The sequence below is a fragment of the Taudactylus pleione genome, unplaced genomic scaffold (assembly GCF_031769625.1).
Source record: "Taudactylus pleione unplaced genomic scaffold, aTauple2 ptg000046l, whole genome shotgun sequence".
In the NCBI taxonomy this organism is placed as follows: domain Eukaryota; kingdom Metazoa; phylum Chordata; class Amphibia; order Anura; family Myobatrachidae; genus Taudactylus; species Taudactylus pleione.
Genome location: NW_028284448.1, coordinates 11981087 through 12053175, shown reverse-complemented (window position 1 = coordinate 12053175; position 72089 = coordinate 11981087). Strand labels below are relative to the sequence as shown.

Here is a 72089-nt window from a genome sequence, read left to right as displayed (position 1 = left end):
AGCCAAATTTACAACACCAAAAAAATTACAAACATTCTAAAAAAGGAAAACATGCACACACAGACATGTGTAAAAACAAAAAACAGGGCTAGACTGAAAACAAACATGCACACACAGACATGTCAAAAACAACAAACAGGGCTAGACTGAAAACAAACATGCACACACAGACATGTCAAAAAACAACAAACAGGGCCAGACTGAAAACAAACATGCACATGCAGATAGGGCCGCAACAAACAAACAGGGCGATACTGAAAACAAACATGCACACGCAGATAGGGCCGCAAAAAACAAACAGGGCTATACTGGAAACAAGCACACGCAGATAGGGCCGAAAACAAATCCTACAAACAAAAAGAAAACCTTACTTGCAGCGATCCACTGCCGAAAACATGCCAACAAGCGGGGGGTGCAGCACCGCAGATCCGACCACCTGCGCTCTAATTGGCCTATATTACGGCGTGAGCCGAAGGAGCGCAGGTGGTGGCGAACCTCCGCATAGGCCGATCGCTTGGCCCGGTTGGTGATGGGGGGAGGCTGACTGGTGATCCTCCGGTCCATGACCTCTGTGAGGACCAACAGCTCCCGTGTTGTAAATGCGGAGGCTCTCATGATGGCAATGATTTTTTTAACAACAAACAGTTTTAATAAAGGCCAGAGAAAACTTTTGATTGGCTAATGTACTTTGTAAATTAACAGGAACCATTGTATTGGTTATTGTATGAGTCATGTGTCCTACAGGCTCCAAAATATAATGTGAGTTATGATAGGCTTCATGCAGTGACATGCGTAAGCTAATTTAAATAAAGAAATTTAAATCTGAAAATAGGAATATCCTAAACACAGGAAAACAATAGGATAATTGGTTACAACATGTTTTTTTGATAAAGTAAACCATTGGTGAAACCGTACGTATTCTGCGGGTAAAATGACACACACGGACAACAATAAAGTTTATTGAAAAAGAAAAAAAAAACGGATGGCAAACATGTGAAGAGCAATTAAGCTAATTAATAGATTGATTGGCATGATACGATTAAAGTATGTATGCAGAATGAACGAGCAGGTAATCGAAATCTGACAGGCCCACTTCTGGTTTGTACTTGTGCGAGCGTTCCCTGCAACCAAATTGGGAGATGGCCGGTCGCAATTTTGCTCGCTCGTTAGCTAGAGGAGGGGTTGGGAGACTTTGGGGCGGAAGAATAGCTACAAGCGAACTTTCGAGCGAGCGCTGGAATTTACATTTTCTCGCTCGTTCGGTGAACGAGCGTACTGCCGCTAACGAGCGGCTCTGAATCAGGCCCTTAGCTTTAATGAGGCCCTCTGAGTTTGTATTTGATTTTCTGCTTTAGGTGATTTTGAGTTGTAGTTTTATAATATATTTTTTAAACTCTTGTAATTGTCTGATTTTTTTTTGCACTGGGCTTCCAGGTTAAATGAAATTATTTAAACATAGCAGCACTGGCTTCCTAAGATCGTTGAACAAATGATGGCATTGCTTCCTCCTGCACACAAATGTCACTTCCATCTGCTTCATATTTGATATATTTTATATATGATTTGAACAGACATCCAGAACTGCTAAACCTTTTGGTTATAAGTCTGTATTTTAACACTATGTAAGTAGTCAAAACTCTAGCTGAAACTTATTTATATTTTCTTTTTCTTTTAAATTCAGTATGAGAAAATATTGTCCCTTGCACATTATAATTCAATGAGTTGCCCTGCTTCTTATATAAATTGAACCTGATGGTTATGCTATGTGCTCACAGGGCTAGTCTGTTATTTTAGCCCTTGGATGAACGCCACTGGCCAGTAATAAATTATTCACAGTCATGTTTTCATAAACACTCCATTCAAAAATGTTACAGCCTCTGTACAAATAGTTATGGTTATTGTATTGCACTATGCCAAACTTATGCTTTATCACTTTGGACTGTTTAGTTGTGTTTTTTGTGTACAAACCTGGGGCAGATCAATGGTAAGGAGAAGATAAAATGGATGCAATGCAGTGGTATGTGGGATGATTAAATATATTAATCAAAATAATATTTACATGTAGTTTCAGGGTTAGAGAATAAAAGGAAATTCCACCAATTAATTTCTGGAGTCCCGACTCCCAAGACTAAGGGGCATATGTATCAAAGCTTGATGTGAGATAAATTTGTGAGAAATATATGACCAACCAATCAGCTTCTAACTTTCATATTGCAGGCTGTGTTTAAAAAATTATAGGAGCTGATTGGTTGGTGGCATATATCTCACAATTTTATCTCACATCAAGCTTTGCGGCATATGCCCCTCTATGTAAGAATGTATTAAATGTCTACTAAACTCAGTAATGAGAAAGAGACACCCATCGTTAATACCCATCACACTTCACCTCAAAAATGGAATCTATCTATCATGATCTCCCCTTCCATCTGCGTCCTGCCCCCAAACACCTCGGGCCAAATGTAATAGAGTGTGAGATTTTTCGCACATATGCAATCACACCTAATCACAGGTGTTTAAGTTGCGAGTATGAGTCCCAGTTTGTGAATGTAATAGGTAGCAATATTTCAGCCACATACACTGTTTGCATATGACTTCTTGTGAGAATATTCCCTGGAAAATCAGCAATTGCTGGACCAACCGGAACGCAAGATTAATTTTAGCAGGCAAACTGACACAAAGTTAATCACCCATTGGCAGGGCAAAGTCCCATGATTTAGGCATCACATACCCTATATAAACCCATGATCCACTATTTTGTCCTTTGATAGGAAGTGATGAGCTAAGTGAATGAGAGGGAAAGTGTGGTCTGCAGAGACAGTGAGGCAGCATGGCAAGCAGGAGAGCTGGGGGACAATAAGCTGCTGCTGCTGTAGTACAACACACAAGTATGCTGTGACATAGAATGAACCGAGTAAAATGTTTAAAATATATGAGCATGCTGAGATTTGTTGTTCTACAGCAGTTAGAGTCCATATTAATAATGTACACTGTTGAACTCATGGACCTCATTACTCAACTAGATAGAATCCATAAAACCTCAGGCTTGGCAGATGATTATCGTAAACCTGTGGCTGCCAGAGGAGAACTTGGCCTCCTTCTCAGCAAAGCTGAGACTTCTCATAAATGGCTTAATCAACATTTTATGGAAAAGGGGATGTGTTACACAGAGTGTGCGCACAAATGTGCTGTCTGATTGAGACACATGGTATCAGTAAAGTCTTGTAAAAGTGCTGGGTGCCCCTGGGCAGTGACTGGGAGGTGGATAAACAGACATATGGAGATGGTCTGTCTTTTGAAGATTATGTATACATCACCCCAGATTCTACCAGCACCCAAACCTATATCGTCATCCCATCCTGTGTTGTGTACAGGGCCGGCCCGAGCCTAATATTTTAGCAGACAAACTGACACAAAGTTAATCACCCATTGGCAGGGCAAAGTCCCATAATTTAGGCATCACATACCCTATACAAACCCATGATCCACCATTTTGTCCTTTGATAGGAAGTGAGTAGCTAAGGGAATGAGAGGAAATTGTGGTCTGCAGAGACAGTGAGGCAGCATGGCAAGCAGGAGAGCTGGTGGAGCTCAGCAGAGACTGGAGGAGGATCAGGAGGTGTTTGTCAGAGTGATCAGGAGGAGAAAGGTTTGTCTGACCAGGAAGCACAGGAGGAGTATCAAGACACACAGGAGGAGGAGAATGAAGATGAGAGGGAGGATGAAGAGGTGGTGGAGGAGGCTGAGTCTGCTGGTCCTTTGCCCGAGAAGACGTGCTGTGGGCACAATATTCGTTTCACATATGAAGAAAATACAGCACTGGTACATGCTATGGTACCAGTGTTCACACGTCTCCTGGGACAACATGCACACTGTACCTCCCTGGCTATAAAAAAACAAATGTGGTTTGGCATCACAGAAGATGATAATGTGGTTGAATTTCTCTCCCCCTTATTTCTGTTGGCTAACCCTGAAACAGGCTCGCCCCAATCCCCCGAGCCTAATATTTTAGCAGGCAAACTGACACAAAGATAATCACCCTTTGGCAGGGCCTAATATTTTTGGTAAGCGAAGATACATTTTGGCGCACCCCTGGCGGAATTTGCACACGCCTAAGGTGCGTGCACCTGACAAAGGAAAGGGGTGTGGTCTCATGGGAAAAGCCATAATCACGAGCGCCACCTGTAATTCCAATCATGCTGGGTACATGCCCAGTGCTCTTGGAGCTGCTGGGCATGCTCCCAGTCCCTTTCTCCAGTCATGGCATCTATTCACCATTACCCCCCCACCCACCCATCTGGGACACTTTGTCACCAAAATAGGGATGGTTGGGAGGCATGCTAAAGAAAAGGTCTCAAAAGAAAGTGGTGTGGTCACACAATGGTACCCCCAATTCAAACTGCATCACACAGTAGCACAATCTTATTCACATTACACCACATAGTAGTGTCCCTTATTTATGTTCTGACATACAGTAGTGCCCCTTTTACACAATGCCAACATTAGTGCCCCTTATACACAATGCCCACAATAGTAGTGCCCCTAATGCAATGCCCACAGTAGTAGTGATCCTTGTACAATGCCTACAGCTGTAGTGGCAAGTACACATAATGCCCACAAAAGTGGTACCACTTCTGCAGTGACCCCAGTAGTGGTGTCCCTTCTGCAATGCCACCTTTAGTAGTGACCCCAGTAGTAATGCCCTCTGCAGTAGTGCCCCCAAAAGTAATGATCCTTGTATTAGTGCCCCCAGTAGTAATGCCCCCTGTAGTAAGCCCCCAATAGTAATGCCCCCTGTAAAAGTGCCCCTGTAATAATGCCCCAAGTAGTTAGCCCCCAGTAGTAGTGCCCTCAATAGTAAAGCCCCTGTAATAATGCCCCTGTGAAATTTCCCCCAGTAGTAGTGCCCCTGTGAAATTTCCCCCAGTAGTAATGCCCCCTGTAAAAGTGCCCCCAGTAGTAATGCCCCCTGTAAAAGTGTCCCCTGTATGAGTGTCCCCAATAGTAATGCTGGGGGTAATAATGCCCCAAGTAGTTAGCCCCCAGTAGTAGCACCCCTGTAATAATGCCCCCTGTAAAAGTGCTCCCCAGTAGTAAGCCCCTGTAAGAGTGCCCCTGTAATAATGCCCAAAGTAGTGGTGCCTCTGTAAAATTGCCCCCAGTAGTAATGCCCCCTGTAATAGTGCCCCTGTAAAATTGCCCCCAGTAGTAATGCCCACTGTAAAAGTGCCCCCAGTAGTAAGGCCCCTGTAAGAGTGCCCCCAGTAGTAAGCTCCCTGTAAGAGTGCCCCCATTAGTAAGCCACCTGTAAGAGTGCCCCCTGTAAGAGTGCCCCCAGTACTAAGCCCTCTCTAAGTGTGCCATGCACACACACACACAAAAAACCCCAGAATACTTACCTTAAGCCCCGATCCTGCATCCCTGTCGTCCGCCGATCCTCGGAACTATGGGAGAGATGTCATGACGTCTCTCCCCTAGCGCCGATGGGGGAGCTGGACGCCGGAGCTCAGGAGTGAGCTCTGCGTCCGCTCATGACGTCTCTCCCATAGTGCCCGTGGGGGGAGCTGGAAGCCAGAGCTCAGGAGTGAGCTTCAGCTGCCGCTGTGGGGAGCCTCGCGCCCACTGGTAAAATCTCAGCAGGCGCCCGGCAAATGGAGCCTCCCTGCGCAGCTGGGGGGGGAGGAGTGTGGCGGCAGGGTGTGCGAATCAAAGCGCCCTCTGCTGGCTGGATTCCTTCGCAAATGCGTAGTCAGCGTAACGGGTTGTGTATAAATTACAGCTGCGCTCCCTGTTAGATTGGGGATTAATTGTCCACTTTAGTGGATGTGAGCTCTATTTTAGTCCATATCACCATACCCCTTACACATCTTCTGACCTGGGGTACAGGAGGAGCAGCTGCACTCTGGAATACAGTTGTATGGAGTTGCGCCTCTGACTCACTGAAATTCAGGTAGAGGGGCCATAGGGAGGGAGTAGGGACACTATAATCAGAGAATGCAGTTTTAGATGCTTTATTCCACTTTTTAAACCATATACTCTTATTTTCACCTTTTGAAAATGTTTATGCAAATCTCAGCTGAGGCGCTTGTGATGTCATGGCTAACGCGCATACACAGAAAAAAAACACTTTGATTCTTTTTTTTTTGGCACTTTTTTTGGGGGGAGCACCCCTGAATGAGACAGCAGCCCCTTGATAAATGACACAGGCAGTACCGCTGCGCAGCTACATTGCTGGGGATAAGTGTGGCTAACACGCACGCGCACACACACACAAAGAAAAACACATTGATTTATTAATTTTTTTTGGCACTTAGGGGGGGAGAGCACTCCTGAAAGAGGCAGCAGCCCCTTGATAAACGACACAGACAGCACCCTTGCACAGCTACATTGCTGGTGATAAGTGTGGCTAATGCGCACACACATAAACAAAATAAAACACATTGATTGATTGATAAATGACACAGGCAGTACCGCTGCGCAGCTACATTGCTGGGGATAAGTGTGGCTAACACGCACGCGCACAAACACACAAAGAAAAACACATTGATTTATTAATTTTTTTTGGCACTTGGGGGGAGAGCACCCCTGAACAAGGCAGCAGCCCCTTGATAAACAATACAGGCAGCACCCCTGCGCAGCTACGTTGTTGATAAGTGTGGCTAATGCACACACACACACAGAAAAAATAACACTTTTATTTATTTGGTAATTATTTTTTTGGCACCTGGGGGGGAGCACCTCTGAACAAAACAGCAGCCCCTTGATAAATTACACAGGCAGCACCCCTGCGCAGCTACGTTGCTGGTGATAAGTGTGATAAGTGTGGCTAGCGCGCGCACACACACAGAAAAAATATAAATATTTTTTATACACTGGGGGTGAAGATGAAGCGCATCCCTGATGGACAGAGCCGTGAGCACCCCTAGACAACACAGCAGCACAGCCAGCCAGCCCCTATGGACATTAAGCAGCCAGCCACACAAGTGACAACAGTAGCCAGCCCCTATCAGCACTGCGATAATGAATAGCGGGAATGAAAATGGCGGCAATCGCGGGACCTTTTATACAATCCAAAACTTGCAAGAATGCGACAGCAGGATGATGACGTTTTGCCTTGTTTTGAGATCCGAGTCAGGCGGGAAAACCCAAGCCTACTCGGATCTCGGCTCGTATCACTAAGTTCGGGTGGGTTCGGATCTCTGATATCCGAACCCGCTCATCTCTACTGTAAATACAGACAATACATTTAGTATGTATCCACAGAACATTCAAGTTATTGTGTACTCCCTCCATCAGTACAATATTGGCATCAAGGTGAAAATATATATTCTTAACATCCAAAGCAGATGTTCAAATAATATTTGTGAACATGTAGTCAAGCACAAAATATCATATTAATTGGCTTATTATTGTGTAACAATTACCATCCTGTTTGTAAGCACATCTCATTAGTTGGGAGAAAGTCTCCAATGATTAATACAGTGAGATTCTCATTAATAAAGCAGGCACCACACAGTTTTGTTGCAAAACATCCATATTACTGGATTCTGAATTATAGCTGTAGAATCATAATTGATTAACCATTGCAAGAAAATAATTTCTCCTCCTTTCAAGTGAAAAAAATTAAATCATGCATTTACATCACAAACTACTATGCGCAAGTCACGTGTTGCAACCCAGACTAACAATATAAAGGGACATTCAATGTTCAAATGTAGAAATGTTTTCACATATGTTATCATATGCTTGCTATTACAATATAAAGTGACATTCATACCCCTGTTACACCACAGCTAAAACCGGGTTATTGCAGAGTTAACCTGGGTTGCTGCTAGGTGTAAAAGGGGCAAGGGTTGGATTTCTTGGTCGATTGACCCAGCAACTCGTAGCTTGCAGGGTTTAACACTAGGACGACCCTTGCAACCCTGAGTGTAAACGTATAACCCGGGTCATCTGTCCCGGGTCCCATTTACAGCATGGGGACTTCCGGGTTTCTCGTTGCTTAGAGATGATGTCATCTCCAAGCGCCGGGAGAAGTGTTCCACTGCACCCGTCTGCAGTGTGAATGGCACCAATGCGGAAATAACACGGATCTGTGCCGCAGTAGAAAAGGGGTCACAGTACTTAGGTGCAAAAGCGTTATCAGTGTTCTAATATAGACACAAGTTATCATATGAACGTCACTATTTCTATACAGAAACACAAAGCAAATACATTAATAGAATAAATCTGTTAGATTAATGGTTTTCACCTGTCTTCCTTTAACATGTGCTAAAATATCTTAGTCTTATGCACTAAGGGTTTCTGTAGTTAAGACTGGTTGTTGCTATGCTGATTCCAACCAAATAGGATTTCATAGTGTAAAGTATAGAGGGGCACTAAAGCGTCCCTTTACTTCTAATGTTGGCCTTTATCCTGAGGACTGGACGGACAATGAGAGAATACATCGTAGTCAGGGGCTGGCTGGCAACTTTTAGCCTGAGGGGCAAATGCATGCAGGCGGCCCTGGCAGAGGAGTAGCGTGCAGCCAGGGTGCCCGAAAGAACGTGCGTGCTACGGCGCCCCCCCCCTCAGGAGAGGACACCCTTATGCAGGCCTCGAGTAGTGCCCCCAGTAGTGATCCCCCCTATGCAGTGCCCCTTGTGCCCCCAGTAGTAAGCCCCTTATATAGTGCCCCCAGTAGTGGTAACCCTTATGCAGTGCCCCTTAAATAGTGGCCCCAGTTGTAGTCTTCCCCCTATGCAGTACCCCCACTATTGCCCTTTATATAGAGCCCCCAGCAGTGGTCCCTCGATGCAGTGCCCCCAGTGGTAGTCCCCTCCCCCCTATGTAGTGCCCCTAGTAGTAGTCCCCTCCCCCCTATGCAATGCTCCTAGTAGTAGTCCCCCCCAGTAGTAGTACCCTCCTTGTAGTGCCCCCAGTAGTAGTCCCCCCCTTGTAGTGCCCCCAGTAGTAGTAGTCCCCCCCCCTTGTAGCGCCTCCAGTAGTAGTAGTCCCCCCCTTTGTAGTGCCCCCAGTAGTGGTCTCCTCCTTATAGTGCCAGACCCCCCGCAGTAGACACACATAATATAAAAAAAAAAACAACACTTACCTGACACCCGCTCCTGCTCCTGCTCCCGCTGCCGAGATCAGCTCCTCCGTCCGCCGCTTTGCATTATGGGAGTGAAGCGTCATGGGAGTGACGCGTCACTCCCATTACCCACTGCAGGAGCCGGAAGATGTCCGGCTCCGGCAGTGGGAGCAGCAGCCGATGAGAGTCTGTCAGACTCTCATCAGCTGCTAAAGAAAACACACAGCTGCCGGCTCCGGCGGCTGTGTGTTTGTGCTGTGTAGCGCTGACCGAACTCCGTCCGGTCATCGCTACACACGCGGTGCAGTCTGTGTCACAGTGACACAGACTGCCCGTGGCCCGCGGCCCGTATGGCACCCTGCCCCCCGGCCCAGCCCGCCACTGATCGTAGTTAGGGTAGTGCGGCCGGTGCCATCGCACAGGGCACCACAGGTGAGGGGGCGCTGTTTGGGCCTCTCAACTTTCTATTTATTATCATTCTCACTTGTAGCTTCCTCTTATTTCATCCCCAGCATCTCCTGGCCTCTCCTATCTCTTCCCTGGCCCTTCCCCATGAAGCCATGGCCCTTTTTTGGGTGCATTATGTCCCTTTGAAAAATAAGGGGGGCGCCAATGCTCTTTGTGGCACAGGGCACCAAAAAGTCTAGTTACAGCTCTGGTTCCTACTACACATGGAGCTCCTATGCTAGCACCGGCGATGCAGCACTTTTATTCATCCTGATTGAAGGACACAGGTACCACACATTACATTTCTTCTTTCAAAGTGGGACGCAGGAGTGTCCTGTATGCAGTTTGTCTCTGCAATACTAGAAGGCTCTAGGGACAACCTAAATCCTAAGAGGACCAACCAGTGACCACTGTAACTTTCTTTCAAGGGAAAACTGTTTTTATACTCAGTAGAAGTAAAGGGACACTTTAGTCCCACTCCCTATATTAGAACACTGAACCAGGGGCATATTTACAGTATAATGGGTGCAGGGTGTGCAGTGCACATGGGCCCCTAAGTACAGGGGGACCCACACCACACATCCTGCACCCATATTATACTTACAACCAGGGCCGCCAAGAGCCGCGTGACAGGGGGCGTGGCCTAATCACGGAAGGCGTGACCACGCCCCCTTAGGGGAAATTTTTTTAAAATATATTCTTTTCTTATCAGCGTGATCGCTCCCCCCATAAGCATAGGAGACTGCTCCAGCTGCTGCTTAGCAACTGCGAGCAGTCTCCCACTGCAGCCCAGCACACAGCAGCGTGTGCTGGGCTGCTGTGTTGTAGAAGGAAGGGAGGGGGGGGCAGCAAGCCCAGGCCCGGGTAATTTGTACCCATTCCCCCTCCCTCTTGGCACTCACTCTGGAGTTCTAAGTCTGCACCTGTGTCAGCACTGAAAAGAAATGCCTAGAAAATGGCTGCCACAGCCATTTTCCCGGCGTCTTGCGCATACGCAGTATGGAAAACACCAGGAAAATGGCTGCCGCACCATTTTTCCGGTGACCTGCGCAGGCGCTGTACACTCTAGGCACAGACTAGTGACCAGAGTCTACCGCTGCGGCACTCCTCCTCTCTTGAAACGCCCCTGCACTGAATGTCACTTTATATTGTAATGGCAAGCATATGATAACATATGTGAAAACATTTCTACACTTGAACATTGAATGTCACTTTATATTGTTAGTCTGGGCTGTAATACATGACTTGCGCATAGCAGCTTGTGAAGTAAATGCATGATTTAATTTTTTTCCCTTGAAATGAGGAGAAATTATTTTCTTGGAATGGTTAATCAATTATGAGTCTACAGCTATAATTTTGATGATTACTCAATTATTCTCACATATTGTTGTTCATATATGAATTCAGGATCCAAGAATATGGATATTTTGCAATAAAAGTGTGTGGTGTCTGCTTAATTAATGAGAATCTCACTGTATTAATAACTAATGAGATGTGCCTACAAACAGGATGGTAATTGTTACATAATAACAAGCCGACTAATATGATATTTTGTGCTGGACTTCATGTTCACAAATATTATTTGACCAGCTATATCTGGAACGGTGCTTTGGATGGGGTGTGGATCATTAGATCGGACATAACTTGTTCAACCATTAAATGGTCCACCACGTTAGTTCGACATGTAGATTAGATAGACAAAGTATAGATTGATAGTAACAATAGTCAGACAGTAATATAGTCGAACGGGACATTAGATCGATATGTAATATATCGAATATGTAAGATCGAAAGTTATATAAGGGCGACACAACGTAGATCGACAACTAATGGTTAGACAATGTTTCAAGTTCGAAACCAAATAGGTAGACAAATAATACATCGACAGTTAATAGATCGATACCACACAAATAGACATAACAGATCGAAATCAAATAGATCGACAGCTAATATATCGACAGATAAAAGATGAACAGTGAATAGATCGACAGATAAAAGATCGACTAGTCCAAGATCGATGCCAACTAGGTCGACAGTTGATAGATCAACAGATAAAAGATCGACACGTTACTTTTAGACAATACAAAAAGGTATACATATCCTATATGCTGCCCGCTAATAGCGCATCCCCCGATGCTACTTTCAACCTTGGAACTGCGGGTCCCAGCCAGCCCTTTCATCCATGCAAGTGCTCCTGGCAATGCTAGCCCCAACATACACTTTGCCCCTAATTGCTGGGCACCAGTCTGCACTCCATCATTACCACCTGCCCCCCTCTGCTTCCCGCTTTTCCTAGTCGCATAAACTTAAGCGCATGTTAACTACGGCAACCCATCTACTTCTAGACGCTTCCTGCTAATAGCGCATTCCTTGCTGCTACTTTCAACCGTGGAACTACAGGTCCCAGCCAGCCCTTTCATTCCTGCATTCCTGCCTGGAATTTCGCCCATTGCGCATCCCGCACGCTGGGATGCTGACTGCATCCCGTTAAGAATATATATTTTCACCCTGATGCTAATTTTGTACTGATGGAAGGAGTACACAATAACTTGAATGTTCTGTGGATACATATACTCACGTTCATTTAATGTATGTTCTGTATTTACAGTGTCTAATACATTTAAAACCTGCATCAACATTTACAGAATATTTTTGCTTTAAATAGACGAGTAAACATATCTATGGACTTGTTTCAATATTTTAACTAATTCCATTAAAAGTTATACTATACTAGATACACATATTGCACTTTTATATAAGCATGCCTAGGACACACAGGACCTAGGGGACTGCCCCTGCCGGCTGTTTGACTGTCCTATAGGGCATGATTGAGAAGTGCATGCAAAGGCATCCGCATCTTTTCTTGCAACCATGCCTGCATCTTTACGCTAATGTTGCAACCGATTCTAAGCCTACTGAGATGCCTACTGGCAGCTACGCTATTCCATCTTATTGCATATTTAGACACACCATTGGTCACAACATTAAAACTTGCACCAGCTCTATGGCAGGTACAATTTCACCATCTAAATATGGCGTTCTGCGTCTAAATATGGCTTGCGTGTGGCTAGCCAGGCCCATTTTACCACCCAGAAACACCCACTGAAATCCCCAGCTCTTGCATCCACCACTGAATCAGGCATATGCAGTAGTGTTAATAGAACAATAAGTATGCAAGCTCAGGGAAAATACTGTTAGTCCAGGGCCAACAGTATTACTGCTCTGTCTTACTCAGCTCAATCTAGGGATGGCCATTGACCAATGATAGTTTGCCGCTGATGGTTGATAATTTTGTCATAAATGGCGAAGTTCCAATGGTTCTCCGCCTTTGATGGCAGGCAGAATTTTTTTTTCACCACCTGGGCAAGGGGCTTTGCCCCATTCCTGCAGGGCATTGCTAAACTCCACCCCAAACCAGCTTGTGGTAGGCCATGTTCCCCAGCAGGAATAGTTGGTTTCATCATTGATGGTTAACCCACCGATGGACAATTCTAGATCAATCCCATGAGTTGGATCAGAAAGGGTCAGAGGACAGTGTGCTAAGCTGTGATTGGAGGAACTCAGCACATTATGCTCCTCTAACCCCTAAAAGGGTGCAATCTTTATAAAACACATACCTAACTGTGTGGAGTTTGTATATTCTCCCTGTGCTTGCGTGGGTTTACTCCGGGTACTCCGGTTTCCTCCCACACTCCAAAAATATACTGGTAGGTTAACTGGCTCCCAACAAAAAATTAACCCTTGTGTGTATATGTGTGTGAGCATGTGGCTAGGGAACATAGATTGTAAGCTCCACTGGGGCAGGGACTGATGTGAATGTCCAAATATTTCTCTGTAAAGCGCTGCGGAATATGTAAATATATAAATAACTGGTAATAAATAAATACTTTATAAAAGCTTTGTATTTAATTATGTGAAACATTCCCTACTATATAGGGGGTATCTACCTATAATTATATAGGGCCTGATTCTATTAGCGCTGCTACAAAGCCCTTCCCTGTGCGTCTGTATGTGCAAGGACTGAGACGCCCAGTCTCTAGATGCAGCATCAGTCACTCCATCAAAATTGGCACCAGCCCTATGGCAGGTGCAGTGTGTCTGTCGTGTATGGCCTCTGTGTACTCCACTTTCACAGACATGCCAGCTACACTCACATAACATACCCATAAGATGGACCATATCCGTGCGCCTTTTTAGCCACCTCTCAGTCACCGCCCATGAATTCCCAGCACTTCTCCAAGACATTTCATGCGTCAATGTTCTTATAGGCAGTTTTTGTTTCCAACAGTGTCTAGGAAGTATGAAATTCTAGCAACAATTGTGACTCTTAAGTCAGAATTGTGCTGCCACAGACACCCCCACTAATGAAAGCATGCAACATCTTTACAGAAATGCTATCTTCTCACTTAAGCCACTAGCAATGATTGCTACAGACAGACAAAAACTTTTAGTTAAATCGCCCTATATTTAAAATACACAACGCTCAGCATGCCATGTCGGAGACTTGAACACCCAACAGTCACTTTACACATGAACTATTTTCTCTTGTGTCAAATAATTCTAACTATAGGAAGTTAGTTGTAATTGTCAGTTTAAACCATTGCATCTAAGATCTATGTAGTGTGCAGTCACACACACACACTACATAGATCTGCTTATCTGCAATGGTTTAAACTGACAGTTACAACCAGCTTACATAATTCTTACTGACTTTAAGACTCTCCTCTATGGGAGAAGACTGTAAAGGCGATGCAGGTGGCAGCTGATGGGGACGGACTATTCGTATAATTAGGCCCTGTCCCCCCTCATGGCATAAAGCCATGAATTATGCATCAATAAAGAGGGTGGGGGGGTTATTATTGGTCCCACCCCCTCCCCACAGACTGGGAATCCTGGCATTATTCAATTTATCTTGCCAACTTTACTCGGAAGTGGGCGAGACGTAGGAAGTCCACAAACTCTTCTGGGAGCCCTAGGGATGTCCGTAAATTTGTTTCCTGGAGGTTAGGTTCCGTGAGAGTATGTAGGTTTTGCTTACATATAGTTAGAATTACTTGGTGAGGTCAACGGCTGGGAAGACACACATGGAGATGGGTCTGAGTGCTGGGAGCCTGTCTCACCCACTACTCACTGTAACTCTCCCCTCACTACACCAAGCTTCAGTGTCCATTGACACTGCATTGACTACCTGCATCACTGACTTCTCTTGCTGCTGCTGGCTGAGCTCTGATCTCTAAACACTGCAGTGCACTTCCTGGTCACGACACATCCAAGGTGTCCATCATTGCTCCCATGCTCAGAGGCATACCTCTATTAGCTCTCTTTCTGTGCAGCTTACTGCCCGTGGTGTGGCCCCGTCCCCAGCTCTGCAAGTAGTGTCTGACTATACAGAAGCGAGGCTGAGCTGTTGCTGCCTCATCTCCCTGCAGTCTCAGCGATCTCCACAAAGCTGGTGAGTGTTAACTATAAAAATTATTATAACATCATCTTGGTTTATTGTAAATATCTTCTCTGTATTATTCTAATCATTTTTAAATCAAATATCTGGAGTATAAAAGGGAGGCTCTGCCTCCACTGACTGCTTGTCTCTGCTAGGATTACTATGTAAATAGCTCATGTGTAAAGTGTGTGACTGATGTATGAGGTGTAGAGTTCAAACCATAGGTACGACATGCTAAGCATGGTCTATTTTAAACACAGGGGGAGATAATTGAAGGTGCACATCTGTCTTGCATGTGCAGGAGCCAATCAAACAAGTCTGCCTGCCCACTCCCCAGTACATCAGAATAGCAAAAAAACAACTTTGCTATGGTGAAGAAACATTGGACTCTCTGCATTGCAGACTCTGTCTCAGAAAAAGATTCCTATTGGGGTTAGTGGGTGCTTAGGAACCACCCATGCATGCATCATTGCCACAATCTAACACATCAACCAAAATGGATCTCTCAGACAATTCAGATATATGGTTTTAAATACTTAATCAGGCAATATTATTTCTACATGTTGCTTGTAGTGTGAGTTGTCGTAGATTTCCTTTAAAACCCATGTCATTCTAATTATTTTTATGAGCCATGTGGCATGATTCTAGAAATTGGAAACAGGATGAGGATTCATATCCCCTGCAGTGCACCCCTACCTTTTAAATATATGCTTTCCTTTTATTAAGCTATTTAGAGATGAAAGCATCACTGTGATGTTATCCTCATAGTTAATGTATGTCAGTATGATGCACACATTCCACAGAGGTAAATGAAGGATGTATACTAGAAATGCAGCCAAAGATTATTCTACAAGCTAGGAAGTTGTGATTACACTGCAGAGACTCCAAATTCAATTTGTCATACAATAATGTAACTGGTTACGTGACTAATCACATTATCCATGTTCTGAATGAGATTTCTGGCTTCAATGTTGCTTTGTATAAGCCCATATTGGGCCAAGAGAAGTACAAACTCATGCTGGCCAATGCTGCTTCTCCATCCAAACAGCCAGCGTCACTGGGGCTGTTAGAGCAGTGTGCAGATGGTGTGAAACATAGGGCTTGATTCAGTTTTCCTTTACTGCTGCAGCTGCATCTGTGTACTCTGCTGCGATGCAAAAATATACAAATGTCACAGGCACCAGACGATGTATTGAACCGCCCACCGATGGCTTTGCAAATCCAAGCATCTGCGTACAAAGATGCAGATCATTCAATCATTGCAGGACTGTGATAATGATCTGCAACCGATGCTGCGTCTTTGTACGCAGATGCTTGGATTTGCAAGGCAGCTGTGTGCAAAGATGCGGCAGCATTAGCGTAAAACTCTAAATCAGGACCATAGTTACAAGATGCTACTGGGTAGCATAATAATCGTGTATATACTTCACCCCATCCAAAGTCAGTGTTTCTTGCAATACTAACAGAATAAGGAAAGAAGCCAGTGTGCTTACATGAAAAACACCATAATAAGGAGTCTCCACATTTGATCACCAAGAAATGGATGTGTGCGCACTGGAAGTAACATCATAGGGGCCAGTGTCAGTGTTACTAGGCAACCGCCTCCAACAGTACCACAGTGTAAACAAACCCCTGAGTCAGGAAGGAGCAGGGAAAATAAATAAAGTGACCCAGTGGCAGAAAAAATATGAGATATGGTAAGAACTTACCCTTGTTATCTCTATTTCTACGAAGTCCATAGGGTTCCACAGGATACCTTGGGGTATAGGTGTGACGTCAGTCGCTGGGCACCATAGAGTTAAGCTTTTCAGCCTCCCAGGATGCACTAGGGTCCCCCTCCTATACCCCGCCCCCGAGCCAAGGCACCTCAGTTAGTTATCAAGCCATAGGAGAAGGAAGAGAGAGAAAAAAGATCTGGACACATACAAGAATCACATTCTCACCAGAGGGAGACGGAAAACCGGTGACCAGAGCAAAGCCCATCTGCAGCACAGGTGTGACAGGGCGGGAGTCCTGTGGAACCCTATGGACTTCGTAGAAATAGAGATAACAAGGGTAAGTTCTTACCATATCTCATATTTTCTACTTCAGGGTCCATAGGGTATCCACAGGATACCTTGGGGATGTCCCAAAGCAGTATCCTTTAAGGGTGGGGATGCTCCTGTGCAGAAAGGAGAATCCGCCGCCCGAAGGAAGCATCCTGAGAGGCGAAGGTGTCAAACCTGTAATACCTCACGAAGGTATGGACAGAGGACCACGTAGCAGCCTTGCAGATCTGAACTGCCGAGGCACCACGTCGAGCTGCCCACGAAGGACCCACAGACCTAGTGGAATGAGCCTTCAGAGAAGGTGGGACCGGTAGGCCTTCATGAAGATAAGCTTCAGAAATAGCCATACGGATCCAGGCTGCCAAAGTTTGCTTTGAAGCAGGCCAACCCTTTTTACGGAAGCCATAGAGGACAAACAAAGCGTCCGACTTCCTAAACGAAGAAGTGCGGTCAACATAAGTCCTTAAGGCCCGCACAACATCCAAAGAGGCCTCACCCACAGAAAGACCCGGTGAGTTAAAGGCCGGAACAACTATTTCCTCGTTAACATGAAACTGGGAAACAATTTTGGGAAGAAACTCGGGCCGAGTGCGGAGCACTGCCCTGTTCCCATGAAAAACCAAGAAAGGGGGTCTACAAGAAAGAGCCCCTAACTCAGAAACACGTCTGGCCGAAGAAATGGCCAGAAGGAAAACAGTCTTAGCTGTTAGCCATTTAAGATCCACTGAGCCCAGTGGTTCAAACGGCGGTCCTTGGAGAGCCCTCAGGACCACAGCCAAATCCCAAGGCGCCACAGGTGGAACAAAGGGCGGCTGAATGCGGAGAACACCCTGCATAAAGGTGCGCACATCCGGGATTGTAGCAATCCTACGGTGAAACCAGACAGATAGGGCCGAAACCTGTACCTTCAAAGAAGCAAGGAGAAGCCCATGATCTAGTCCCGCTTGCAGGAAGGCGAGAATCCGAGACAGACGAAACTCCCGCGGTGCATAACCTCTCGGTCGACACCACTGGAAGAACGTATGCCACACGCGATGGTATATCCTCGCGGAAGACGGTTTCCGAGCTCGTAACATGGTACGCACCACAGAGCTGGAAAACCCCCGGGACCTCAGCATGGCCGTCTCAACAGCCACGCCGTCAAAGACAGCCGTCAGGTCCGGGTGAAGGCAAGGACCCTGAGACAGAAAGTCCGGTCGTAGCGGCAACCGCAGAGGACTGTCCACGGACAGACCCTGAAGGTCTGAGAACCAGTGCCGTCTGGGCCACGCGGGAGCTATCAACAGGAGTGTCCCTCCTTCCTGTTTGAATTTCCGGATTACCCGTAGAAGAAGGGAGACCGGAGGGAACAGGTATGCGAACCGGAACGTCCACCGGACGGACAGAGCATCCACCAGAGACGCCCCTTCGTCTCTTGTGCGAGACCCGTACACCGGCAACTTGTTGTTGTGCCGGGACGCCATGAGGTCGATTTCTGGAAGACCCCACCTGTCCACCAGTAGTTGAAAAACATCCGGGTGCAGGGACCATTCCCCCGGATGAACGTCTTGGCGACTTAGAAAGTCCGCCTCCCAATTGAGCACTCCCGGGATGAAGACCGCTGATATGGCCGGAAGATTGCGCTCCGCCCAAACCAGGATCCGAGAGACCTCTACGAGAGCCGCCCGACTGCGAGTTCCTCCTTGCCTGTTTATGTAGGCCACGGTGGTAGCGTTGTCCGACTGGACCTGCACCGGGCGACCCTGGAGAAACCGCTGTGCCTGCTGGAGAACACCGCACGGAGTTCCAAGATATTTATTGGAAGCTCCGCTTCTGTCGGCGTCCACCTGCCCTGGAACAAGTGTGGACCCGAAACTGCTCCCCAGCCCCGAAGACTGGCGTCCGTTGTCAACAGGACCCAATTTGGAACCCAGAACGGACGTCCCTTGTTGAGGTGGATCGTCTGTAACCACCACGCAAGGGACAGGCGAACCTCCGGGGTGAGCACAATCGTCTGGGACTTCAGAGACTGAGGCAGCCCGTTCCACTTGGACAGGATCAGGTGCTGCAGAGGTCTGGAGTGAAACTGGGCGTATTCCACCATGTCGAACACCGACACCATGGAGCCCAGTAACCTCATCGCCGAGTGTAAGGACACCCGGCGGCTGTGCAGGCAACTGCGCACCCTTGACTGTAAAGCAGAGATCTTGTCCTCCGTCACGAAGATCCTTTGCTGTCCCGAGTCCAATAAGGCTCCAAGATGCAGAATCCTCCGAGACGGGATTAGAGTGGACTTCTGCCAGTTGATTAGCCAGCCGTGCCGTTGCAGCAGTGCAATGGTCAGGTCCAAGTGGCGTAACAGGAGCTCTGGAGATCCTGCCACCAATAACAGGTCGTCCAAATACGGCAACATGCGGACTCCCTGCAGCCGCAGAGAAGCCGCCATGACCGCCATCACCTTGGTGAAAACACGTGGTGCTGTTGCCAGGCCAAAAGGTAACGCCCGAAACTGGAAGTGGTCGCTGCGGATTGCAAACCTGAGGAACTGTTGATGGCGCAAAAGAATAGGGACATGCAGGTAAGCGTCCTGTATGTCCAATGACACCATGTATTCCCCAGGTTCCAGCACCAGAATGATGGACCGTAGGGTCTCCATCTGAAACTTCGGGACCCGCAAAGACTTGTTGAGTGCTTTGAGGTTGAGAATCGGACGATATGACCCATTGGGTTTCTGTACCAAAAATAGATTTGAATAGAAACCCTGGCCCCTCTGGGAGAATGGAACAGGCACTATAACTCCAGCCTGGAGCATAGTGTGCAATACCTTCCGCAGCTCCGTAGCCTTGTTCCGGTCTGATGGTAGACCCGTGGTGAAGAAGCGAGCCGGGGATCTGTGCCGGAAGGAGAGGGCGTATCCGTGGGAAACCACCTCCAGAACCCAAGTGTCTGTCGTAGTGGTCGACCAACACTGGGCGAACTGTAGCAGGCGGCCTCCCACCCTGGGATCCCCCAAAGGGAGGCCCGGACCGTCAGGCCGCAGGCTTGTCATCTGGCTTGGGGGCCGGACGTCTGGTACTCCATGCCTGCTTCCAGGGCTTGACCGATTTCTTAGGGCCAGCCTGTCGAGGAAACGACTGTGGTTTGGGCCTGCCCTGGGCCCTAGATGACCGAAAGGACGATGGTCCAGAACCAGAAGGAGCAGCGGCCGACGGGAGACAAGCAGATTTGGCTGCCGCCAGCGTGGCCACAATCTTATCCAGATCCGGACCGAAGAGAACTTCTCCGGTAAACGGCAACACTTCCAGACCTTTCTTGGAATCTGCGTCCGCCTTCCAGGATCACAGCCACAAGGTGCGACGAGCAGCTACCGCTGCTGAAGAAATTCTAGACACCAGAGTACTAATGTCTAGAGCCGCCTCGTTGATGTAGGTGGCCGAATCACAGAGATTGCCAATCAACTCCGCCTGTTCGGCCGGACAGTCGGATTCAAAAGAAGCCTCTAATGAATCCGCCCAGCGCTCCATCGCTCTGGCAACCCAGCAAATGGCCATAGCCGGCCGTGCTGCCCCCCCTGCAAGGGAATAAGCGGACTTCAGGCAGATTTCTACCTTGCGGTCCGTAGCATCCTTAAGGGAGGACATGGATGGCATCGGCAATGTGGCACTACGGACAAGACGGGTCACGTGAGAATCCACCTGTGGAGGGGATTCCCACTTAGCAAAATAATTATCCGCGAACGGATAAGCCACCGCCAGGCGTCTCTGCGGCTGGTATCGCTTGCCAGGCTGTTTCCACGCCTCCTCTAAATGGTCCACCAACTGACCCGAAAGAGGAAAGACTGTGGCATCGCCCTTCACATCTTTGAAAAAGGCATACTTAGATTTAGCCGCTGGGGGAACTTCGTCCTCAATCACCAAGGCTGTGCGGACCGCCCGAATAAGTCCAGGAATATATACTTTGGACTTAGCATCAGCGTCCTTAGTATGGAGAGGTTCCTGATCGTAAGGATCCAGAATCTCCCCATCATCAGACGTCCCTTCGTCATCCTCATAAGGAGCGGACAGAGACGCCACCGGCCTTTTATGAGGCCGCATCACAGACTCCCCTTGCAACACATCCGACAAGTGCTGCACAGAACTCGTCAGGGAGTTAACCCACGCTGGCTCCTGAGAACCCGGGAGCGGGGAAATAGGGAGACTGTGGGGTACCACCAATTGTCGTGGGAACCCCTGCATGGGTGACGACACCACAGACTGCTGGGACAAACCCATCGGAGTAAACGCGGGCTGCGGAGCTAACTGGCCCAATAAAGCTGTTAACGCCTGAGCGAAACAAGCCCAGGGCGGCTCCTGTACCGGTGCTGTAACCGTAATAGGCCGCGCCATGGACAAACACTGCCGGTAAAGGCCCTCCGCGCTACCCTCCCCCTCCGCTAACGGTACTTTGCATGTGGTACACTGTAGCCGGAGGGGAAAATCACTTTCAGACATGATGGCACCACGTATGTGACCTCTCTCACCAATTAAGTATTAAATAGGCGAGAGACCACCCTGCAGCACCGCACCGCAAGGGCTTTAGCAGAAAGAACAGGGACAGTAATAAAGCTGACAGTTTAGAGAAAAGTTACAGGCAGCGCTAGCACAGTCACATACAATGCAGAGAAATAACAATTCCTGCACTAACAGCGCTGATCACTCAACTACACAGACACAGGGCCTGGTAGGACACAGCGCTGCATACACAGACCTGAGCCACAGCGGAGGAGAGGTATGCGGGGGGACCCAGACCACGATGCTTCCGTCCAGCGCTTCCAGCAGCGTTCACCATGCGTTCTGGAGAAGATGGCCGCCGAGGAGCAGAGAGGAGGCTGGCCTGGGGGAGGAGCGCTGCCACAGGACCAGTCGGCAGCATGCAGAGAGGGCTGTGTGCAGCGGGGGAGGTGCCGGCTGTGAGACAGGGAAGGCGCGCTCCCCTGGCATGCATTTAACCCCTGGGACGCCGCAGCGCTACCGCTCTGCTGCGGTCCTCTGTCCCAGGGGGTAGTGGAAAGCGCAGGTTGGTCGCCTGGCTCCACGCTGCAGCCAGTCCCCAGGGAGCCCCCTGCCTGGGGACTTAGGACCATGTGACCAGCGGGGACCCACCGCGGGACCCCGCTGCTTACCTTTGTCCCCCTTGGATCCGGCCATGGTCCGGAACATCTGGGGTCACCGCTAGCTGTGACCCCAGATGCTCACCAGCATCCCCGGATCGGTACCGGCGTTCTGGTACCGGCGGGGGTGTAGGGAAGACAGCATGGACGTCAGGACTGACTGTCCATGCTGTACATCCAGATGTGCAGCCACAGCTGCACTGAAGAAAGCTTCAGGGGCTCTTCTAGCCCCCACTCCGACAGGTGCACCAGACGCCGGCCGGGCACCAAACTAAACTGAGGTGCCTTGGCTCGGGGGCGGGGTATAGGAGGGGGACCCTAGTGCATCCTGGGAGGCTGAAAAGCTTAACTCTATGGTGCCCAGCGACTGACGTCACACCTATACCCCAAGGTATCCTGTGGATACCCTATGGACCCTGAAGTAGAAAAAGGAAGGGTTAGGGGCATGGATATAGTAAAACACTGCCTGATCTATTCATACTTAGAGAAGGTAAGTGGAAATGCTGCATTACATGTCATCCGAGAAGCATTATTTATTTTTTTCTCCATCAGTCTCTAACTAAGTAGCTACCATTGCTATAGAATATTGAGAGGAAACTTGCTATAACAGATTATCAGCAGATGATTGGAAGTAACACTTTCCCCAACTACGCAAGTGGTTCTTATCAGAGTTTGACAAACCTATAATTGGAGGGACTATATTACAAGTATATGACCTGATTCAGAGTTGGAGGCCATGCAGATATTTATGCAATGTTTTGCTACTGCGCATACAGAAATAGCCCAGAAATTCCTTACTGCACACATGAACCCAGGTGTCCTATGCCGCTCGCAATTGCGTACAGAATCACTAACACTTGAGGCGTTTGCATCCTTGGAAGGATCAGGGTGTATACTGAGAGGTGACCTAAAGTGATGGCAAAAAGGGGCTGTACCATGGGTGTGTTATGGGAGAGTCACAGGCATGTCTGGGAATGCTGCTGCGTTCCCATTCACAAATCCACAACTTCAGAGGCCATGTTTAGTTGGAGCAGAGGAGAGTAGCTAGAGTAGAGCCTAGGCTACCGTGCACCCAACCAGGTGTAACCAATGTTGCCTCAATGATGGATTGTTGATAATCTCTATAGCAAATGCACAGACCAAGCAGCCTGATAGTGGGCGTCTCAGTGCTCGGATGCTCCATCGTACCGTACAACACAAAAGGAACGCTGAGATTAGCATTTGCATAATCCTACAACCACTATTGCAAGAGCGGCTACGTCCGTGCCTGTATTACCACCCATCTCTGAATCAGGCCCATACTCCACAATCTTTCAATATAGCATGGGAAGTTTTTTTTTTTTTTTAAACAATTCTCTGAGTTTTTAATTGCAGACAGCTAGTGCAACTCGTATTCACACACTCTATCCACCTGGCCTCTCTATGTAATTTACTGGCAGTTCTGCCATGCGACTTCTTCTTTCAACATTAACAACTGATCTAGTTTAATGTTTGTGTTACATGGTTTATATAGTTCTTGATCGGTTTGCTCATTGTTACAAAAAACAAAACAAAAACCTACTACGTTTCTTTTCTCAGTTACATTATTGGAGGAGTCTTCAAATACTCCCAAAGACACCCATTCTGAGTATCACCACCTATATTCTATAGCTATACTTCTACAGGCCCTGGACCTCACTCCTTATATTCACACACAATCATTAAACTGCAGATATTGGGTCTGAAAATCAGAACATCAAATACAACTATAGCAATATGGCGTGTTTTGGAAATTGTCAAACTGGGACATGTTTGCTAGAGGGGTTTGGAAGACTACACTACAGACACTATGGGGGGGTAACTATTATAATAAATATGGCAATATAAAGTACAGGGGCACAGATTATATTGATAATTATACTAAAGGGGCCATTATGTTATATTCATTTTCCATACTTAAAATCTATGGGTTACTATTTCTTACAGCAGTGGTTCTCAAACTCGGTCCTCAGGACCCCACACAGTTCACATTTTCCAGGTCACCCAGCAGGTGAACAGGTGTAGTCATTACTCATTGACATTTTAAAAGATCCACAGGTGGAGATAATTATGTCACTTGTGATTTTTGTGAGGAGACCTGGAGTCCTGAGGACAGAGTTTGAGAACCTGTGTCTTAAGCTGGCCACACATCTAAAGATTATCTGTCCAACCAGCCAACTAGTTGATTGGTTGGAATGAAAATCTGGTAACGTATGGGAGTAAAGGATGATCAGCAATTTGCTCCTAAATGCCAGAAAACAGATGAAAATGGGCGTTCAGACAAGTTTGTTAAATGTTTGATCTAAATAATTTGTTCAACAAACAATTTTTGTCCATTTCCCGGCGTTTGGGAGCAAATTGCTGATTGTCATTTGCTTTCATACCTTACCAGATTTTCATTCCAACCAATCAAGTAGTTGGCTGGTTGGACAGATAATCTTTAGATGTGTGGCCAGCTTTACAGTATGTCACTGCTCTTTGTATTACAATTAAAATCTGTAATTTGACTCTAACAGGGCAATTCAATTTGGAGCGAAAAGTCAGTTTTTGCGATAATTTCACACCGATTACGTCATTTTCGCTGGTTTTGGTTTTACACCGTATTCAATTTCAAAGACTTTTCGCAGGTTCGAAAAGTCTTTGAAAAAAAAAAAAACGGGGATAACTTTTCACCACTGAATAGGTGGCGAAAAAAAGTGCAGAATTGGGGTTTAGGGGTGCAGGCTTAAAAAAATAGCCTGCATCCCTGGGAATGTCATTTTAAAATAAACTGTCAAAAAAGTTTTTAAAAAAAATAGGGACACCCCAAAAAAATGATTTTAAATTTGGGTGAAAAAAAAAAATGGTAAAAAGTGTTTCAAAATACGGAAATAGGTTCAGGGCTATTCTGCAAGTATGCGGCAGGTGTTTTCTAGAATAGATTATTAGCGGCAGGTGCATATTTGCAGAATTTTTAAATAAAGACTTTAGGGACTTAAAAATATGCTAGTACCCATTTTCATGTACCCCGAATTTGATGGGACCATTTAAAAAAACCTAAGTGCTCTTCTGCAACACTTCTTCAATGTCGGGAAAAAAACACCTGCAGCCACTATTTAAAACCCCGACTTTCATTTGCAGGCTAAAACGGGGGTACCCATAGTGATCCCCCATGTTTTTACAGCTTTAGGGGGTCCTACAATTTATTCCAGGTAAACTTCGTTTTTTTTCACCGATCCTACTTTGCCGGCGTTTTCGTAGCTTTTAAATTGAATAAGGGGATAAAGTGGGCGCGCGCCCAATACTTTATCCCAGGAAAATCTCTGATGTGGGGCGAAAAGTCCAGCACGGACTTTTCGCTCCCGTAATGAATACCCATAAGATACTGTCCTCTAGAGAGAAAGAGCATGCCCACTATAGATACTGTCCTCTAGAGAGAAAGAGCATGCCCACTATAGACTACAATAGTGGCACAAAATAAGTGTTCATCTGATAGTATGTGCACGGTGACATACAACTGAAGGAATCTATTTCAATATGCATTATGAAATAACCCAAAAGCACAATCCCTAGAACTACTACTTATGGAACGCTGACCTCTAGTGTCAGCCTTAGTTTATGCAGAAGAGAGTTAGAAAACTATTAATGTCATTTTCATTTGGGGATAACTTTTACAAACTTACAAAACTGGAGCTAGCACATTCCATTTTTAATCCATATACAGAACACAGAAGGGAATATTCAACTTAGCAGTTAAGGAGATCTCATTTATGGCTCGCCCCTCTAAGGTGCAAGCAAAAATGAGTCACCGCATTGCAATGGAGGCCCACAGCAAACTGCATCTCCTCCTTTGTACGAAACGTGGAAGGAGTGGTGCTCCAGCTGCTCTGTATGAAGACTTGCACACAGGAGTGCTCACAATTCAGTTTGTTGCAAAAGATAAGACAGATCTGCAAGTATTTAATGCAGTTTTCCCAGACATGTGGTTAGCAACTGTGTTCAACGGAAGAAGGCTTCAAGTACATTTTCTCTGGTTTCATTTTGGCATTTTCCTTGTGAGCCTAGAATAGGCTAACATCCAACATGTTATTATTGTGTGTTCCATATTACCATTGTACAGCCACACATTATAACGCCAGGCCTCTGGCAAAATGCCATAATGAAGAGTTTTACAATGTAGGACGCAACTTAAACCAATAGATGGGGTTTGTGTAGGTAGATTGTAAGTCCTGTAACGTTAAGTTGCTGCTGGAGTATAGTCCTCATATGCTGGCAACCCAAGTCACTCTTTCTTCCTTCTCTTTGGGGCTGTCTCCTCACTGGCTGCGGACTTCTTCGCAGGTCTCTTTTTCAATGCTTTGACTTTACGAGTCTGAAGTTTGCCCAGATCCTGTTTCTGCATATGGATTCGGCCATATTTTGTGCCAAAAGTATTGTGGGAGATGTTCTTCTTCTTCTTTCCCTATTTAATATAAAACAATTAACATGCATCAAGTGAAGAAACAGAAACACACAGGCTTACTAGTTTCTTCATGCAGCTTTCACATACAGACACCACATAAATCATCATTTCACCACTAGCCTCAGTCAATTTGGTTTTCTTCAGAAAGGTAGTTTATAAAAACCCAGCATTCGTTTCTCAGTCATGCCCCGAGAGCTCAGATCCCAGTTTTGGCACCAGGTTACAGCATGGGCACCATAGATGGTGTAATAGTTAGTATTACTGCCTCACAGCACTGAGGTCTTGGGTTTGATTACCATCACAGGTTTCCTCCCTCAATCTAAAAAGATATGGTAGGGTAATGGGCTCCTGACAAAAATTAACCATGGTATGTATACATGTAGGGAATATAGATTGTAAACTCCAGAGGGACAGGGACAGATTTGAATGGCCAAAGTATTCTCTGTAATGTGCTGCGTAATGTGTGCACGATAGGTTAATAAAATACATAAATGCAAGGGAGAATTTCCCATTTGCTTCTGGGCATTTTGTAAACCATTTCAACAAACAAACTTTATTACAGAGTCTGCATCAAGTACCTGAAGGGCTTTCGGACGTTTCAGAGATAATTTGTACAGGTCATCAGAGGCCAAGTGAGTTCTTCTCATCACAAAATCAAATGAAGGCCCCATCTCTTCCAGTTCTATTCTGGGGGTCCTGCACCCAGATTTCTTCATTAGGACTCTATTAAGTAAAAAGAAAAGTGGAACTTGAAGCTTTGACCATTTGCCTTGTTTAAGGTTGCTCCTTCTGCCATCTGGGCAGTCACAGAGAACAGACCCTAGTGGACAGTGTACTCAATGTTAAATGGACTGAAATATATAGCAAACATTTAAAACTCATCAACTAAGCCAGTGTTCCTAAACAAAGGTTTGTTTCCTAGTGTGTGCTGGAATAAAAGTGAAAGTGTCAAGTCAGATGAGAGACTGCTTTATTGACATCTAAAAAAGGTGCTCTATCCAATTGTTATAATGTTCTAATTGCCATCAAGGGGTGTGTTACATTTTTGGTACAATAAAAAATGAATTCCATAAGAAAAGCAATCAGAGACTGATGTCATAAAGTTGGATAAGTTGCCTTATCACCAATCTCATATGGCAAAAGCCATCTAATAGGTTACTTGTCAGTGCAGCAAAAAAACAAAGTAACTTTATATAAAATGAGATACCTACTTGTAGCTGCGCATGAAAATCTTTCCATCCACTGCTGTGAAATGCAAGACATGCTCCAGCCCTGCAAGACGTATCGCAGACACAGTTGGTCCTCTAAAGAAATCTAGAAAACATTGAAAAAAAAAAAAAAAAAAAGCGTAAATTGAGCATTTTTACATTTTAGAAGCTTCTGAAAGATGCTAGACCAGCGTTTTTTCAACCACTGTGCCGTGGCACACTAGTGTTCCGCGAGTGGTTGTCAAGTGTGTGCCGAGGTGAGTGCAGTCAGAGCTGACTTGTACTGCTGGGCTCTTCAGGAAGGTTCAGATGCGCCGGGCCATGACCTATAGAGACGCGGCGGCGTGACATTGTGTTGCACGCACACCTGCACACTGCTCCCAGCTCTGCACTGTGTGCTCAGTCACTGAGTGTGAGTGAGCAACCCCAGCCAATGAGGGACAGGGACAGCAGTGAGCCTTCTCAGCTGGTTATTTTTTCTGTGGGGGCCAATGTGTGTGTTTGTTTTCTTTTCGGTGGAGAACATTTTGTTTTATATATTTTTTTTTCTGCAGCCGTACGCAGGCGTGCCAGTGCGTTTGAACGCCGTTGCATGGGCGTGCATAAATTAGCCACTGCAATGCCCTATGCAGCATGAGGCCTCATAGTGTGTGCTGAAGTTTGCAATTTCTGAGTAAGGTCAGGGCCTGTGCAAGGGTGTGTGAAACTGCGATGGTACTCGATTGTACTGATAATTTTCACAGACCTGCTAAACATTACGCATGTGTGTAAGGTAAAGTGCGCGCCCTTATGTTGTGATGAGACTGCATTGCGATCGCAATGGATTAGCATACTTTTGTAGTGTGACTGCGTGCGTTCACATCTGCGTTCCTTGATGAATCAGGCCCTAGGTCACTGTGATGCATCCAGGTCCTGTAGCTGAGACACAACCCCCAAATCAGAACACCTGCGTGCTCACTTGATGGGTGGTTTATAGTTCTTGTGAAAATAAAGTCTTGGGTTTCACAAATGTAGGCAGGACATTACTGCTTTATTTGGAAAGAAGGGATTCTCTTGTGCCAAGACTTCCTTGAAGCTTGTTAAATGTTTTTTTCTGATCAAGTAATGAACTGTAACATGAGTCCTATAGAAACCTTTGTGTGTGTTTTATTGTTGTTGCCACTAGCGGTGAAACACGCATCTGTGACAGAGCAGACAGAGTTAGTGCACAACCCGGGTCTGCAACAAATCTCCTGATATCGTATTACACATGTCTTAGCAGTATACAGCTTGCTTATGTAGTCCAGGAAATCTTTTCTGGGTTACACATTACGCTGTCTTATAAGTTAACAAATTGTTTTTTACGGTTCTAAATGTCGAAATGTCTGCATAAACAGTGTATATATTTATTAAGTAGCAAACAATTTATGGCTCAAGCTATACACTTAGTATCCAGCTTTATTTGAGATCTCTCTAAATCTTTTTTTCCAAATATTCAGTGGAACTCTCATTGTAATCCCGGACTTTTATGCCTCTCCTCGACATGGTATTACCGCAAAACAAAATGCTCCAAACCAAACTGCGGCACTTGCAGATAATCATATAATGAACTGCACTTAATTTGCAGCATCTCTCTAATTACCTAATTTATTGATTCAGAAGGAGTATGGGTGTACTTACTTTTCCCGCACATAGCTTCTAATTTTGAGAGTAATTTTACACAGCAAAAAAACAAAATAAAATTATAGCCTGGGTGCAGTATGCTGTGAAACAGTTAGGAAACTGATGGCTTATCTGGTATGGCTGGAGAACGTATTTCTGTGACAGCTAGAGATGTCAAAATTGACTAGGCAGAAGTTATAAAATATGTGGCTCTCAGATGATGGTTCACATGCATATATAAGCTGATGTTGCCTTTCGCCCTACTGGCTTCTGCACATGAGACCACTATTGGCAAAAGTCTGTTGGTAGAGCAATTACAATCTTTAGAAGGCTATGATCATTGGATGCTGAAGTGATCATGTCCCTTTAACTATGCTGCTATAGCTGGTCATACACTTTAAGATTATAATTCCAACCATCCAACTATTTGGCTTGAAAATCTGGCAATGTGTGGGATCAAATGACAGTCTTTCAATCAGCCAACCAGTTGGATAGCTGCAAAGATAATCTTAAAGTGTATGGCCTGCTTTAACGAAGTTCTAACCCTGATATGGTTTTACAATGTGAATAGCTAATATAAGAGGGTACAGGTTGCAATTCAAGGTTACAATTTCAACAGTTCTGGTAAACTGCCATCTAAAATTCAATCAACAGTTTATTACCTATCAGTAGGCTTTTCAGTCGTCTGTGATCCTCACTTATTTCAAAGGCATCACCGGCAAATATCAGTAGAGGCTTGGTTCCCTCAGGACACTTGCAGTTCTGTAAAGCAAACCAGGGCAAATGTAGACACAAGCAGTGTTCTCCCAGGATCTCTTTCACAGTGCTGCTCCTCCCGGCTTTTTTTTTTTTTTTTTTTTAACATGGCACACACCACTATAGTGCTCCACTGGTCTGAGAAGCAAAATCAGATTTGCACTGCACTTACGTTACTGGACAAGCATGCGGTTTGGACCTTGAAACATAGCAGAAAAGGTAGATGGATAGTGCATTTTTTATTATTGCAACGTATTACACTGCCCCAACCCGGCTACTTCTTAATGCAACCAGGCTGGGAAATTTTTTGGGAGAGAATGCTAGAGAAGACTGCGTAAGTGTGAAAAAGCAAAATGATGGTTGTGTAACAAGCAACATAAAGCAAAATGATGGTTGTGTAACAAGCTCTGCATTACAAAGAAAAAGCCATTTAGCAATGCACCAATCAGACTCTTGCTTTATACGAAGAACAGAGACACAAAAAGATAATCTTAAATTATTAATACAGACATCGGAATCCCGACAAGAGACTTAGATAGGCGTAGAAATACCGGATGCCCATCTTAATCCAGATACCGGGACACCAGCCGGAACGTGGTAATTCCGGGGTGCCCTTAGCACTAGCCCCGGAGGGGGTTAGGGAGCGTAACAGGGTTAGGCACTAACAGGGAGAGTTAGGCTACAAAAAGGGAGGTTGGGGTAGGGGGTTGTTTCAGGAGCTACTCACTCCAAATAAGAAGTAATAAATCCTCCCTACAACTTCAATTAAGTCTCATTTATCATTCCTAAATAACCTATATTACAGATACGTAGAATAGATTAGCCGAATCCAAAGGCAAAATGGACCAGATAAGAATCACAGAGACCAATCTCATTAAATTAAGTTTAATGTGAGAAAGATAGTCAAAATACTTAAAGTATATACAAAACAATTAATAAGAATGACATACAAAGATAGACTTAGAAAATTATTTGCCTAACAAAAAGGAAAAAAATTATTAGAACAATCTCACTTACATGAATTTGTTTGCGGGGAGATGCAAGAAGATGGAGCAATTGCCAATGTCAGATTGGCTCCCAAGAATTATACAAAGGTTTAGAGTTCTAAATTGTATTTTATGCCTGCCTGGGCAGTCACACAGCCTTCCTTCTGCTGGCTTACTGGCTTGTGCAGATGCTAATTAGGGTTTATAGCCCTTTGTCCAGAGCATGCTGTCACTCATATGAGGGGGTGACACACCTAGGCCAACCTCATGATGGTGAGAAGGACAAGTCCAGAAAGTATAAAAACTCATAATTTTAACAGTATCTGTCTCTTGGATCATTAGCTGGCAGTCCTAATGGGCTATACAAAAATCTGCCAGCCTCCCCCTCACATGGCAACTTTTCAGACAAATAAATGAACCCTGCAGCTGGACATACACATCACATACACAGGTCACCAGGCTGGTTATTAAAATAAATACACTTAATAAACAAAGGGTTACATGTTGCCCAATAGCTGGTGATCCATAATACACAGTTGAATCACATTATGATAACAAGAGATATGGTAAGAACTTACCTTTGTTATCTCTGTTTCTACGAAGTCCATAGGGTCCACAGGGTGACCTTGGAGTATAGCTGGATCCTGGATCCTCGGGCACCACGGAGTTAAAGCTTTCAGCTGCTCCCAGGATGCACTTGGGTCCAACCTCCCCTATACCCCGCCCCCGAGCCACAGGCACCTCAGTTGGTAAGCAGCCCAGGCCGGAGGAGGAGACGAAACAGAGAGAAGGAAGACTGGAACACACAAGAACCATACTCACAGAAATGGGAGACGGAAAACCGGTGACCAGTCACACAGCCCATATGAAGCCAGGTGCGTCAGGGTGGGTGCCCTGTGGACCCTATGGACTTCGTAGAAACAGAGATAACAAAGGTAAGTTCTTACCATATCTCTTGTTTTCTACTTCAGGGTCCATAGGGGTCCACAGGGCGACCTTGGGGATGTCCCAAAGCAGTCCAACTAAGGGCGGGGACGCTCCTGTGCTGATAGGAGAACCCGGCGCCCAAAGGATGCATCCTGAGAGGCAAAGGTGTCAAACGCATAGAACCTCAAAAAGGTCTGAATGGAAGACCAGGTGGCCGCCTTACAGAGCTGAACAGCAGAGGCGCCACGTCTAGCAGCCCAAGAGGGACCCACAGACCGAGTGGAATGAGCCTCAACAGAGGCTGGAACAGGTAAACCCCTCCTGCATATAAGCCTCAATAATAACAGAACGAAGCCAACGGGCTAGAGTCTGTTTGTTGGCAGGCCAACCCCTCTTGTGAAAACCAAAGAGGATAAACAAAGAATCCGACTTCCTCACAGAACTAGTCCGGTCCACATAAACCTGGAGTGCCCTTACAACGTCTAAGGAAGTCTCCCCAGCCGAAAGATCAGGTGACTGAAAGGCTGGTACAACAATTTCCTGATTAATGTGGAACCTGGAAACCACATTAGGCAGGAAATCAGGACGAGTGCGAAGCACCGCTCTGTCCTGATGAAAAATCAGAAAAGGGGGACGACAAGAAAGCGCCCCCAAATCTGAAACCCTCCTGGCAGAAGCAATTGCCAAGAGGAAAACAGTCTTAAAAGTTAGCCACTTGAGCTCCACTGACTCCAAGGGCTCAAAAGGCGGACCCTGTAAGGCCCAAAGAACCACCGCCAAATCCCACGGGGCCACAGGAGGCACAAAGGGAGGCTGGATTCTTAAAACTCCCTGGAAAAAGGTGTGTACGTCCGGCATAGCAGCGATCCTGCGCTGGAACCACACCGACAGAGCAGACACGTGCACCTTCAGTGAGGAAAGACGTAATCCTAAGTCCAAACCCGACTGAAGGAAAGCCAAAATACGCGAAACCCGGAACACCTGGGGATCATATTTTCTGGCCTCGCACCACTGAAAGTAAGTGTGCCACACTCTGTGATAGATCCTCGCGGAAGCAGGCTTGCGCGCCCTCAGCATGGTGGTAATAACGGAGCTAGAAAAGCCCCGAGACCTCAGGACGGCTGTCTCAAGAGCCACGCCGTCAAAGATAGTCGACCCAGATCCGGGTGAAGACAGGGCCCCTGAGACAACAGGTCCCGCCGTTGAGGTAGGAGGAACGGAGCATCGATGGACAAGCTCCGCAGATCGGAGTACCACGGCCTTCTGAGTCACGCTGGGGCCACCAGGATCAGTGTGCCTCCGTCCTGTTTGAACTTGCGTAGGACCCGAGGCAGCAGAGATATCGGAGGGAACAAGTAAGCCAGTTGAAACAGCCATCTCACCGACAGCGCATCTATCAGACTTGCGCCTGCGTCCCTTGTCCTTGACCCGTACACGGGCAGCTTGTGATTGTGATGGGACGCCATCAGGTCCAGCTCTGGCAGCCCCCACTTGTCCACGAGTAGTTGGAATACCTCTGGATGAAGCGACCATTCCCTGGGATGCACGTCGTAACAGCTGAGGAAGTCTGCCTCCCAATTGAGGACTCCTGGGTTGAAAACTGCCGAGAGAGCTGGAAGATAGCGCTCCGCCCAAGCCAGGACGCGGGACACCTCCGACATCGCAGTTCGACTGCGAGTCCCTCCCTGGTGATTGATGTACGCCACCGTGGTGGCGTTGTCTGACTGCACCTGAACGGCCCTTCCGTGAAGAGCGGTGCCGGACGACTGCAGGGCTCTGTATACTGCCCTCAGTTCCAGGATGTTGATGGGAAGAATCGCTTCCTCCGCCGACCAACGACCCTGAAGTGACAAGGAGCCCGTCACCGCCCCCCAACCCCGGAGACTGGCATCTGTCGTGAGCAGAACCCATTCCGGGATCCAAAAGGGGCGCCCCTCTAGGAGATGAGCTGTCTGCAGCCACCAGGCTAGGGACAGACGCACCTCCGAGGACAACACCAGCATCTGAGAGCGGATCCTGTGCGGCAATCCGTTCCATTCCGAAAGAATCAGCCCCTGCAGGGGCCTGGAATGGAACTGGGCAAACTCCACCATGTCGAATGCCGACACCATGGACCCCAAAACTCTCATCGCTGAGTGCACCGACACTCTGCCACTGCTCAGACAGCCGTGAATCCGCAGCTGTAAGGAGGAGACCTTCTCTGGAGTCAGAAAAATCCGTTGCTGACGAGAGTCCAGCAGGGCCCCCAAATGAACCATCCGCTGTGATGGGATGAGGGAGGACTTCTTCCAGTTGATCAACCAGCCGTGCGCCTGTAGACAAGCGACCGTCAGGTGGAGATGCTGGATCAGTACCTCCGGGGAGCTTGCCAGCAAGAGGAGGTCGTCTAGATACGGTAGCAACCGTATCCCCTGGCTCCGAAGGTGAGCCGCCATGACCGCCATCACCTTGGTAAATACCCTTGGTGCCGTGGAGAGACCAAAGGGTAGAGCCCTGAATTGGTAGTGGTTGTGGAGAATAGCAAACCGCAGAAACTGTTGGTGCGATGTTGCTATAGGCACATGGAGGTAGGCGTCCAGGATATCCAGGGAGACCATATAATCCCCCGGTTCCATCGCCAGTATGATGGAACGCAAAGTTTCCATCCTGAATTTGGGAACCCTGAGAAACCTGTTCAGGGACTTCAAATTGAGGATGGGGCGATGAGAGCCATTGGGTTTCTGCACCAGAAACAGCGTAGAGTAATACCCCATCCCACGTTGAGACTGTGGTACGGGTATAATGACCCCCGCCGTCAGCAAGGCCTCTATGGCTTCCTGAACCTGGAAGGCCTTGGTTTTGTCCTGAGAAGGACTTGTGCAAAAAAACTGGCCAGGCGGCCTGTGCCGAAAAGACAGGGCATACCCCTGGGAGACCACTTCTCGCACCCAGGCATCCGTGGTGGTATTGTGCCAGCACTGGGCGAATTGAAGTCGGCCTCCCACTCTGGGGTCCCCCAGAGGGAGGCCCGTCCCATCACGCAGAAGGCTTATCTTCTGGCTTGGAAGAAGGGCGCCTAGCACTCCAGGCTTGCTTCTTTGGCTTTGAGGCGGTCTTGGGTGCGGACTGCCCCTTTGCCTTGCTCTGAACCCGAAAGGAACGAAAGGCCGAGCTCCGGACCTTAGCAGGTGTAGTAGCTGAAGGGAGGAAGGCTGACTTGGATTTCGCCAGGGTATCTACTATTTTGTCCAGGTCCGGACCAAATAGTAATTCTCCATTAAAAGGTAAGGCCTCCAAGCCTTTAATTGAATCCGCGTCTGCTCTCCAAGACCGCAACCACAAGGATCTACGAGCAGACACTGCTGCCGCCGAAACCCTAGAGGTCAACAGGCTAGCATCCAAAGATGCTTCTCCAATGTAGGAGGTGGCATCTATCATCTGTCCTAACAACGCCCTCTGGACGTCCGGAGCTTCATCCGTAAACGCGTCCTCCAAGGCGTTGGCCCACCCCTTAATGGCCTTGGCCACCCAGGAGATGGCCATGGACGGCCGGGCTACCGCCCCTGAGAGAGAATAAATAGACTTTAAACAAGTCTCCACCTTCCTGTCCGTAGGATCCTTCAGCGAGGATATAGACGGCAATGGCAAAGTAGCACTCCTGATGAGGCGTGTTACATGGGAATCGACTGCAGGCGGAGTTTCCCATTTCTTACAATGCGCCTCCGGGAATGGATAATTGGACGCCAAGCGTTTCTGTGGCAGGAAACGCTTACTGGGTGTCTGCCAGGCCACCACCATGTGATCAGTCAACTGATCAGACAAGGGGAACGCTGCAGAAGTAACCTTAGCTCTTTTAAAACTAGGATACCTCGACTTGGGAGCGGGTGCCTCATCCTCATTCAGAAGAATGGCCCGCACCGCCTTAACCAGAGCCCGCACATTGATGGAAGACTTAGTGTCTACCTCCTGGACTGAGGCATCTGAGGCTGAGTCATCCTGCACCTCACCATCATCCGAGGACCCCTCAGAATCCAGAAGATGCGCAGCCTGCGCCATGACTGAGCGTTTAGACGCCCTGGAGGGCACGTCACTGCGCAACATCGACTGAAAAGCCGAAGATGTTGCCGCCAGATCTTGGACAGTCTGGGAAAGCGCATCCACCCAGGGTGGAGGAGTCGCCACAGGAGCCTGAAACGGCACCACAGCCTGCTGTGCCACAGGGGTGGACTGAATATACATTGGCAACCCCGCATAGGGACCAACAGGCTGAGACCCCGGGGGAGTCTGCAAAAATTGTGGGACAACCGAGCAATGGGGGATGGCAGGCTGGGGCAACGCCCTAGTAGGGGCGGCAGTCGGGACCGACAGACGGTCCGCGATGGACACCAGCACCTGGGAAAACATCGCCCATGGTGGCTCCTGCGACATGGGAGATTTAGACATACCAGGGAGCGCCTGGCACCGTCCGCACAGGCCGTCCTGTGACAAATCCTCCCTATCCACTCCTGCAGAACAGCGCCTGCAGGAGAACAATACCGGAGCCCCGGAGTGCTCAATCTCCTCCTCGGACATGACGTTGGAAGAAAACGTGCGCACTCACCCGTGTGCTGGACAACAGCCCACAATATGGCACCGTGTAGCACACAACTGTATGTGACGGACCTCACAAATACGTGATCTATATAGGTGAGGTCAGTAGAAACACGCTTCCCCCGCACACCTGTAGGGCTTGTAGGAGAAGGAAAGGAATAGGTATAGGCTGACAGTAAGTAGAAAAAAGACACAGACAGGCAGCACTAGCAAAAGTCACATACCATGCAGGAAGATATACTCACTGCACCTTTCCACTACAATCAACCTCCCAGATTCAGTGTCTGGGAGGGCTATAGCGCTGTGTACACTGTCCTTGTCGGGGGAGAGGTACACAGGGGGACCGGTCCGCGTGCTCCCTGACAGTATCCGCACTGCCACAGAGAAAATGGCTGCTGGAGACCTCAGAGGAGGAGTGGCTGAGTAATCTGCAGCTCAGCGACGCCAGACTACGAGCTGAAAGGCGCGCTGAGCTGAGGGGAGGAGCCGCTAGACAGGGAAGGCTTCCTCCCCTGGTTAGCATATTAACCCCCGGGTTGCCGGCATCCTGCTTGCCGCGATATTAACCCTGGTGGTCTGGCGGGGTATGCCTCCGCTGGAGGGGGGGGCCCGCCGCCACCGCTAGCGCCCCCGGTCTGTCCCCTAGACCGGGGGCATGGGACTGCATTTGAAAGGAACCCGCGCACCGCCGCTAATCAGCGGTGCGCGGCTTACCTGATCTCCCCGGCGTCTTCCGGCAGCAGTCCCGGGGGAAGCCAGAGTCCGGCTAGTACAGACTCTGGAGTCCCCCGACGCGATCCCCAGTTCAGTGCTGGCGTCTGTACAGACAGCCCAGCGCTGCCGCTCTGGAGAAAAAACTGTAGTAAAAAATAAATAAATTTAACTAAGTTAAATAAAAAATTAAAAGCTTTAGGGGGCTGCTCCTGCAGCCCACCCCGCAGGGTGACCCGACTCCGGCCGGGCACCATCTAAAACTGAGGTGCCTGTGGCTCGGGGGCGGGGTATAGGGGAGGTTGGACCCAAGTGCATCCTGGGAGCAGCTGAAAGCTTCAACTCCGTGGTGCCCGAGGATCCAAGATCCAGCTATACCCCAAGGTCACCCTGTGGACCCCTATGGACCCAGAAACATTTGATGCCGGCAGTGCGTAGCCATGATGTGCCGTGTGCTGGCTTGGTGAATATATAAGGTGAGCAATAGGCTGTCTGCACACATATCACTCGTTGCAGTCATGGGTAAAAGGGGCGATCAGAATTGCAAAATGATTATTGGCTTTCGGGACAAGGGTGGCAGTATTTCTGAAGCAGCAAACTTTGTGAACTGTTCACGTGCTGCTGTGGTGAAAGTGTATTATGACTGGACAAATGGCACCATTGCGAATAACCATCTGTAACTTGGAAGTCCACCTGTGGCGGTCAACACAGAAGGCCAGGGAGGTGGACACTGCCCGGTTCAGGAAGGAGCTTGAGGTCTACAACTGGCTGCTGAGGGACACACTAGGGCTATAGCTCAAGCTAGAAACAGACAACAGTGACCTGGCTGGGAGCTCACAGCAGGAGGAAGGTGTTAATCACTGCCCCAACTGCTAAGGTTCGGTCTAAAATTTGGGTGCTGCAAAGGGCCTCTGACGTCACACCCACGTAACCTGCGACCAGAGGGGGAGGGGCAAGGATCCGAACATAGGGCCAAAAGTGTCCCCGCGTGGGCTTGCTACGCTCACCACGCTTCGGGCACGGTGGCTCGCCACACAAATATATTCCCCCTCTATGCCCATGTGGACGGTAACATTGGAGCAGTCCGGAACTGTCAAAGCGGTCACGTGGTTGCAACGTCAGAGAGGTCTTTTCTCCAACTAGGGATCTAGCAGCAACCCAACTGCTATCTTCCCTTGACCCCCTCCCTTTCCCCAGTACTGCCTCAGCTTCTATCCTGACAACCTCCCTACCCCCAGCACTGCCCCAACACCCTCCTTGCTCCCCAGTACTGCCATAGCTGCTATTAACCCTTACCCCGTTCCCTAGCACTGTCTGCCTCTAACCCCCTCCTTTCCCCTAGTACTGCCCCAGCAGCTATCTACCCTTACCCCCTCCCTACCCCCAGTACTACCTACCTCTAAGCACCTCCTTGCTCCCCCAGCACTATCCCAACTGCTGTCTGCACTTACCCCCTTACCTTCAGCTCTACCCGAGCTTCTCCCTGCCTCTAACCTCAGCTCTATCCCAAATACTTTGTAACCCCAGCACTGCCCAAGCTGCTACCTGATCCCAGCACTGTCCCAACTGCTGCCTGCATCCCCCATAATATGTGATGGGACCCAGAAACTGTGGCATAGGACCCCAATTTTGTGAGGGATCCCTGGGACCCACAATTTTTTTTGCTCAGCGCGATCACTGAGAGTCCTAGGTACAGTATGAACAATAGATGTACTTCTCTCTAGAGATAATAAACGCTGTGCTAAGTCACTTTAAAATGTCCCCCATGTTGCTAAACACAACTTACACTGGAGCAACATGGGGAGCGCTGCGTGTGTCCAGTCGCTGCAATGTTTAGTGATACATGCACAGATAGTTTATCAATAAATACAGCTAGAATAGAAAAGTAGCCCAAGAGAAGATTAAATAGTCACAGATTCTAGTGAAAGAATCGCAGTGTTAAAACTATCATGTATATTTGTATTTATTTTCTAGTAACTAGCAAACTATGCGATATATTGGTAAAGTGCATCACCACAGTATGAGACAGCAGTGGGTTCCAAAATAAGGTGTTCACAACTAGCTGGTTTTTATTCATAGAATAATATTTCTTTTTTGTAAAGCAAGAAACTGTTGCAGAGAAAATGCACATCGGCTGTAGCAATAGTAAGGTGCCCAACCAAAACAAACATAACATGAACAAACCACTGGACTGTACCTTAATCTCCTTTAAGGAAACATACTTCTCCACACCTAGCTCAATCATATCCAGTAGGTGAAAATCAAACATCCGACCTAGTAGGCAAACAGAATTAGCCAAGATGAGTATATGGTAACAGTGTTTCCCCCAGCTGTGCAATTACATAAACGTTTAGCTGTTGTGTAACTGATCAACGTCCAACTACAAACTGACATTTAACAGTCTATTCTGGTTGATAAAAGATCCACTATATGGATACAAATGACCAGGTACAGCCAGCTGCCTGGAAACCATTAATTAAAGTACACAGATGATTTCCTGATAGCAACAGCAATGGGTTTTGCTACAATACACTAATAATCCTAGCAGCAATTCATGGAATTTTGTTGTAGGAATAACAAATTAAAGAGAATACAAACTGAATACTTTTAAAATAAAATGTGCTCAGAAGGCTTCACATGCCCGGGTTTTCCTACGGCTTTGAATTTCTTTGTCTATGTATGTATAGTAAGACAAATGTGAAAGTATTGCCACTAAAGAGAGTCAAAGAATGGTATAATGGGAACACTGCTACCTACAAAGGTTCACGTTAACTACGGTGCAAAAAAACAGATGTAACATTAACCCCTCCCTTACATTCAACTGTGATAGGCCAATAAATGGATTATGAGCAACCTCCATGAGCCAAGTATGGGATCAGTAGCTTGAGGGAATGCTGATCCTTGTGGTACCATATTGGAGGATCTTGCAGTGACTCCATGTGAGTTGGCTCTCAATTTAGAAACACAGGAATATATGACCCAAAGTGGTGCTATTATCATGTAGTGTAGGACTACCTGAACAGAGATGTCTTGTCGTGGCTGGCAGCTTATCATGTATTTGCAAGTGTGCATAACAGAGTCCTCTGCATTTTATTATGTACAAATGTGTCCTTTAACACTCTGGTTACAGTTGCACCATATAGACCCTCTTGGCGTGCCAGGTCCCAAATAACTCGGCCACGCCGAACTCCTTTTTCACTTAAAATATGCGTCTTATGCGTATAAATAAAAATGTAGCAAAAAGACTACTTTGCAAGCTTACATTGATTAATTAGATGCGCTACATTTGTACATCTGTGTGCGACTGAATCTGAAAATGTGCAAAAAGGGCTCCGATGCAAACAGCTGCGGCTTTCCTCACGCCAAGATTGTACCATGCGTAGAAGATGCAAAGTTTAAAGATAAATATGGTATGCTACTTCTCTTAAAGTGTCTCAGTCATGTCGGCATCTTGCGCGATATGGCGTATAGATGCTACGTGTTTGAGGACAAACCTGTAAGATGCAGGTATCTTTTGTGGGTTCATGGAGTATGCTGGGGCAATTTTTTTTTTTTTTTTGTTTTAAGTATGGGATGATCCCTGATATTAGTACGGACACCTGTTTGTGTATGGCAATGGATGAGATATATTAGGATACACTACAAAGAAGTATGACCTGTGAAATCTGCCTATATTTTCTCATGCAAATTAATTTGGAAACCATTTTTTAGCATCTTAATAACAGAGGAAAAAATGTGCATAATCCAACAAACTTACCAAAGATCAAGTTATTTGGACGTTTCTTATTATGGGAACCAAACACAAACAAAGAGCAGTCAGATTTCTTTGAGAAAAATTCCTATAAGCACATAAAAAGCAGGAGGAAAACAGTTTTAAACTTTATAGAAGCAATAATTGACACCATCCTAAAACTCAAACTTCTGGCAAGATGCAATTAAATTAAATTACATTACATTTTTAAACAATTTGAATACAGATCTTACAAATAAGCAAGTAGCCAATGGTACTGTGGCGGGCCATAATTGGGGTTTAATGTCTTTAGTTACAAAAGGTTGTTATATATAAAGGTTAGGTTATATAAGAATACACTTTTACGAAAAATTTGATATTTAAGTTAGATTTATTAGAGGTATTATAGATCTGTCATTTAAATGTATAATGTTTTGCAGATAGAATAAGGAAACCTCTTATCTTCACACCACACCATATCTGATGGATATGTCAAAAAAATACTCAAGCACCACTAAACGAGAGTGGAACAACTGTACGATTACAACATTGTAATCATACAATCGATCATCACTCTGTGCAGTGGATAATGTGCCCACACTGAACGATATGTTGGTCAGTGCAGGCACCCTCCCTCATCCCCGAACATGCTCAACTTGTCGATATCGGCAGGTTGGCCTGCATGTCCAGGTGATGATAGATGTCGAAAACGACCAGCAGGAGTGCATATGGCTGGTTGTTTTCAACATTTTACTGCACGATTTATGAACAATTAATTAATGAGCTACTGAACGATAACGATGTCTTATTTGTTCAATCGCTCATTTTAATCGTTTACTGGATATGCACCTTAAGACTTTGGTTATAAGTAATAGACTGCAACACGTAGGTTCTGGCGAAACTCCAGCGAGTTTGCCCATATTTTTAAAGCAACAATCATTTAAAAAGGCAACATCAACCCAGTGCTGCCTTTTATATGATTGTTGCTTAAAAAATACGGCCACACTTTTTACCAGTCTTGTCTGGATGCTGCCCTTTTATGAATTATATCCTAAACATTATCTATAACTGCCGCAGTATTTTGCTTTTTACTATGAACCTGTCTCAACTTACCATGAAGATATTCATTTCATGCCCACTATGACTCCCAATGAACCAACAGGATAGATAGGATAGAACAGACACACAGACCAGACTTATTTCTCTTGTGAGGACTTCGGGGTACTGGTGGCCGGAATGGATGATGTTGCTAAATGCTTTCATGTGACTGAGGCACCACCTGTCTCCATTATAAAGGTAGCCCTTTTATTATGCTTTGTGCCCTTGAGGAAGCTGGGTGGTCACACCGAAAAGGCTGTTGGGCCACTAGCTGATCACTCACACACGTCTGGCTGTGATAAGTACTATGCCTATATGCCTGTATTTTGCTGCCTTATGGATTGTATGGCTACTAACATGTAATACACTTTTTTGCATTTTTATACACACACATTTTTCCTCATTGCCACCTTTATTGCTGATTGGTATGCTATGCCATCTACTAATTAGAAAATAGGAGATATGGTAAGAACTTACCCTTGTTATCTCTATTTCTACGAAGTCCATAGGGTTCCACAGGATACCTTGGGTATAGGTGATGACGTCAGGCATCGGGCACCATAGAGTTAAGTTTTCAGCCTCCCAGGATGCACTAGGGTCCCCCTCCTATACCATGCCCCCGAGCCAAGGCATCTCAGTTACGTACCAAGCCATAGGCCGGAGGAGGAGAAGGAAGAGAGAGAAAAAAGATCTGGACACACACAAGAATTACATTCTCACCAGAGGGAGACGGAAAAACCGGTGACCAGAGTAAAGCCCATCTGCAGCACAGGTGCCACAGGGCGGGAGTCCTGTGGAACCCTATGGACTTCGTAGAAATAGAGATAACAAGGGTAAGTTCTTACCATATCTCATATTTTCTACTTCAGGGTCCATAGGGTATCCACAGGATACCTTGGGGATGTCCCAAAGCAGTATCCTTCAAGGGTGGGGACGCTCCTGTGCTGAAAGGAGAATCCGCCGCCCAAAGGAAGCATCCTGAGAGGCAAAGGTGTCAAACGTGTAATACCTCACAAATGTATGGACCGAGGACCACTTGGCAGCCTTGCAGATCTGGACTGCAGAGGCACCACATCGGGCTGCCCACGAAGGACCCACAGACCTAGTGGAATGAGCCCTCACAGAGGATGGAACCGGCAGGCCCTCATGAAGATAAGCTTCTGAAATGGCCATACGGATCCAAGCTGCCAAAGTTTGTTTTGAAGCAGGCCAACCCTTTTTACGGAAGCCATAGAGGACAAACAAGGCGCCCGACTGCCTAAATGAAGAAGTGCGGTCAACATAAGTCCTTAAGGCCCGCACAACATCCAAAGTGGCCTCACCCACTGAAAGAACAGGTGAGTTAAAAGTCGGCACAACAATTTCTTCGTTAATATGAAACCGGGAAACGACTTTGGGAAGAAATTCAGGACGAGTGCGCAGCACTGCCCTGTTCCCATGAAAAATCAAGAAAGGGGGTCTACAAGAGAGAGCCCCTAAATCAGAAACATCTGGCCGAAGCGATGGCCAGAAGGAAAACAGTCTTAGCTGTTAGCCATTTAAGATCCACTGAGCCCAGTGGTTCAAACGGCGGTCCCTGGAGAGCCCTCAGGACCACAGCCAAGTCCCAAGGCGCCACAGGTGGAACAAAAGGCATCTGAATTTGCAGAACACCTTGCATAAAGGTACGCACATCAGGGATTGTAGCAATCCTACGATGGAACCAGACAGACAGGGCAGAAACCTGCACCTTTAAAGAAGCAAGGCGAAGCCCATGGTCCAGTCCCGCTTGTAGGAAGGCTAGCACTCTAGACAGACGAAATTCCCAAGGTGCATAACCTCTGGGTCGACACCACTGGAAGAACGTATGCCACACACGATGGTATATTCTCGCGGAAGACGGTTTCCGAGCTCTTAGCATGGTTCGCACTACAGAGCTGGAAAAGCCCCTGGACCTTAACATGGCCGTCTCAACAGCCACGCCGTCAAAGACAGCCGAGTCAGGTCCGGGTGAAGACAGGGACCCTGTGACAGATGGTCCGGTCGTAGCGGTAACCGCAGAGGACTGTCCACGGACAGACCCTGAAGGTCTGAGAACCAGTGCCGTCTGGGCCAAGCGGAAGCTATCAACAGAAGCGTCCCTCCTTCCTGTTTGAATTTCCGGATTACCCGCGGAAGAAAGGAAAACGGAGGAAACAAAAGCGAACCGGAAACCGGAACGTCCACCGGACGGACAGAGCATCCACCAGAGACGCCTTTTCGTCTCTTGTGCAAGACCCGTACACCGGCAACTTGTTGTTGTGCCGGGACGCCATGAGGTCGATCTCTGGAAGACCCCACCTGTCCACCAGTAGTTGAAAAACGTCCGGGTGCAGGGACCATTCCCCCGGATGAACGTCCTGGCGACTGAGAAAGTCCGCCTCCCAGTTTAGCACTCCCGGGATGAATATTGCTGATATGGCCGGGAGATTGCGCTCCGCCCATACCAGGATTCGGGACACCTCTACGAGAGCCGCCCAACTTCGGGTTCCTCCCTGCCGATTTATGTAGGCCACGGTGGTAGCGTTGTCCGACTGGACCTGCACTGGGTGACCTTGGAGAACCCGATGTGCCTGCTGGAGAGCATTGAACACCGCGCGGAGCTCCAAAATGTTTATTGGAAGCTCTGTTTCTGCCTGAGTCCACCTGCCCTGGAACAAGTGTGGACCCGAGACTGCTCCCCAGCCCCGAAGACTGGCGTCCGTTGTCAACAGGACCCAATTCGCCACCCAGAACGGACGACCCTTGTTGAGATGGGTCGTCTGCAACCAGCAGGCTAGGGACAGGCGAACCTCCGGAGTGAGCACCATCGTCTGAATTTTAGAGACTGAGGCAGTCCATTCCATTTGGACAGGATCAGGTGCTGCAGAGGTCTGGAGTGAAACTGGGCATATTCCACCATGTCGAATACCGACACCATTGAACCCAGTAACCTCATCGCCGAGTGCAGAGACACCCAGCGGCTCTGCAGACAACTGCGCACCCTCAACTGCAAGGCAGAGATCTTTTCCCCAGTCACAAAGATCCTTTGCTGTCCGGAGTCCAATAAGGCTCAGAGGTGCAGAATCCGCTGAGACGGGATCAGGGTGGACTTCTGCTAGTTTGTTAACCAGCCGTGCCGTTGCAGTACCGCAATGGTCAGGTCCAAGTGGCGTAGAAGGAGCTCTGGAGATCCTGCCACCAAGAGAAGGTCGTCCAAGTACGGTAACATGCGGATGCCCTGCAGCCGCAGGAAAGCCACCATGACCGCCATCACCTTGGTGAAAACACGTGGTGCTGTCGCCAGGCCAAAAGGCAACGCCCGGAACTGAAAGTGGTCGTTGCGGATTGCAAACCTGAGGAACTGTTGATGACGTAAAAGAATAGAGACATGCAGGTAAGCGTCCTGTATGTCCAACGACACCATGTGGTCCCCAGGTTCCAGCGCCAGAATGATGGACCGCAGGGTCTCCATCCGAAACTTCGGCACCCGCAAAGACTTGTTGAGAGCTTTGAGGTTGAGAATCGGACGATACGACCCATTGGGTTTCTGCACCAAAAAGAGATTGGAATAGAAACCCTGGCCCCTCTGGGAGAATGGAACAGGCACTATAACGCCAGCCTGGAGCATAGTGTGCAAGACCTTCCGCAGTTCCAAGGCTTTGTTCCGGTCTGATGGCAGACCCGTGGTGAAGAATCGAGACGGGGGTCTGTGCCGGAAGGAGAGGGCGTACCCGTGAGAAACCACCTCGAGAAAACAAGTGTCTGTCGTGGTGACTGACCAACACCGGGCGAACTGCAGCAGGCGGCCTCCCACTTCGGGAACCCCCAAAGGGAGGCCCGGACCGTCAGGCCGCAGGCTTGTCATCTGGCTTAGGGGCCGGACGCCTGGTACTCCAGGCCTGCTTCCGGGGCTTGGCCGATTTTTTGGGGCCAGCCTGTCTGGGAAAGGATTGTGCTTTAGGCCTACCCTCGGCGCTATAGGGCCGAAAGGACGACGTACCTGAACTAGAAGGAACTGCAGCAGACGGGAGACATGCCGACTTGGCTGCCGCCAGTGTGGCTACAATTTTGTCCAGGTCCGGACCAAATAGAACTTCTCCATTAAAAGGCAACGCTTCCAAGCCCTTTTTGGAATTAGCGTCCGCCTTCCAAGACCGCAACCATAAGGTGCGACGAGCAGCTACAGCTGCCGAAGAAATCAGAGACGCCAGGGGACTGATATCTAAGGCCGTTTCGTTGATATAAGTGGCCAAATCCCGGAGATTGCCGATCTACTCCGTCTGTTCAGCCGAACAGTCGGAATCGAAGGACGCCTCCAAAGTGTCAGCCCAGCGCTCCATAGCTCTGGCAACCCAACAAATGGCCATAGCCGGCCTAGCTGCCCCCCCCCCCCCCCCCAAGGGAATAAACGCACTTTAGGCAGATCTCCACCTTGCGGTCCGTAGCATCCTTTAGGGAAGACACGGATGGCATGGGTAATGTGGCACTACGGACTAGGCGTGTCACATGAGAATCCACCTGTGGAGGGGATTCCCACTTAGAAAAATAATTATCCGCGAACGGATAAGCCACCGCCAAACGCCTCTGCGGCTGGTATCGTTTGCCAGGCTGTTTCCACGCCTCCTCTAAATGGTCCACCAACTGACCCGAAAGAGGAAACACTGTGGCGTCACCCTTAATATCCTTAAAAAAGGCATATTTAGATTTGGACACCGGAGGATCTTCGTCCTCAATCACCAAAGCTGTGCGGACTGCCCGAATAAGTCCAGGAATATACACCTTGGACCTAGCGTCCGCCTCCTTAGTACGGAGAGGTTCCTGGTCCGAAAGATCCAGAATCTCCCCATCATCAGACGTCACGTCGTCATCCTCATAAGTAGCAGACAGACGCCACCGGCCGCTTATGTGGCCGCAACACAGACTCCCCTTGTAACACATCCGACAAGTGCTGTACAGAACTAGTCAGGGAATTAACCCACGCAGGCTCCTGAGAGACCAGGGGAGGGGAAATAGGGAGACTGTGGGGTACCATCAACTGCCTCGGGAAACCCTGCATGAGTGACGACACCACTGACTGCTGGGACAGTCCCATCTGTGAAAACGCAGGCTGCGGAGCTAACTGGCCCACCAGGGTTGTAAGTGCCTTGGCGAAACAAGCCCAGGGCGGCTCCTGTACCGGTGCTGTGACAGCAATTGGCCGCGCCAATAAATAACACTGCCGGCATAGCCCCTCCGCGCTACCCTCCCCCTCCGCTATAGGTACTTTACACGTAGTACACTGAAGCTGGAGAGGAAAGTCACTCTCAGACATGATGGAAAGTATGTGACCCCTCTCACCAATACTTGTGAGTATAGCGAGAGACCACCCTGCAAGCACCGCACCGCAAGGGCTTTAGCAGAAAGAACAGGGGCAGTGATAAGGCTGACAGTAAGAAATTAAAAGTACAGGCAGCAGCGCTAGCAGTCACATACAATGCACAAAAAAATAAATCCTGCACTATCCGCGCTGATACTCAACTACACAGACACAGAGTCTGGTAGGACACAGCGCTGCATACACAGACCTGACCAAGCGGAAGATAGGTATGCGGGGGGACCCAGACCACGATGCCTCCGATCTTAGGCTTCCAGCAGCGTTCACCATGCGTTACAGAAGATGGCCACCGAGGAGAATAGAGGAGGCTGGCCTGGGGGAGGAGCGCTGCCACAGGGCCAGTCGGCGTGTGCAGAGAGGGCTGTGTGCAGCGGGGGAGGCGCCGGCTGTGAGACAGGGAAGGCGCGCTCCCCTGGCATGCATTTAACCCCTGGGACGCCGCAGAGCTACCGCTATGCCGCGGCCCGCTGTCCCAGGGGGTTAGTGGAAGCGCAGGTTAATACCTGGCTCCACGCTGCAGCCAGTTCCCAGGGAGCCCCCTGCCTGGGTACTTCGGACCATGTTCAGCAGGGTCCCACCCGGGACCCCTGCTGCTTACCTGTTGTCCCCCTTAGATCCGGCCATGGTCCAAAACATCTGGGGTCACCGCTAGCTGTGACCCCAGATGCTTACCAGCATCCCCGGATCGGTACCGGCGTTCTGGTACCGGCGGGGTGTAGGGAAGACAGCATGGACGTCAGTATTGACTGTCCATGCTGTACTTCCAGATGTGCAGCCACAGCTGCATGAAGAAAACTTCAGGGGCTCTTCTAAGCCCCCTCTAGCAGGTGCATCCGACTCCGGCCGGCACAAAACGAAACTGAAATGCCTTGGCTCGGGGGCGGGGTATAGGAGGGGGACCCTAGTGCATCCTAGGAGGCTGAAAACTTTAACTCTATGGTGCCCGATGCCTGACGTCATCACCTATACCCAAGGTATCCTGTGGATACCCTATGGACCCTGAAGTAGAAAATGAGTGTTAAACTTAACAAGTGTTCATCCGAGAAGTTAAAATGTTATTAGTATAGCACAGAAACTAAGATTCACTTCTCTGATGTGTCACAAGGTTCAGTTGCATTATGGTGTAATATGACAGCCCAACACTTAATTATCTTGAACACTAGGGAAAACTAGTGATTTTACTGGACATTAATTAGCTTGGGCCGACCATACTGGGAAGCATTTATCAGTAACGGTATAGAACTGTCCGCCTCAGGATTTCCATTATTATACTGTTATACTATGTGCTTACTTACTCATTCCTCCCCTCCCCAGTTTTCCTTACTTGTTCACAAACCATTAAATACTACTAGCATTTTGGACCAGTCAGTTAAGGATTCAAGTCTTTTTTTCTTCTCCTATCTGTTCCACTATTTCTGACCAGACCCCCCGTCCTCCCCCTTACTGTGTATACGGCTGCAACTGGAGATCAGGCAGACCACAGCTCTGCAGAGCCACGGACTGCCGTGAGATCCAGTATCATCTTCTCTATGCTGTTACCATCCATTACAGCTGTAGGAGCTCGGGCTCCCACTGCGTGTGACAGCAGAGCCATTCAGGATTATTCATGCCACCACACACAAAAACACACCAAGGTAAATATAGAACTTTATCATAGTCTTTTAAAAATGGCACCAAAAATAGCTCAGTAGATGTGCACCACACGGACCTAGAAACCAGAAAAGTAACTATACACAACATTTATACTTACCAGTGAAGTCTGATCTTCGAAAGGCCGTGTCATATTTTTCCTGAACAAATGCACAGAAAATAATCAGATTATGGAAACAAACGGAAACTACATAAAAAGAATATTCACAGCAGAAAAATAATTGTTTCATTTGCTCACCAGAATCCTATAAGCCACCTATAACTGCGGTTTGCTCAGCTATAGTTGCAGGGGTATATTGAGAGGAGAGAGTCTCGTATGAAGTCTCCGTTCAGGCCTCCTAATCTCTAGTCGGCGGCGCAAGGAAGTAGACTCTGGGCTGTGCTAGAGTTTACTTCGCATGTACAGGTCTCCAGGAAAATGGCTAGGCGGCCATTTCCCCAGGGATTTTTCTATTACACATTATAAAATTGCTGCACTATATTCCTGGTGATTTGTGCAGCACTGAGGGACTCTGGAGAGGTAAGTATGAAGAACATTGTTGCAGGGTGTGCGGTGTGGGTCCCACTGAACCCAGGGGCCCTTTTGAATTGCACATCCTGCACCCATTATAGATAAGTCACTGTATAGTTGTTGTAAATGTGTTATATGCATTTCAGTAAAAATATTTTGTTGTAAACTTATAGGACACTACCCAATATTATAATATTTTTTTATCCTTAAGCCAGGAATTTACCAATTTATTTTCCCCCCCTTATCCAATCTTTCTCATCTTATATAAAAATAAGCATGTGATACCATAAAATATCGCACCCACTGCATTATAAGACCCAATTTGGAACAAATCAAAACTAATCAGATTAGTTTAGTATAACTGGTCTATCAAGACATGCCAACACTGTGTGAATAGCTAATTATCTATAACATATGCTGATGTCACAGCTGCATTTTAGTGATAGTTTATATATATATGTTGCTTGCAAACACTCAGCAAAATGTAGACATGTGTTCATGAGCAGCATTTGTTTCTGTTAGGGAAAATGCTGTTTGGGCGCATGTCGTGTTTCACATTCATTCCAATAGTGGTTATTTCAATTTTTTTTGTTATTTTTTTTTTTTTAATTTTAAACTAGGGGAAGGTGTTACATGAAGAGATCTGAGCATTAGCTTGGAAAGCATCAAGCTCCCAAAGATGATCATGAGAGGCTCTAACAGGAACTTGCGCTTTCTGAATGTGCCCTTTTTCTAACAATGGTTTGAAATTTTGCAGTGATAAAAAGCCTACGGGTCACATATCCTATGAGTGTGGTAAATAAAGCTGTGGATGGAAAACTTGCACCCATGCTTCATATATTTAATTAAAAAAAAAATTCCAAATGAATGTTAAAAAATACATCTACTATACAAAGTGTTACTTACTTTTTATACAGCACAGAGAACGGTTTTTTCAAAGCATACTAAAAAAAAATAAAGAATAAAAGCAGTTAAAAATATCTAATGCAAAAATCAGGCTTTTGTATCCATATAAGATTTAAAAAAAAACATTCTGTATTAACATGTCTGTATAATCAATGCATAACTCAAAACTCTGTCTATGTAACAATGTTCACTAAGCCTAACCGAAATATCGTAATAGTCATTTCAATCTTCAATATCTAAGCTGTATTTTATGTTTTACCGTTGTGACCCAAGAAATTGAAAATTCTTGCAGGCATTCAGACATTGCTTTATATAATCTATTTGCTCTTGGTTAGAGCAGTGTAGCCTACTGTGATAATACAACAGTGTGCAATGATAACGGCAGAAAACAATATCAACCATCATGCATTATAAGTACAACTGTAGCAGTATATAGTATCTTTCTCCCCTATGAATGACGTCAATAAATTGCTAGTGGCCTGGTTAGACCAGCTAGAGTTTGAATCCTGTCTTTACAAAATTACAGATTACAGAGACACAGATACAAAATAAAATTTGAAGTGGATTGTAGCAGCTCAGCCATCCTTTGGGCCTATCGACCAAAGTAAACAATATTATGCCAAAGGATGCCAAGCCATGCTGTATTTTGTACAGGTGAGGCATGTCAACATTCATCATGTAGACAGTGATGAAATGTCAATACCCATGGTCCAGCACAGCTTCCGGGAGTCATGTGAGTATTTCTTCCCTAACCCCTAGAAGCACCACCAGCCTAACATTAATGTTCACATTCTGACAATGTCGACATTTCACCGTCGACTGTCGCAGAATGTCGACATATTGACTGTCAACATTTTTACAATGTCATCATCATACCGGTCGACATTATGAACATCTACATTGTCAACCTTTTGACAATTTCTGTTTTGTACTTCTCCTCAAGCATACTATATTTTATCAACAATTAGTAATAGCTAAAGTAGCCAGTATGACCTGTATGCACTGTGTCAACGAATGTCTTGCATTATGGCAGCACACATGCAGTCATCTCACCTGACCATGGAGATTTATCAAAGCTTGGAGAGAGATAAAGTACCAACCAATCAGCTCCTGTCATTTTTCAAACACAACCTGTAAAATTACAGGAGTTGATCGGTTTATACTTTATCTCTCTACCTTTTTGCACCTGAGGTGGATGTCCCTAACAGCTCTCTACCTCTTAGATGACCCATGCAATCTGGATAGCTTCCCACAGCTCCCTGATATTTGTATGTGCAAGATCTTGGGTGCGAATGGACCATTCCACCACGTCCCATAAATGCTCAATTGGGTTCATGTCGGGCGACCGTGATGGCTACACCATCAGAACTCTCCAGAATGCTCCTCGAATCAATTCTGGAAAACTTTGGACCGATGATACGGAATGTCATTATTGGCCAAATTAAACTGATTAAAAAAATATTTTAGCCTAACCAGTCAATAAGGAAGGTTTCCTGGAGGTTATGAACCAAGTCCTGATATTTTTAGCTTGAAATAGGAATTTTCCACCTGCTCAGGAGGTGGTGAAAACTAATTTGCGAAAATAATAGGTTTGCACGATAAGTATACATTCACACGATAAGCCGCTTTTTCACAGATAACTGAATTCGCCCCTTAGACTGTCATCTCAGCAGCAAGAAGCTGCAGTATGACATCCAAATATGTTCAATATTCAGTCTGGAAGAATGTAAAAATTATTATCGATATCTATACAGAAGATTTTGAAAAAGAGAATACACAACCTGGGCGCTTAAATATAACAAATCAGAAATACATTCCTTATATGTATTGTTCTTCAACTGGAGTCCTCTTTATATGATTCCTTGTCACAAAAAAGCCACTCTCCTTCGTGAGGTGTCAACTTGGAGACGTGAATCTTGATTATTTATATACAGTCATTTCCCCCTCTTTTATATATACACGGCTGATGCCTCACGAAGGAGAGTGACTTTTTTGTGACAAGGAATCATATAAAGAGGACTCGAGATGAAGAACAATACATCATATAAGGAATGTATTACTGATTTGTTATATTTAAGCGCCCCAGGTTGTGTATGCTCATCTCAAAATCTTCTGTACATGTATTATGTTTCGATTGGATGTGGTGATATCCAAACAGAATTAGGGACTCCTTGAGCAGCTGTGCGCAAATAGGTTGACATCCACTACACCCAGTTTGCTTAGTATTATCTATATCTACCTAAAATGGAAACTACTATCATAGATTTTCAGAGCAGGAAAATGCTCAGCCAAGCACGGTAGTATAATAATAAAGATCATTTTTAAACTATAGTGATAAAATGAAGACCCATGCAGGTCAAATGCCAAGTAATATTTCTAACTATTCCTTTTTTCGCAAAACATATGCATAATTCTACATTTTCTTAACCTAAAGCAGGGTATCCACTAAGCGATTGCACGATAACGATGTCGTGCAATCGCTTGCAAATAATGTCGTGCTCATGCAATCGCTTGATAACGATGTCGTTATCGTGCAATCGCTTGCAAATCACGCATGCATCGGGGATGTTTTGGACAGAAGCGACCCACGATGCGTGTGCCCACGGGTCGCTTCTGACATCGCCCGTACATGCAGGTCAACCTGAGATCTTGTCAGGTTCTGCATGTGCGGGGATGAGGGATGTGCCGGGACTGAACTAGTGAACGTTCAGTCCTAGCACATCCCTCAGCTGTCAAACGACAGCACAATTGCGATGTCGCAATTGTGCTGTCGTTTATATATCGCTTAGTGGATACCCTGCTTTAGACCTTTAAAACATAAAAATACCAATTATATTTATATTATGAGTCACAATATGATTTGTAGCGCACCAACATCCTTATACTGCGACAAAAATAACTTCCTTATATGCATCTGTCTACCGAAAGCATCCCTATAAATTAAGATACTGACATGGTGGTTGCAGTATTTATTATTTAGGGGCCTATTTAATAAAGAAAATATTTCAGCATTTCCATCGTTTTCAGGGGATACCTGCAAATATTTAGTTTCCCCAGAAAGTATGGAGGGACTGCAGCAGATATCGCAAATATGTTTCTCAGTCCCTCCATATCAAACAGCAAAATAGGGGCTGCCGTGCTACGGATTACTATGCTGCGAACTGCAAAACATTCCGGAGCTCAGCCGTATCCACTAATGCAATCTTCAAATGGCATTAGCCAATGGTACCTAGGGGCGACATTCACAAGTTTCTTCAGGAAAGTGGCTCCAGCTTGTGCCAATGTCCATCGGTGCATGCACAGTAGCTCAGCTGAACGGGCAAAGCAGGAAGTAATGTGATTGCAACGCAATCACATTACTCTCACTGATCACCGTGACACACACACGGAGGCCCTGTCCCTGCGAATCACAATGGTACATCCTGGCGATAAAGATTCCTTATTGCTGCGAATTCCGCCAATAAGAATAAATGACCCTTAAGACCTTTATACATAAGAAAATTAGTATGAAGCAGCTGAAAAGTGTCATACAAATAAACCCCATGTGACTTTCATACGAGAAAGAAACCAACACTAGTGAAAGTCGCAAATCTGCCAGATTTACACACAGTTGATCCAAGTTCCCCTTAAGCTAAAGGACCCGAACATGACACGGAGTGAGGGCAGAAGTGCGGTTCCATGCCCTGACAAAGCTGTTATTTTGTCTCAACTGTAGTACCTGGCCACCAAACGTAGAAATGCGTACGTTTGCCACGCTTCAGACATGGTGGTTCCCTTCACTCGCCACAGGTCACTATTCCCACTCTATGTCCACATGGATAGAAACTGATGGCATCAGCGTCCTGTAGCTGAAGGGGACCTAGCCACAATCTTACACACACCTACCAGATCTTTCAGGGCCTGGGTCACAGTGCTGTTGGCGTTCCCTCCTTTAATGAGCATAGCATTTTTGTCATTCTCGCTTAGTTTTGGCTGCCTGTCCTCCAAAAATCTCTTTGCTCTCCTTGTCTTCGGTTTTCTATAGAAGAATAAAAGAGTGCGTTACTACAACATCCATTCTGCTGCTTTCCGCCAGTCACCCGGTCCATACGGTGCGCAGTACTAAGAGACAGCCTGACAGACGCGCACGGGGATGGGAACGTAACATTTAAGCAGGTAAAGAAATAAAGCCCCCAGGTGCCCAATACTCACACTACTCGGTCTAATTCCGCCATCGCACAGAGCCCCCGCTACACACGTGTTACACTGCAGCTGCGTTCCCTCTTCCGGAGCCGAACAATGACGTCATGGCGCACGGCAACGCGTCAATGGCAATGCGGAACCATAGAGTTTCTGAAGCATCAAGAGGAGGATGTTGGAAACCACTGTGACTTCCTGGAAGCCGGGGCTGCGTGTTGTCTCCCCGTGCGGTGCTGGAGGCGCCGCTTGTGGCGAAACTGATGGAATTCATCAATTTTCCCGGCCCCAGCTAATGTGTACCTGGTTCCTGGTACATGCACTGTGTGGAAGCAGTGCGCACTGCGGGAGCCATCCGGGTCCCATTCATGATGTCAATTATCGGGGTGCAAACGGACCCCCGATAATTAACATTCTATCTAACTCTCTGCGGAATCCGGAGCAATTCATCATTGCTTTGGCGCGGTGACAGTTGATGCGAAATTAGCTGTCCCCGCGAGCGGCATCACTGCTCTACTATGTGGATGATTGAAGCTGGTGTCTGTGTGCATGTACCAGCAAGTCAGACAGCCCAAACTGCCATAACAACCACACTTAGGTGCCAAAAAATGTGATTGTTCACTGTGTCTGTGATGCATGTCCGTAATATCTGTTTCCATGACCCAGGGGCCTATTCATCATAACTAAGAACTCGATGGAGATAATTAGGTTTAGAACTCCCATGGAGTTCTACCCAATTACCAGAGGAATTAATCATTCCTCCTCTCCATCAGTATCTATTCCGAAAAGCTGTCATTTTTACGATGACAGCTTTTCAGGAAATAGATACTTTTCCCTATCTACTCTACCTTACCGCAGCTGTAATCCGTGCCGTGCATGTGCCGTTACGTTCACTAAAGCGGCGCAGCACTGCTTACAGCTGTGGTAATTCTGTGTGTGTCCCCACTTCCTCCCCTCCCCCTCCCTCCGCTTCCCTCTCCCACCTATCTGGCCGCCTGGTACACAGGCTGCAGCCACGGACCCCGAACCTCCTGGCTGAAGAGTTTTTTTTCTTTTTCTTTATTGTGTTTTTGTTTTTAAACTTAATTGTTTTTTTGTAACTTTAACTTGCTCTTCCCGCCGCAATGCTTCTGCTGCTGCCCGATAGCGCCTCCCCGGTGGCACTTGTAAGTGCAGTTAATTGGAGAAGCACTGAGGAACAGAGGGGAGGCGCTACCCGGCAGCAGCAGCATTGCAGAGGAGAGAACACACAGCGCAGCAGCCGGAGCGACGGAGGGAGCCTAGGAGGACCTGCCAGGTGAAAGCAGGTAAGTATCACCCGCTATACGCCACCTGAGAGTGGCATATAGTCATATGCATATGACTATATACATAATTTTCGGAATTTGATGAATAGCCTAATTTCTACATCCCCATATTAATGTATGGGGAGTGTGGAAATTAACGCAGGGGGACTTAACCAGGAGATACTGTATCAGTGATATCTCCTGTGTTAATGAATACTAAAATAGCGGTAATTAAGGAAAATGTCCTTAAAACCGTTATTTTAGTGTTGATGAATAGGCCCCCCAATCTTTAATCGTATGTATCCTAGTGTAGCACGGCATAATGTCCGCGTCATGCAAATTGAGAGTGTTGTCATACTGAACAATTGGCCATAGTTGTTTAACAGTGTGTCTCACCATATCGCTTGTAGGATTACAATGATTAACCCATGGTAAACATCTGTCATTATGTTTTACACATTTTACTCGGTAACTGCTGACGGGGAATGTCTGTAATCACAATGCGATTGCTGTACACGCAGTGCGGCTATACGCATGCACAATGGCAAACGATTGATCTGCATCCGTAAGCGCCATTGCGTTCGCTACTGAACCAGGCCCTCCATTATGTCCCTGCTTCCGCCCTATAATGAAATAAGAAGTGTGTATATATAGACAAATACAAACCAGAATTATCTGTTGTTATTATCATAGTTTGTTTATAGGGTACTAGAAACATTTTGTGGTGATGTACAGTATGATAGGACAACACAGGTTACAAAAACAAATAACATGACATAACAGAAGATACAGACATTACAGAGGCGATAGACCACAGGTTAAATAGATAAATGCATAGACCACAGGTTAAATAGATAAATGCAGCCATGGTGGTGGCTAGCAGAGACAAAAACATAGCAGCGAGGTACAACAAAAATAAAAACAATGGATAGAAACCAAGAATTAAAGATTAAAGTGTGAATATATCCAATGTAATAGGTAAGTGTCCACCTTTCTTATAGTAGGAAAAGTTCCTTTTGGAACACATGACAATGGGCCTGATTCATTACCGATCATAACTGCGATTACGCACGCAATCGGCCGTTTGTTGCGTTCTGCACGAACCGGCCACTGCGATCACAGTGACTACGCAAATCCATCACAGAGTGATTGACAGGAAATATCGTTTGTGGTGGTCGGCGAAACGCAGGAGTGCCAGTGTGTTTGAACGTCGTTGATGGAGCGTGCATAAATTATTCACTGCGATGCTGTACACAGCTTGAGTACTCATAGCATGCAATGAAGTTAGCAATTTCTGAGTAAGGTCAGAGCTTCTGCAAGTGTGCATGAGGCTGTGATGGTATTCGATTGTACCGATGGTTTTGCAGTCTTGCTAAACATTACGGATGTGTGTAAGGTAAATTGGGCGTCCTTATGTAGCGTTGCAGCGGCATAGCGATCGCAGTGGATTAGCATACTATCGCAGTGAGACTGCGTGCGTAATCGCTATTGCAATCGCGGTTGCGATCCGTAATGAATCAGGCCCACTGTTCCTTTGTTCTACTCTGTATACAATGTTTTAAGGTGTTCCACAGTGTTTTCCTCAGTATTTCTAAAAAACATATATGGTATAACATCAATTCATATAGAATATGATGGCTTAGTTTCAAGGATTTGTGATGAAATAAAAAGGTAGTCACCTTTAATTGACATTGATTGTATTCTGATCTGGTTTAGATAACGATGCATTTGGGGGATTGTGTGTGTCAAGTATCACAACCAGAAAGAGCTCATCCATTTTGTTTAAAATTATATGTATTCTGATTCCAAACAATTTAAATCACATTAGTCATAGATCTAAAAAATTAGTATATGCTAAAATCAGCATTTATGTAATACAATCATAGCTCCTAACACTGCTGGCTGTCTCATGCAGTCCAGTCCTGCTATCCACTGTGGACCAAACTGTGGGCTTGGGGCCTGATTCAGAGCCGGACGCTCTGACAAGAGCGCTCGCTCTGAATCAGGGCCCTCCTACCTAAAATTGGAGCGGCCTCCTGGCCGCTCGCACAGCTGTGGGTGACCACCCACAGCTTATGCGAGCGGCCAAAAAGATGGTCGCGATGGTCAAGACCATCGCGACCATCGGGCTTGCGACGAGACCCTGCGGTAGGGTCTCGCTGCCGCAAGCCCAGGAGTGCTTTTGGCTATATCAGAGCCCAAATCACTCCCACTGACATCACTAGTGATGTCAGTGGGGCAACGCCCCCTGCACGCCCACCAAAGGGGGCATGCTGTCACTCACCATCTACAGCACGCCCCCTTTGGTGCGAGACCCATAGTGACGGCTTGGCACCCATGCGCACTAGGGCACCATCGACCTGCTTGCGAGCGCTCACGAGCGGGTCTGAATCAGGCCCATGATTCATTACCAACCACAACTGCGATTATGCACACAGTCGTCCGATTGTTGCATTCTGTGCAAGCGTATGCATTGCAATGCTCGTGCACGAAGGTCTCACTGCGATTGGACTGTGTTCACAGTGACTACGCAGACCCATCGCAGAGTGATTGACAGGAAATGACCGTGATGGGGGTGGGGCATGTCAGTGCGTTTGAACGCCGTTACAGGGGCGTGCATAAATTAGCCACTGCGATGGTATGCGCAGCTTGAACTCCCACTGCGTGTGACGAGCTTAGCAGTTTCTATGTAGGGTCAGACCTTGTGCAACTGTGCGTGACAACAAAGAAAAAATGGCAGCTGCTCAATCAATCTAGCAGTACTTTTCAGGTGCATGAAAGGGAGAGGTCATATCAAGTAGAAAAAGGGGGGTTTAACCCCCTATTGTTCCTCAGCACACTGAACTATTCTTGCAACAATATATGAAGACTATATGGTAATAGAACTTCAGAGATATTGGTTGCATGCATTTGCAAATACATGGGAAGCTGCTAAGCCACGTCACGGCTTAGCAGTCCTAACACTAAGGGGTTCACCTCCGGGGGGCAGAGCACCCCAAAAAAGTCCAGCCCAGGACCCCCCCAGGGCATCACATGAAAAATGGAAAAAGAATGACAGTGAAGTGTAAAGTAAAGATGTGTGCGAGTAGTTAATAAGTGTTAAAATGGGGGTTAAAATATATGTGAAAAAATTACATGAATAAAACACAAACATAAAAGGTGATGTGAAAAGTAACTATGTGTATTAAGTGGTGATACCCTGAGGAGGCCCAGCCAGAGCAGCCTCGGGGGCCCTACGCCCAAACGCTCACCCAACTACCGTATAGTCTTCATATATTGTTGCAAGTATAATTCAGTGTGCTGAAGAACAATAGGGGGTTAACCCCCCCTTTTTGCAACTGTGCGTGAGGCACTTGATGTTACCGATGGTTTTGCTATTTTACTAAGTATTACGGATGTGTGTAAGAGGCTGTGGGCGTCCCTATGTTAGGCTGCGACAGCATTGCAAACATTAGCATATTTTCGCAGTGGATCTGCGTGCGATTACGGAGCTGCCATCGCAATAGCGATCCGTAATGAATCAGGTCCTGTGATTCCTGTGATATGGAAGCTTGAAGGTGCCAGAAGTGGTTACAATTTCTAAATGCATTTCATAATAATCATGTGACTTCCCCAGGAAGTACCTTGTTTATATAGGAACTAGTATGCCCGTGGCGAACATTTTGCCAGTTTGAACCCAGAACATACGTACGGAAAATGCTTCGCTAGATAATGGCTAGATCATATGTTAATGCGACAGAATCAGGTAATAAAAGATGTGTGTGAAACATAACCGGCTAAGTCACGCCCTTTTATGGTTTTTGGGGATTTTTTATTGTAATATTTCGCCAATTTGTAAGTCCAATTATATATTTGGCCATGGACTCTGAAGCTCTGTTACTCCGCCTCACCGTTTCCCAGCCTCCCACCAATCAGCGGCTGCGGCTGCTGGCAGCTCTCGTGGACAGCAGAGGAAAAAAACTGCTTTAGAGGTGCAAACCTGGTGCTGATTGGCTGGGAGTTGCGAGCCTGGAATCGATGTGTTGGAGAAAGTAGGTGAGGAAAGAGCACCCCCTACGGCAGCAGCCTCGCGTGTTGTGCTGCCTGCACGCCCTCCCTCATTATTATGTAATAGCATCAAGTTTTTTTATAGTTTTATTGCTGATTGAAATCTGTAGCAAAAGAATCACATTAATATCTTAATTATTCTTTGAGATATTCAAATTCAAAGAGTGTTACGGTAACGAAGGGACTAAGGACCTTATTCAGAGTCGGTCGCGAGCGCTGAGCGCTCGCAACCGACTCGATGTTGGTCCACAGGGCATGTGCATGCGCGAGCCCCCGCTAACGACGGATCACCCGTCGTTAGCGGGCTCAAAGCAGATGGAGCGAGCTGTCGATGTTGATTGACAGCTCGCTCCGTTTGCTGGGCGGGCAGGGGGCGTGCCCGGCCAAACGGAGGCGTTCCTTTCGGAACGCTTGCCGTTTTGTGGGCGTCCCCACTGACATCATCAGTGATGTCAGTGGGGAGCTTCCTGCTCAAACAGCAGGAAGCTCCCTGGGGCTTAAGGTTGACGAGACCCTACCCTAGGGTCTCGTCGTAAGCCCCGATGGTCGCGATGGTCTTGACCATCGCGACCATCTCCCTTAGCGGTCGTTAGAGCTGTGGGTGTCAACCCACAGCCTAACGACCGACATGGAGGCGGCCGTTCAGGATGCAAGCGGCCGCCCTGTTTCTGATCGACCGCTTGCATCCTACGACCGCCTCTGAATGAGGCCCTAAGAGCCTGATTCAGCAGTGCACCCAAGTGCACTACTGAACACAGATTCACGATTATTGGGAATCTGCTCGTGCGCAGGACCAATTCTGCGAGTGTGTAGAATGGATCCTTCTAAGACGCATGCAAGCCCTTGAATGCCTCTGCCTGATTTCGAGTAGCGGGTTGTGTGAGAATTATGCAAGTTTGCTTGTTCTCGCACCGTGTTACATAGGGTGAGTTCTAAAAATGTGTAGTGAGTATAGCTCTATACTCGCACGTTTTTAAAACTCTGACCTTATTACATTTCGCCCTTATTGTGTTTTCATATGAATCAACCCCAGAGTTAGCCAAAATAATTGTCAAATATCAGTTTCAGCATAAACCGATAAGTAGCCTGGTGGGAATCGGTATTAAATACCGGCAGACGTGAGCCCGGCGGACCTAATGCTGACGCCGGAAGTTAGAAGATGAAGATCCTGACATGGTAAGTTTTTTTTCCTATCGTTAACCCTTTCCCCCCCACTAACCCTCCTTTAGCGGTGCCTAACCCTAACCTCCCACCTAGTGCCTAACCCCCTAAGTGCCTAAACCTAACCCCCCCATCCCTGCAGCCTAAATCTAAGTCTCCCGGGGGGGGTGTCTAACCCTAACCTCCCCCCAGGGGGTGCCTAACCCCCCCTTACCCTAGCCTAACCCTCCCAGGGGATGCCTGACCCTATGTCCCTCCCAGGAGCCACTAATCTAACCCTCCCCCCCGCAGCTGTCCGCACCTGGCGCCCGGCTCACCTTTGTTTGGTATGCCGGGCGTTGGGCTCCCGGCGTAGTATAATAACAGGCGTCAGGATTTCGACACCTGACATTAGTCCCCTGCCGGGATTTGAGAGTCGGGAAGCCGACGGTCGGCATTTCGACCGCCAGCTTATTGACTGCATCCCGTCTGGTGTGGCAGACATAGAAAACACCACAAGTGCACTCATACATTACTAAACACCATATATTGGTCACGTACCACTATATTACTAAATGTTATCAAATATATAATTCTCTACAAAATTATCTATTTTAGACCTAAAGTACCTAAGCCTTCAGTAGTTTTGAAAAATGACAAAAGAAAAAATTATTGCTATTTTGTAAACGGTCACCCCCTGTAATATGTATATGTAGTGTACACTAGGTGGCACTATAAAACCATAGTTTTTGTGAACAGTCCTTTAATACACCCCATGTGATTTAACCATCACAAGTCACTTATAGGAGAGGTAAAAAAAAAAGTGTAATATTTTGGGTGTACAGTAAAGCGCTGAATGTTGGTGTTAATGTAGGGATTACTGTATGACTTCATTATTAGTTAAGTGCTTGTTTGAAGTGGAGTATGTAAAAGCAAACGTTCCCTGCATTGGCATGTCTATAATCATACCTCCCAACTGTCCCGCATTCGCATTCAGTGGGACAGCCCCGTTTTTCTGGGACTGTCCCGCTGTCCCATCCGTGGGCTGCAGTGTCCCGCGGTGGGGGGGAAGTTGGTGAGAGCACAAACCACTGAAGGGGAACAAATGCCGTGTGCACGGCATCTGTTCACCTGTGTAGGGAGAGCCTGGGGGCTGCCCAGCATCTCGGAGAGTGTTGGGCACGCCCCTATAATGACACAAACGGGGGTTTCCGCAAGGCTCCACACCATTTCTGAGAAGCCACGCCCCTTATAGTGAAGCCCCACCTCCTCTTCGGATGCACGCGAAGTGTCCCTCTTCGAGGAGTAGAAAAGGGAGGTATGCTATAGGGTGTGCGGCGCATATGGGCCCCTGCATCCAGGGGGGCCCGTACTGCACACCCTGAACCCATGTTCTTCAATGCTTACCTTTTTCGAGTCCCACGTCGGCAGTGGCAGCACTGTACAAATCACCGGGAAAGTGGCGCAGCTAACATTTTACCAGCAATTTGTGGATGCATAGTAGAAAAATTGCTGGGAAAATAGCTGCACCAGATTCTACTCACTTGCGCCACTGTGTAGCGTGAAGGAGGCCCGGTCAGAGACTGCCTACAGGTCCCCTCCTGTCTTAATACGCCCTGCTCAATGGTGTCCCTCAACCTCATCTGTAACCCACAAAGACCCACACTTAATAACTCTCTCAACATACCACAAAGACGGACACTACTCCTGTGTCACAAGGGTCTGTCTTCTTTCTTTTTCCATGTACCTCATACCAGTCATGTGTATCCTCTCTGTCCACATTTTCTATTCATTTTAAATGAATTATATCTGTCCATTACAATAGAAGGTACATTACTGTGCTTAGCTGTTTGAGGGAGACTGTGTGTGTATGCACTACTAACACTAAGTAAACCTTGAAATAAAGTAATACTTATCTGTCCAAAGCCATGGAGCGCTGCTTGCAGGTGATTATGCTCGTGCTGTAGAAGAGCGCTGGTAGGTGCTTGGGGGATGGGTTGATGTCACCTGTTCCATAGACTGTAGATGAAGCAGTGGAATGGTTGCAAGCAGTTCCAAGTTCCAAAACTATGAAATGTAACTGGTGGAAAGTGTGGCTATAGGCTTAAGGATTCGGATATATTAAAGAAAGAAATAGAGTCAAAGTCAGAGTTTATGCATGTGACCAGATAAGAGTGCTTGAACAAAGAAGAAATAGGTGTGCGAAGGAGCAGGGTCGTCTCGAGGGCCGTTCAACCAGTGCAGCCAAACAGGGACGCCACCCCATAGAGGCGTAGTGCGGCTGCCGCCTAGGGTTCGGGGCCGGGCAGTAGTAGCTGGATGCTCTGCCTCTTTACTCCCCACAGCACTTCAGACTCTGCCCGCCTTCTCCCTCCTGGTCCCCATAGTCCTGCGCTGCCCGCCTGTGCCTTCTCCTTCCCAGGTCCCTACGGCCCTCCGCTGCCCGCAATAACGCAGACCCATTCTGCACATTTGCAGACCGGGTCCTACGCATGCGCAGATCACAAAACATCGGATTTGTATGTAAACCATCGGGTTTGCGTACAAATCCAAATCAGGCCCAGCATAAGCAGATGTTGGAGTAACATACAGAATAAGAGTATAAAGAGATATATTATAAACTAAGCCTTGAGAGAGATAAAGTGGAAACTCAATGACAGCTAGGGCCTGAATGGTTGTTACTTTATCTCTCTCCAAGGCTTAGTACATCTACACCTAAGTATTTGATAAAAAGTACTAGGAATAGTGTACAGGAATAGAATAGTGTTCTATAAAAAGAATAATAGAGCTGACTGAGAAAGCCACACGCCAGTGCCAAAAATATGTCTGTGAGTACTCCTGCACATACTATCCCCTCCCTTTTGGGGACCACTCTTACACATCTCATATTCACTCCCTTTTTTTTCAATTCTTCACCTTATTTTTGAATGTATATAATGTATTTATTGAACCCGCACTCCTGTGTCACATAACCCACATTGGTATCTAGCCAAATATGTATTTAAAACTAAAGATATTGAGTAGATGTCACTGTGATGGGAGTTACAGCATGTCACAGCATATGCCCAACACCCTGCAGTTCGAGAATGTACAAGCTTTATGCACTGTGTTAGATACAGTAGTGCATACAGCCAACATATTTGATTTAAGATGGGGCTTCATTTGACACATTTAAAGGCCCCTACACACAAGACAATATTTTGAACGACTTTGTGAAGTGTGTACGCACTATTCATGCTCCCGTGTCGTCATCTGTCGCACCTTCAGATCTTTTGTACATGCAGGAACATCTGTCAATCTCGTTAACGATTCCCCTCAGATCGTGCAGTGTGTACACACTACCGGACGACCAGGCGATATTGTTACATTATATAGTTAACGATCTAACCACCAAATGATGCATGATATATCGTTTGGTAGATTGCACAGTGTGTATGCACTATATTGTTTGTCCGGGAGTTCAAGGGAAATCGTTGATGACATTGCACCATTTGCAAGTCGTCTAGAGTGTACCTAGCTTAACTTCTCACCCCTCCCCAATAAAATGTCTTATTTTTAAAATTTCCTTTTTGTCATACATAAATTAGCCACCTCCATCATCGCTTGAACTATGGGGCTAATTCAGCATTGCACGCAAGTCCACGGACGCAGTTCCCTGGCAAGATGGCCAGCCTGAGTAAGCTGAGGCATACCCAGCTGGCTGGCGGCCTGGCGCCGTTCACCATCACGGCTATCGACCACTGATGGTCGCGATGGTAATCCCAGCCTGTGACCTCAGTCGCAGTGCTGTGATCAAAAATGTAGCAAGGGATGTCATACACCTCCTGCTGCATTTGCATAACTACAATGACTGCGTGCAGCTTTGCAATTTCCGTTCCAACATGAATCAGCCCCTATGTCAGCAAGTTTGGGCCTGATTCAGAGCCGCTCGTAAGCGGCAGCTCGTTCGCTCTGAGCGATGTTCGCAGATCTGCGCATGCGTATGGGTCATAATGCGCTTACCAGTCAGTGCGGTCGGAAATCGTGTGTTCGCAAAATAGCGAGTGCCTGCTAATTTGAGTGACAGGATGAGGCGTTTGTGGGTGGTAACAGGGGAAGGTGCTTGAAAACGGGGAGTGGAGATCCGAACGCAGGCGTGCCAAACGGTCAAAACGGGCGTTTAATGGGAGTGCATAATTAACAAAGCAGCGTCATCGCCCACGTCACTTGGTTGTCTCTTGCCTGAACTGTTCGCATGATTGCGGTAGGAAAATCCAACCACAAGCACTGCGAGCAGTTCAGACGCCTTTCGATGTACTCGATTAATCTAATAAATAGCGTAAATGACGTATGATGCGAACGGCCAGGGGGCATCTTTACAAAATAGCGAGCTCATATTTCGTTCGCTCGCTCAGACAGAGGCGTCAACAGACCGCAAAGAGCGAGCGCTCTATTTAAATATCCGGCCCCTTTTTCTGAACGAGCGAGCGCAAATAGCGTCCGGCTCTGAATCAGGCCCTTAGTTTGAAGCAAACCTATTACTTTTGGTCAAACCAATCTTGATGTGTATTTTTGCATTCTTTAATTCATCACTTAAGCAGAGATTTCCTGTTAATCCTCATTTTGTTTCTTTGGATACTGAAAAATCTTATATATTAAGGATTCTCCATTTTTTATATAGTGATAGCTGAATTAGCAAATCTTATAATTTTACTAGAGGTTTTGCTATCCCATGTTTAAATTTAGTCTAGTCATATTACAGTATGTGTATCTTCTAAGTAAAGACACCTGATCTGTAATGTCATTCTCAGGTTTGTGTATGATTCATGATTCATGGAACTGGCTGTGAAAAGACCACGAGAAGTCTAGTGTCTAATAACTTCAGTTTTATTTCACCTTTATGTAACAAACTTGCTATATAAATATATAATTAGAATAAAACCAAATTATTTGGATGCTGTCTTTCTATCTATGCATAACAGACTGGAATTAATATTATACTGTTTATTACAGTTTTAATTCTACTTCAAAACATGTAAATTGCTGTGAAAATATAACCCCTTCCTATCCAGGAATATTGTATGCATTTAATAAGTTGATGTCATTCATTTCTTGTTACCTCTAGCACCATGTAAGAACCAGGGGCAGTTTAAGAGAGGAGAGGGCCCGTGTGCAATCCCCGTGAGGGCCCCCTCCTCTCCGGCAGCACAGTAGTGCCAGAGTCTACTGTGCATGCAGAGTCTGTCAGACTCTCATCGGCTGCCGCTGCTCCCACTGCGGGAGCCATCTTCCGGCTCCCGCAGTGGGTAATGGGAGAGCCGTCGTCATGAAGACGTCTCTCCCATAATGCAAAGCGGCCAGAGGAGCCGGTGGAAGCGTCGGGACCAGGAGCGGGAGTTTCAGGTAAGTGTTTTTTTTTTTTTATTAAGTCTGTCTCTCTCTACTGGGGGGGGGGATTTCTATGGTGGCACTACCAGGGGGGGATTACTACTGGGGGCACTACCAGGGGGGGATTACTATGGGGGCACTACCAGGGGGGGGATTACTACTGGGGGTACTACCAGGGGGGTGGATTACTACTGGGGGCACTACCAGGGGGGGACTACTACTACTACTGGGGGCACTACAAGGGGGGAGACTACTACTACTGGGGGCGCTACAAGGGGGGGACTACTACTACTGGGGGCACTACAAGGGGGGACTACTACTACTACTGGGGCCACTACAAGGGGGGGCTACTACTGGGGGCACTACAAGGGGAGGGGACTACTACTAGGGGCACTGCATAGGGGGGAGGGGACTACTACTGGGGGCACTGCGAGGGACCACTGCTGGGGGCTCTATATAAAGGGCAATACTGGGGGTACTGCATAGGGGGGAGACTACAACTGGGGCCACTATTTAAGGGACATTGCATAAGGGTTACCACTATTGGGGGCACTGCATGGGGGGGTGGACTGCTACTGGGGGCACTGCATAGGGGGTACCACTATTGGGGGCACTATATAAGGGGGTTACTACTGGGGGCACAAGGGGCACTGAACAAGGGGGACCACCACTGGGGGCACAAGGGGCACTGCATAGGGGGGGATCACTACTGGGGGCACTACTGGAGGCCTGCATAAGGGTGTTATCTCCTGTGGCACACGGGGGCACTGAATATGGGCACTACGACAGGGGGCTGCCCCTAATCTTTATTTTTACCTTACATTAATCCCATATGGACCCACCTCCTCCCTGAAACACTTGAGGGGGGGGCGGCGCCGTAGCACGCACGTTCTTCGGGCACCCTGGCTACACGCTACACCTCTGCCAAGGCCGCCTGCATGCATTTGCCCCCCAGGCTAAAAGTTGCCAGCCAGCCCCTGCCTTTACCCCAAGCTGCTAAATGCTTCACAATATGCTGAAAGACAAGCCGGGGCCACTGGCTTGTGTTTGCCCCCCAGGCTGAAAGTTGCCAGCCAGCCCCTGACCCACGCTATGTTTCAAGAGGCTTCTCTACTGCGCATGTGCAAATCATAGGGAAAATGGCTGCCGCCCCATTTTTCTAGCGATTTCTGTTTGCAGTGCCAGCCGACGCAGGACTCTGGAGAGGTAAGTAAAATTAAATGCGCAGTGCGGGGGGCTGTGTGCACCGCACACCCTGCACCCATTATAGATACGCCAATGGTAAGAAATCTGTTTGACGCTTCCATCTCTCCTTCCATTCCATCCTTACATCCCTGGTCTGCTAAGGATTTGTTTCCAATTTGGAGCTCCTTTCATGATTGGGAAAAGAGTGTAAATTAGTTTAGAAAACTGTGTTTCCCTACATCTCTTGCACGTGTCGCTGTCATATGTCATGCATGATTCCTAGCTACTGTTTTTGAAACACATCATTAAGCTCTACAGATATGTATACATGTTAGGGATGTGCGTCGAACCATTTTTGCCGGATTTGGATTTGATTCTAATTCGTCGTCCGGCTTTGGATTTGGATTTGCCAAACTGCGGTGACTGGCTTTGGATTTGGATTTTTGTACAAAAAATGACAAAAGAAAAGATAAAATCACATAAATTGGGCTTTTTTTTATTCCTAGAGTATTATTAACCTCAATAACATTAATTTTCAGTCATTTACAGTCAATTTAGACCACCTTACAGTTTAATTTATAGTTTTCACCATTATTGGGCAAAGGTTGCATTGAGCTGACTGATTACTAAGCGACAAAGCAGCGGCACAGACACCACAGTATAAAGCACATCTATGACACATTGCCACACAGCAGTGGCAGAAATGAAAAGTAGTGCATCCACCCAGTGAGGTACGGCCAGCAGAATCACAGTACTTGTTTACAAAGTGGGCTACGGCCCTAGGAGTCACAGTGCACAATATTATTCACATTACAACGCACATACTGCCCCTGATTCACATTACACCATAAAGTAGTGTCTCTTAGTTATGTTACAATACACAGTAGTGCCCCTTTTACACAATGCCCACAGTAGTGACCCTTTTACACAATACCCACAGTAGTGACCCTTTTGCACAATGCCCACAGTAGTGACCCTTTTACACAATACCCACAGAAGTGACCCTTTTACACAATGCCCACAGTAGTAATGCCCCTTATACAATGCCCACAGTAGTAGTGCCACTTATACAATGCCCCAGCAGTGGTGTCCCTTACACAATGCCGCCAGTAGTGGTGCCCCTATGCTGTCCCCTTAGTAGTAGGGCCCCCTATGCAGTGCCCCCAGTAGTAGTATGCCCCCCAGTAGCAGGCCCCTAGTAGTAGTGCCCCCAGTAGCAGTGCCCCCAGTAGTAGTGCCCTTATTAGCAGGCCCCCAGTAGTAGTGCCCCCATTAGCAGGCCCCCAGCAGTAGTATTGCCCCCATTAGCATGCCCTCTGTAGAAGGCCCCCAGTAGTAGTGCCCCCATTAGCATGCCCCCAGTAGTAGCAGTGCCCCCAGTAGTAGCAGTGCCCCCAGTAGTAGTGCCCCCAGTAGTATGTCCCCAGTAGTAGTGCCCCCATTAGCATGCCCCTAGTAGTGCCCCCAGTAGCATGCCCCCAGTAGTAGTATGCCCCCCAGTAGCAGTGCCCCCATTAGCAGGCCCCCAGTAGTAGTATGCCCCCCAATAGTAGTATGCCCCCCAGTAGCGCCCCCTTACAAGCACACATTAAAAAAAAAAAAACTTACCCGAAGCCCCGCTCCTGCCGCTGTCCGCTCTGCTCTATTACACGCGGAGGGAGCTGGAAGACGGAGCTCATGAGTGAGCTCCAACCGGCTTCCTCCGTGCAGCAGTCAATGAGAGTCTGCCTGACTCTCATTGGCTGCTATTACAAACACACAGCTGCCGCTGGCGGCTGTGTGTTTGTGTCTGTGTAGGGCAGACCGCTATCACAGAGTTCTGTCCTATACTAGAGGAGCCCTGATGTCGGATTCTTTTGCGAGAATCCGACATCAGGATGCTGCCGTTTGGCCCTGAATGGGGATCCGAGTCAGGCAGGGAACACCCGAACAGTGTTCGGGTGGACTCGGATCCCCTATGTTCGGAGCAGTTCCACAGAATCCGAACCGCTCATCTCTAATGCATGTTAATATGTATTCAGACAGAATCTGATTTTAGAAATATCATATATTGTATTATATTATTACTAAAACTTTTTATATAAACAGGACAGCTGGCAGTGTGCGGGAAGATGTTTCTATCAGGCATCTCTAGTTTATCTGGCATCACCAATAAAGAATCACTAACAGTTGAGATAGAAGCACAATCACCAAATATCTCCAGGCTACCAGAGCACTGCAACAATGACTGGTCCCAAAAATGTATGAAAGTAACTGATACCTGTACACACTCTATCACACGTGTCCAAGTTGCTGAAAGAGCTGCTACCAAGTAACTGAACAACAAAAGATGTTGTCTTAGCAGCAAACAATGATGATCAGACATGGCTCTTTTGCAAAAGTCTGATGGACAATGGAAAGACTGAAGTTCCTATTTGTTTAATTTTGACAAAATGATGATCAATCTAATTCTTCACCAGATTAGATCACTTTATAGACCTCCAGTATATTGAGTCTCTCAAGTTCAGCACAGTTCCATAGTCCCATTCATTATTGTTATGCTTTCCTGCTTACACCAGGCACACGTCACAGACACCTACTTCCCACTTACACCCATGTTCTAAACCATTTATTTTACGTGTAACAAACACATTTGCTATCAACACTGGCATTTTGCTATACTGAATCTTAAAGAGTGTGTATCTATTTGTATGATTACTTGAATATCCAATGTTATTTGTTTTATAATTATATACCGGTATATATATATTATTAGTGACATATAATTTTTTATGTGTTGTAAATATGTGTTTTCTATTTATTAAATATGCACAATATTGCTGAGTACTGATTGCGGTCTATGATATATATTTAAACCAGCACTTTCACATATATTTTGTTGTAGACATTTGCACGAATTAAATTGCAAAAACCCCTCATAAAAAAAAATATTAAAATACAATCGTGCAATATTTTAAAAAAATTCTGATTTTTTTTTTGTTCAAACAAGTAATAAAATGTCTGTAGCATTAAAATAGAACAGAAATACTTATCTGATATTGGTAGAATAACCCCTGGCTATGGAGGAACTGTCCACAGTACAAATAAGGGAAGCAATGACACCAGGAGTAGCCGCAATGCATTTTGTTAAATTAGATCTTTTTCAGGGGGAAGTCCTAAGGGCGCTGATAGGTATGAGTTTTTATATATATATATATATATATATATCCTGGTTCGTGAGTGCTTGCCACTCTTGTTGTTGGGTCTTGACAAAGGTCCAGTCAGACTGAAACGTTGACACACATTATGTGTGACAGAGTGGGTCTCTCCCACATTCTGAGGTAAGGGTTAACCTCCCTGTAGCTAGGGAGGAACCACACCCTTACCTCAATTAAGACCAGCTAAGGTATAAAAACATGGTAAGTTTAGTCAGTGGAAATGTGAGGGAGAGGTTGCACCTTTAGAAGCACTCTCTATGTTGGACAATCTGAACCATGAATGCTATGAATACTCTGCTCATTTGAACTGCTGTCTCATGTAAGCTGAATTATTGTTTCTGAACTGTGTTTGCCTTATGTAAGAAGTCATTACACTGGCTCTGCCTTTTCAAACCTTGAATAAAAAGCTTACTTGTTTGCATCATCTCAGTCTCCCATTGGTTGTCTGAACTTACCCGCTACATTGTGGTGTCAGAAGTGGGATAAAGTGGGTCCTGTGCCAGGGATCCTAAAAAGACAACCATGAAAGCTGTTTTGCAACAAATGTTGGACTTCTTTAAACAGCAGCAAGCAGTGGTAACTGCTCCAGTACTTCAGAAAATGCAGGCCTCAGATGATGTGGATGCCCTTCTTAACACTTTTGAAAGGGTTGCTACTTTGCAAGCAAGGTCCAAAGATTCCTGCGTCATACGGATTGCCCCTCTGCTAATGGGGGAGGCCAAAGCTGCATACGCCACCCTCTCCCTGGAAGATGCAAAAATATATGACCAAGTGAAGACTGCCATAGTGGATTGGTTTTGCCTCTATCCAGAAGTGTACAATTCAGTGTCCTATGATCTTGATGAAAGGCACGCATCCTGGTCACAAAACTGGATGACCTCGCCGTCAAATAGCTGCAGCCGGACCTATGTAATTCCGCCTGGCTGGTAGAGTTGGTCACTCTCCCTGCCAAAGTTGCTCACTGGGTCCAGCTGCAACGAGTGGAGAATTTGGATTCTGCTGTCTGGCTAGTGGAAAATGCCTTGCTGAAGCAGG

General features: G+C 46.8%; 1 protein-coding gene across 1 annotated transcript; it reads right to left on the bottom strand.

The window, feature by feature from the left end:
• Positions 1-26072: 26072 nt before the first annotated feature.
• RPF2 (ribosome production factor 2 homolog) lies at positions 26073-55039 on the bottom strand. Its single transcript, XM_088460486.1, has 10 exons — positions 54848-55039; positions 54542-54674; positions 50657-50694; positions 49340-49379; positions 41145-41226; positions 39585-39661; positions 30101-30200; positions 27801-27903; positions 27168-27312; positions 26073-26589 (listed from the first exon to the last, which is right to left on the bottom strand). Exons 1-10 carry the CDS (start codon positions 54868-54870, stop codon positions 26410-26412), a joined length of 921 nt encoding a protein of 306 aa, XP_088316612.1. The 5' UTR covers positions 54871-55039; the 3' UTR covers positions 26073-26409.
• Between the last annotated feature and the right edge of the window lie 17050 nt (positions 55040-72089).

What these genes read in the sequence shown, in the direction of transcription:
- RPF2 (XM_088460486.1), bottom strand. Translation starts at nt 54,870, where the DNA reads ATGGCGGAATTAGACCGAGTAGT. An exon ending in CCCAGGCCCTGAAAGATCTG is followed by an intron (nt 50,695 to 54,541) that starts GTAGGTGTGTGT and finishes ATTTTTTTTTAG; the next exon opens with TATGCTTTGAAAAAACCGTT. An exon ending in ATTTTCATGCGCAGCTACAA is followed by an intron (nt 27,313 to 27,800) that starts GTAGGTATCTCA and finishes TTTACTTAATAG; the next exon opens with AGTCCTAATGAAGAAATCTG.